Source organism: Ursus americanus, chromosome 20, assembly GCF_024610735.1.
Source record: "Ursus americanus isolate L20-20 chromosome 20, mUrsAme1.1.p, whole genome shotgun sequence".
Taxonomy (NCBI): Eukaryota; Metazoa; Chordata; class Mammalia; order Carnivora; family Ursidae; genus Ursus; species Ursus americanus.
In genome coordinates, this window is record NC_142146.1 from 57,638,482 (window position 1) to 57,710,570 (window position 72,089).

At 34.4% G+C, this 72,089-nt stretch overlaps 1 long non-coding RNA gene and 1 pseudogene across 1 annotated transcript; both read left to right on the top strand.

Moving 5' to 3' along the window:
* Window positions 1–27,074: 27,074 nt before the first annotated feature.
* On the top strand, window positions 27,075–50,518 carry LOC148108441 (uncharacterized). The gene is made up of 3 exons (XR_015727973.1): window positions 27,075–27,140; window positions 37,178–37,332; window positions 50,448–50,518. It is a non-coding gene; the product is annotated as an uncharacterized LOC148108441 (long non-coding RNA).
* On the top strand, window positions 32,210–32,902 carry LOC123801033 (phosphatidylethanolamine-binding protein 1 pseudogene; annotated as a pseudogene).
* Window positions 50,519–72,089: the final 21,571 nt, after the last annotated feature.

The window sequence follows — 72,089 nt, forward strand, 5'->3', positions numbered from 1 at the left end:
TTACTTTTGGTTACATTCAGATACTACTAGAGTATACATGGTGTTTGGATCCATCAGAGCTGACGGTGGTTGTATGTTATCCTGGTTCATGGTGAGGTTGAGTAATACGGAGTAAACTTGAGCCTAGAGCTAAACTTCCTCCATAAATGAGCAGACTTGACTGTATGCTCTAGGATTAAGTCCAGATCTTCAGACAGTATTTAGTCTTTAAAAGCTATCTCTCAATAAAAGTGGGCTTCTGGATTGGGCTCCTCAATCTAGTCTTAAAAATATTAAGCCCTACAGTCTCTTCCGTTATTCTACAAAGTAGGTACACCTAAACAATGTGACTAGATCAGCTTTCTAAGCTGTCTTTTGTGCAGTATTCTACTGAACCATTCACTAGTGAGAATTTTTTTAAATAAATGAAAGAGAAAAGAAAAAAGAGGGAGACAGAGACAAAGAGAAATAAGTTATTAGATTGAAACCTTAAATAGCTTGGGGAGCTCAGCACTTGCCACATGGAGCTCTGTCGTATTCACAGTTGCCTTAATGTACTCCGTTTACAGGAGTTGGCACAATAGATGTGCGATAAATATTTGTTGGATAAACCTATAATTGAACAATATAGAATATTGATCCTCTAAACTCTAATGGACTGTTCCTCATATTTTTTAAATGCACAATAAATAGTGCACTTATATGCTAATCAATTTTCTAATCATTTTATAAAAAATTAACTTATTTTATCCTCTCCAAAATTTTGCTACGTAGGTATCAGTATTATTTCTATTTTATGATAAGGAAACTGGGTTACGGGGAGATTGTTTAACTTGCCCAAGATCAAATCTAGACAGATTATGTGCTCTTAATTACATAATTAATTCTGCTTTACATAAATGATTTTGAACTATCACATTTTTGTCAGAAGTCCAGTTGAGATTGTGAGATTTTGTGCGTGTGTGTGTGTGTGGCGTGCACATGTGCTGTGGTGGGAAATGGAGTGGTGTTGATGTATGTGGCCCCCACCCATATTTCAGTACCAGTGTGTCTCACCTTTTTTCCCCTCTGGCACTAACTGAAGTATACACTTTATTTCATCAATTGGATAGTGCATAACAGAGATAATACTTTCTTAATAAGCATTTTACTGTCAGGGGTGAAGAGTAGATGAAGCTAGAATTTATCTCCCCATATCAGGTTCTTTCCAGGTGAAGCACACCTCCCTCTTATTCTTTCTCCATTCCAATGCAAATCTATTTCTATATCTAGAGCTTATTCCTGAATCAAATCATATACTTGGAGAGCATTCAGAATTATGTTTATAATAACTCTGTGCACTACCTCCTCATATTGAAATATTGACAGATATTTTAAGAAACAATGATCTAAAACTCAGTATTACATTTATTACAAGGAGGTTGTTGGGGGTGCATTCCTACATGATTTAGCATCACCTAAAGAGAGATGTTTCAGTAGTAAGTGCCAACAAATCTATTGCTTTCCTCAAATAATTGAAGTTTATATTGTGTAAATAATGTCAACTGTGAGGTAGTTCATGTTCTCTGTTTTGCTTTGACTATTATGATGTGATATTTAAAATCTGCACCCCTTTTTTAAATAACTTCATAAGCCTAATGACCTGCACAAGTCTGGTCTTGCTTTTACTTGATCTATATCTACATTTTCCCTCAGTCATTAATTTTCTGTGATTTAATTGCAGGTATTTGAAAGGTAACCTTAATTTTTTAATGATGCAGGATAAAATAAATACATACAAAGGGTAAGAAAAAGAATAAAGTAGCCAAAGCAGTCATTCAATGTCAGAAAATTGGAGATAGGATAATGCTTTAATAGGCATGTGAGGGGAAGTCTGAGAACAGACAATAAGTGAATGTCCAAGTTAGCAGTGAGACAGTCAGCTTCAGAATCTGTCAGCCTACTCCTGAAAGACTGGAGTATGGGGCAGATTACTAAGACGTGGATTCATGTATGTAATGGCACCCAGGTTTAAGAGCTAGCACATAAAGTAGCAGAGAGTCTAGATGGGAAACCCAAGGATCATTGTTAATAACTCTCTCACCTTTAACCTTACTTTTAAGTCATCAAGTCTAGTTGAATCTGTCCGGAAAACCTTTTCATGTGATTTGTTACGTCCATTTCCTATGGCATCAAACTCATCTGGAATTCTACAATGACCTTATATTTAGTCTTTATCTTTTGTCTTGCCTAATAGCATCTTCATATTTCAGTCAGAGTTCTCTTTAAAAAAAATTGGCAAATATATGTCTCTACCATGCTATATCCCTTTGTCATTCCCAACTTCCATCAAGTCTGGGGGGTGATTTGTCCCCTTGTTTTCTACTCCCTGCCTACTCTCACAGGTTCTTACTTATTTCATACCCTTTTCCCTTGTTCTATATGAGTCAGCTACACTCACCTGCCTCAGATTTCTAGAATAAGTTATTTCCTTCTTGCCCTAGGGCTATTGCATGTAGTGCTTTTCTTCCTTCTTTTCTTTCTTCCCCTTCCCCTCTCTGCACTCTTTCTTCCCCTTCCTTCCTTCCTTCTTTCTTCTCTCCCTCCCTTCTTCCCCCTCCTTTTCCCTCTCACTCTTTTTCTTCCTTCCTTCCTTCCTTCCTTCCTTCCTTCCTTCCTTCCTTCCTTCCTTTCTTTTCTTTCCTAGTTGCTGTCTTCTTTCTGCCCCTGGGTATAGTTAATTCTTTCTCATCTTTTGGATCTCATGTTACATGCCATTTCCTTAGCATTAAATTCTGCCTTCCCCTCTCAACTTGGGTCAGAGCCCTAACTCTGTGCTGTCAGCACATGCTATATCTCTACTTGTTTTAGTCATGTCTGTATCCAAAGCACCTAGCATTCTTGGCATACAGCCATTCCTCTTATAAATCATTGTTTAATGAAGAAACGAATGATTAGCAGCAAGAATAATGTCATAGTGATTTTCATTAGGTTAAACTAAACATCTTAAATTCTTCCTGGCTAAGGTTAGAAAGGGCTTTGGCAGCAGAGTCAGACTGAGAATTTTCATGATTCCAGAGCTATGGGGAGACAGGGTCAGATAGATTACTTTTATATCCACAATGAGACTCCAATTAGTTAGTAGCATTTCAGTTAGAAGAACTTGCACAGCTGATGTCTTTCATGGTTTAGAAGTGTAGGATCCTTCTGAAATCTCTAATGCTATTTTGCTTTGAAATATAACCAAGTTATTCCTGGGTGCCCTTTAAGTAAGAGAGAGAGACAAAATGAATCTTGGTCATTGAGAATCCCACACAACCTAATATCACCATTTTGTCCTCACTCCCATTACTTCATTTTGGAAATTAATCTATGAAATCCTATGGTTTTGTTGGGATAGAAACTAATGAGAAAGATTCATCTTTATTTTTTTAAAATATTTTATTTATTTGACAGAGAGAGAGAGAGCACAAGCAGGGGGAGCAGCGGGCAGAGGGAGAAGAAGCAGGCTCCCCGCTGAGCAGGGAGCCCAGTGTAGGGCTGGATCCCAGGACCCTGGGATCATGACCTGACCCCAAGGCAGACGCTACTGACTAAGCCACACAGGCACCCCAAGATTCATCTTTAAAGGTCATTATGGGTGGGTATGTTGTATTTATTTCTTTGATATATTTTGTAATAATTCATGAAATAAGATCAGGACTCCATTCCTTGATTGGTTCAATGAATGATGCAACCTGCTGATTTCATTTTGCCATGTGCCTTTTATTTGAACTTGAAAGTGCAACCTCAGAAACACCAAAAGATACACAATATAAAGTAAGAAATAAGGCTGCTTACAAAAAGGACCTGAGACTGTGAACTCACTGCAGCTTGGCAGAAGCTGTAAGCCAATAATACAGCTTATAGGAGAGATTTGTCAGGATAGAAATGAAAAATTTGTTTTAGTTAATATGCATGAACTTCATAAAATTTATTTTCAAATAAAAATTGAACTACTTAGTCTATGTGATTACTACTAAAACTCAATCCCAATAGCCAAAGCAATCTTAAAAAACAAACAAACAAACAAACAAAGCTGGAGACACCACATTCTGGACTTCAAGCCATAGTCATCAAGACAGAATGGTACTGGCACAAAAACAAACGCATAGATCAATGGAATAGAATAGAAAACCCAGAAATGGACCATAACTCTATGGTCAACTAATCTTTGACAAAACAGGAAAGAATATCCAATGGGAAAAAGACAGTCTCTTCAACAAATGGTGTTGGGAAAACTGGACAGTAACATGCAAAAGAATGAAACTGGACCACTTTCTTACAACAAACACAAAAATAAATTCAAAATGGATGAAAGACCTAAATGTGAGACAGGAAACCATCGAAATCCTAGAGGAAAACACAGGTAGTAACCCCTTTGACTTTGGATATAGCAACTTTTTACTAGATATATCTCTGGAAACAAGGAAAACAAAAGTAAAAATGAATTATTGGGACTTCATCAAGATAAAAAGCTTCTGCACAGCAAAAGAAACAACAAAACTGAAAGGCAGCCTATGTAATGGGAGAAGATATTTGCAAATGGCATATCTAATAAAGGATCCAAAACCCAAAAAGAACTTATAGAACTCAACACCAAAAAAAATGAATGTCCAATTAAAAAAATGGGCAGAAGACATGAATAGACATTTTTCCGAAGAAGACATCCAGATAGCTAACAGACATATGAAAAGATGTTCAACATCACTCATCACCAGGGAACTACAAATCAAAACCAGGATGAGATACCACCTGACACCTGTCAGAATGGCTAAAATTAACAGCGCAGGAAACAACAGATGTTGGTGAGGAAGCAGAGAAAGGGGAACCCTGTGACACTGTTGGTGAGAAGGTAAACTGGTACAGCCACTCTGGAAAACAGTATGGAGGTTCCTCAAAAATTTAAAAAATAGAACTACCATATGACCCAGCAATTGCATTACTAAGTATTTACCCAAAAGATAAAAAACTACTGATTCGAAGGAGCACATGTACCCCAATATTTATAGCAGCATTATCAACAATACCAAACTATGGAAAGAGTCCAGATATTCATCGACTGATGAATGGATAAAGAAGAAGTGGTATACACAGACACACACACACACACACACACACACACACACACACTGGAATATTACTCAGCCATAAGAAAGAATGAAATCTTTCCATTTGCAATGACATGGATGGAGCTAGAGGGTATTATGCTAAGTGAAAAAAGTCAGAGAAGGACAAATACCACATGATTTTACTCATATGTGGTCTTTAAGAAACAAAACAGATGAATGTAGTGAAGGGGGAAAAAAAGGGTAGCAAACTGTAAGAGACTCTGAGCTATAAAGAACAAACTAGGGCTGATAGATGGAAGGTGGGTAGGGGAATGGGCTAAATAGGTGATGAGTATTAAGGAGGGCACCTTTTGTGTGGGGCAGTCGGTGTTATGTATAAGTGATGAATCACTAAATTTTACTCCTAAAACCAATATTACACTATATGTTAATTAACTAGAATTTAAATAAAATTTTGAAAAAAAATTAAAAATTGAATTGATATAATAAAAAATACTCAGAAAAAAATAAAACTACCACTCAATTTATAAATATATAAAAATAATGTAATTTATAATTTATAAAATAATAGTTTATGTAACATATAAAATGTAAATATGTATGTATATGTATGCACACACACTAGATGTTTGCCATCATGGAAACAAAGTCAGCATAAATAGCATTGAATTTTGAATTGTTAATTATTATTATAATACAATTTAAAGTTTTTCCATTATTTACTATCTATGTCCAATATTAAATCTTGTGATTTATCCCAATATTTTTGAGACTGTGCTCTGAGCCACTTCTAAGAATAAGAGGAAGGGCCAGATGTCACCATTTAGCTTGTTAATAAGATTATTTTTGTTTTTACTGTTGATTGGATTATTTACATAATGGGATTACAAGAAAATATAAAGTAGTAGTTATAAATTAATTATTTATCGTTTGTTTTTGTTCTGGCTTTGCTACCTTAAACTGTCTAAGTAATAGCAAATTTTATATTGCCAATTATATATATATATATATATATATATATATATATTTCAATAATATAAATTTTAGGTATTACAAATACCTATATCTATATCTATATTTTTTAGATATTTAGAATACCTAGAATTTATATTATTGGAATCAGAAATGTAACCCAGTTACATGCTACTGTCTTTTGTGATGACTCTTTTGGCAGACATCTTTTTGCAATGAATAACCCTCTACCTAAGTAACTAGGTGATTCTGAATGTAACTTTTATTTCTCTTTATGATTCTGAATCCTATATCTCTCCTCTTTTCTAAAGAAAGTATCTTCGTATATATATTCCAAAATATATTCTATGCCACACCCTTTGAGGTTCACTGCTATAATTATTTCTTTTATTGGTAGCAGTGGTAATTTATTCTTATTCTTTTATTCCTAAATATGCTTGTGTCTCTTTCTAAATTAATACTTTGCTTAGGTTCTGTACTATCTTGTAACTATTGATCAACCTCTACCTTCCTCATTAAATGCTAAACATCCCCCCAGATATCACCCAGTTGGTCTCATGTCTTCTCCAACAAATTCAGAAGGTCTTTTCTATTCTCCTTCATTTGTATCTCCTCTGCCTGCCTTTATGTTGAATTTGGAATGTTAGTAACAGAAACTGGAAGTAGATATTTTTACAAATACAGTTTATTCTTTACAACAGTAGGACCTCCAAATCAACGAATTTCATAAAAATTATAAGCAAAAAGTGAGCAAAGCTATCACTGAATTCTTCTATATGCTCTCACTGATTTGAAAATAGCATAAATTATACATTGTGAGGATGAGGGAAGTTGGGGTTCAAAGACTATGAGCCTTCAATATATAGAAAAATTGATAAAGTGACATATTTCTTATGTTTGAAGCCTTGTTTTAACTGTTTAATAACATTAAGAGATATCTGAAATAAATATGGAGATTACATTGAATTTATATGAAAAATTTTCCCTCTTTTCCATTTAATATAATTATTGTACTCCCTCTTTTTGATGTTAAGTTGTTTTTACCACTCTGTCCTCAACATCCTGCAGTTCTGATTAAGAAGAGAGTTTTTGGTAGCCTATTAACTTGTTCTTTCATTCCTTGGAGAAGGATCATATGCCTATTTCATGGAATTCATATTCCAATTTAGTAATGACCCTGCCACATACAGAGAGTCCTAGAGGATAGATGTTCCAAGGTGGTGCTATAAGAAAAATAAAAAATAACAGCCAGAAAGCTAGGATGGAAGGCTCTTTACATTAAGTTCTAGATGTATGAAATGAGATATTCAATACCAATATTTTGAAAGATGTTGGAGATAGATGACAAAAACTCAGAAGTCAGAGATAAATATATTTTTAGCATTGTCAATCTATAGCCATTAATGAAGATTAAATCAACAAGAGAAGAAATATAGAGAAAAAACAGCACTTTTTCTTTGAGCTTCAGGGAATGCCCACATTTGGGAGGTTAGTGAGCAGAGAATGTAGAACTAAGAGTCAGAAAGATAATGACTGGTCAGGTAAAAGAATTCTAAGAACGTGCAGTTAGGCAAAATGATCTTTTCCAAAAATGAAGAGCTGGTCGGTAGTAACAAATACTGTAGTTGGATTTATAAGAATTAAAACCTATTAAACAGCTGTCTTCAGCTCATGTCATGATCTCAGGGTCCTGGGATAGAGTCCCACACTGGGCTCCCCACTCATTGGCAAGTCTGCTTCTCCCTCTCCCTCTCCTCCTGTGTTCTCTCTTGCTGTCTCTCTCAAATAAATAAATAAAATCTTAAAAAAAATAATTAAAACCTAAGAGAGCACACTTGATTGGTTAGTAGAAAGGTAACTTGAGATTTAAAGTACATGTACATGTAATTGTGGGTGAATAAACCCAAATGGAGATTAAAAGGAAGAGGTTATAATAAAATAAAAGTAGCTGGCACAGAACACTAAATTGAGAATTTTATGAAGAAAAGTTCCTATTTTTGCCTTCCAATGCTGAGTATCTCATTAGTCCCCTCACCTGAATTTGGTCCACCCAGTACTTTTCTTGTCTTCTTCTTTCATTTCAAGAGTGTATCTGATTAGGTAGTAGAAAGCTTATTTTGAGGAATAATGTAAAATTGTAAAATACAGCTGATCAATCCAGGAGAGTTTTAAGTGTTAGACTCATGAATTGAGACTATTTGGCAAATATGTAGTAGTAAACAATGTAGTAGTGCATTGTTTTAAAAAAACTAACCTGGAAACAATATATGAAAGACAAATAAGAGCTGAATCAAACTAATTAAGAGGTTTCTGTACCAGTGACATCAAGATATCACACCAGTCCTTCATTTTTAATGCTGGTGGCAGCAGTACTGAAAAGAAGTGAGGGACAGGATGATGATATATACACTGTGCAAGTAGATTTTAAAGAACTTGACAACTGAGTGAGGGCAAGTGAAACAATGATTTAAACATTAAGACTGGTTGACTATATTAAGTAAATAAAGAGAGGAGATCAAGGTGATGAATTAGATTTTTTGTCTTGATAGTGTTTGTGGTGGGATATTCAGGTAGACCTCAGTTTTGGAGAATAAACATTGGCAAGGAAGGGGCTAAGTGTATGTTAAGACAAGCATTTTTTTTTTTTTTTTTTTTAGGATTTATTTTTATTTGAGGGGGTGGAGGGGCAGAGGGAGAGAAGCCGACTCCTCACTGAGACCAGAGCCCCACGTGGTGCTCAGTGCAGGGGCTAGATTTCATGACCCTGAGATCATGACTTGAGTTGAAATCAAGAGTCAGACGCTTAACCAACTGGGCCACCCAGGCACCCCAAGGCAAACATTTTATTTTATTTTATTTTAGATTTTATTTATTTATTTGAGAGAGAGAGTGCACAAGCAGGGGGAGGACCAGAGGGAGAGAGAGAAGCAGACTCCCCACTGAGCGGGGAGCCTGGGATCGTGACCTGAGCCGAAGACAGATGCTTAGCTGACTGACCCACCCAGGTGCCCTAAGGCAAGCATTTTAAAATATAGATGTTGGGATTGAAATTCAGAAAAGAGATTTCTCTGAGATCTCTTTCTCTGAGACCAAATGATAGAATAAGAGATAAATATGAGGAAAGTAATTGCTGAGTTTGGGAGGATATTATCTGAGGAAACTCATGCTGGGAGTTGCTGTTAAAGTATGTGTGAATTGGGGATTTAAAAAGATATGGGGATGTGTAAATTTTGGTATTGCATGCGTGAATTAAATAATGTTTTGCAATAGTGAGTTCCCAGGAAAAGACGAATGCCATGCTTTTTTTAAGGAGAATTTGGCTTCATGTATTTAAATCTTTAACCAACAATAATTCATGATCTGGAAGCAGAGAAAAGGCAATAAACTCTAGGGATGGGTGTAGTAGTGCAGACAAGGGTCATGATGAGTATTGGTCAATTATAATTAGAAATTAAAGAACTGAATAAATTTGCAGGGTTGAGTGAGAGGAGTTCATACTGAGAATAAAAAGAAAATTCAGTGAACCAGAACAAAAGAAAAGGTAAGTGGTTTATAATAATGGGAAGAAAGCACTTAATTTGAGATTTTGAAGGTAGAGAGGTGCTGTGTGATATTCTTGCTAGTGAAAGTATGGTGTGGGGCTTGAAGAACACAACAGATGTTAAGGAAAGAAGTTATTAGGTAGAAGATAGATTGGCCATAGAAAAAATGGGATTGAAAAGATGATGGGGAACGTGGAAACAGGAGAAAAATGATCCAGGTGTTCATTTTTTTTTAGCTGTAGGAGTCACATTTCTGTGGGATTCCAGTGTTTGGTGGATGGGAAGGTTACAAAATATCTAGAAGGATCACAACAGCCTGACCGGAATTTGAGACCTCAGAGAGAGGCTAAGCTTTCAAAATTGCAAGCATACAAATTTATAAGGAGTATTACAGGCTTAAGTAGGATGAAACAGACAGGGTGAATGTGAAGAAGTTATTGCTTTGTATTTTGGGAATTTGACTTTTTCCATCTCCATCCCCTTTAGTAATATTTCTCCTAAATGATATTGGAAGATGAGTTTAAAAAATCATTTTATAGTCCATGTTTTCTTGTTGTAAGTATGTCTGTGTATACAATCAGGCCAACTTGCACATATCTATTGAAAAAGGATAAATTTTTAAATTTAGAAATATAAGACATTTATATGCATGTATATATTTATTCAATAATAATTTATCACCTAATTATCTCTTCTGCATTCATCTCCACCTACTTCTTTACATATACTCTGAATTTTTAGTTTTACTATTTTCTATTCCCAGACATTTCCTTTGTGTGTAACCCTCTGCATGAGCAACCTGTTTTGCTGTTTCTTTGCTTGATAGGTCTCCCCCAACCTGCCTCTCCCCCATCCAAAATGTTGATATCATAGATGCCATTTATGAAAGGTATTTTCTCCATTCTTTTCTGAATTCTTCATCCAAACACATGTGATTTTTCCGTCTCTTGATCCAACCCTCTAGCACTTTTCAATATTTTTTATACTTAACATATTCTTCATTTCTTATACTTACAGTTTCCTGATTTTCGTGTCTTTTCTTTGTTGCATGCTAAATTGCAAACTTACTCAACTTGTATTCTCTGAAGTGATTGGCATGGAATTTTATAAATAATAAGCTCCTATATTTGTTTGAAGATTTACTATTATACTGACTATAGCTTTTCACTTCAGCCTATATCTCCTTTTCATTTATTCAACTATATCATCTTTGAGATTATACCATATATTCTGAATCTATTAATATAATTCATTTTCTTTATATGTCTCCTTAGCTTGGGGAATGAGGTTTTTAAATGCACTAAAGATAGTCTTTGTTCTTGATGATAGTTACATTAACTCACTGATGAATTTACCTTTAAATTTGTCTACTACCTGTGGTGATATTTGATCAAAAGAATTGCAGTAACAATGGTAGTAATTGCAGTTTGCTTCCCAGAATCTGGAGTATCTCTCTTTTAAATGATCTCAAAGACCTATGTGTCTCTTCCAACAAATAGAAATATTTTGTAAATCACAAACATCTAAAATTAGTCCGTAGAATGTTTAAAAAGAGAATGTGTTCTTATTAAGTCACTTCATAAACAATTGCAATGTATTATATACTGAAATTTTAAAAAGATGGAAAGCATCAATTACAGTTAAAGGTAAACAGAGATCCTATAATAAAGTAGTTACTGGAAAATACTGCAACAAAGAAACTCTTTTCACCTAAAAATGTATTTCTGGAAGAAAAATTTAGTAATAATTTATATCATTGTAATATAATCTTGAAAAAATTCCTGTTATAAATGCCAAGAAAAATAAAAAGAGATATTAATATTTCAGTTTATTAAGGCAAAAGAAACACATGCATTTGGTATTATAGCACTATGTCATCTGTCAAGTTAAACAATAAGCAATTTACTCATTAATATTACACTAACTTTTATTTAGGTAATTTATTTTTCCCCACCTTCTCAGACCTAACTAGCCTGGAGGTCTCTTTCATGGAGTTGTTAACGAAATATATGGTTCCAAAACAGTAGATTGGTATTGTTACCAATCTTCATTTTTCAAATGAGAAAAACAAAGCGTCCCTGGGTAAGTTTCAGGAAGCAGACTCTGAGACAAAGTTTAGGGTGCAAGATATGTATTAGGAATGATTCCTGAAATTGACATCTGTGAAAGGGAGAAAAAAGAAGAAAAATCGGGAAGAGAAAGACGTTCAGCTTTGATGCAGGCTGGACAGTCTCAGCAGACCTCACAGGGAGCTCTGGAGCTAAAATTGACCTGTTCAGAGTTGTCCCAGGTTGGGCTGAAGGTAAAATGACTCCATTAGCCCTGCCTCCAACAGCTAATTCATGTGGTCTTTAGGAACAGTGTGACCTTGAGAAAGGGGGATCTGCAGCTCCAAACATTCTTTAAGTGCTGACAGCCGCAAACTTTCTGCCAACAGTACTTATAATATCTGGGCAGCAGATCCTTCCTTGACAGTGTATTTGGGCAGAGCATCTGTATGCCCATCACAAGGTTACTTGACCAAGATCACAAATTACTGGAAGAACCTAGATTAAAACTAATCATATTTATATCCAAAGCCTATATTCTTAACCACTATGCTACAAATACCTTGTCTCCCTCTCCTCGCAGGTCCTGAAACCTGCCCAGTAGACTGAAAGCCTTCACTGTCAGTCTAGCTGTTGCTTCTGTTGGCATTACCATAGTGCGCCTTTCACTGTCCTCCCCTGAGCATGTCTCAGGACTGTAGAAAGATAATCATTCTCAGATTCAAGAGGCCACCCAATGGACTTCTTTGAACTTTGAGTTCAAGAGAACTGTGTGTGTGTGCGTGTCTATATACATATTAAACATTTATTAGGTAACTATTATTTTTCAGCAACTTGAAAACCCTAGTTTGCAAATAGAATGAAAAAGAATAGAATGACATTGATTCACAGAGCATTTTCATTTCATTGCTTCTTTAAATTGATCACAATTCCCTAGTTTCTAGGAAACTGAGTGTAAGTCAGACCACAGATTCTATGCTGACTGACTTCTACTCTCAGAATCATTTGTTCTCCCTGGCACCCACCAACATTGTCAGACCATTCATCTGGGCTCTCTATCTCAAATGGGGTTTCTTTCCCAGTCTTTTTACTCCACGGTAATTAAGAGTTGTTTTCTTCCTGAAGTTTTTTCCTGAAGGTGTGCTTCATCAACCATAGGACCTACTGCCTTTCCCATGGGACTCACAGGAGTTTGTGTGAATAAAATCCTGGTTGGTCATGGTGCCCCATGAGTATTGGACTTGCCAAGAGTTTTGGTGTGTTCTATTCTTAGGAACCCACTCTGAGACCATAGATACGTGGGTATGGAGAAGTGAATGTGGTAGAACATTATAATGATTACAAGACAGACATCTCTATCCTGTTGGCAATTGGTTACTTAGAAATTTCCAATTGTCATTTTAGAAATTTCAGAATGGATGAAAATATATTGTACAGGTGATGCCAGGAGAAACTGGCCTTGCTGTCTTTCACTGATACTTTCCTTCACCTTGGTGCATCTATCATCCATGGAGTCTGGCTCTTCAGCTTACAGACTCAGAACCCAAATGTTTCAATAACCCTACAGGCAGTCTCTCTTTCATGAGTGTTACTCTGCTGGCTAACACACCATTTCCCAACTAGCTTCTATTTTCTCTTCACTATTATAAACCCTATATTAAGTGAAAAATATAAATGCTCATTTTTCCAATCTTTTTATTGGTAGGGTGGACATGTTAAAGAGCTCTGACCAATGTCTGCTAAGGAATGCTGGGAAAGCTTTCAATTCCCTTTTAAAATATCCATATATTAGGGACATCTTCCCCTCCTCCTAATTCTTGCCTTGAAAACTGACATGATACCTTGAGCTGAGGTTAACTATCTTGTAATCATGAGGAGAAGGCTAAATTAATCTCTGAGATTTTGGTCCTGGCATTTGCAAGCCTGAAACTAACAGCTGCTGGCTATCTTCACTTTTCTTGTTATGAGAGAAAAATTAATTCCTATGCTGTAAGCCACTGTTGGTCTTGTATTCTGTTACTTTTGGATGAAAATATGCTTGTTATAGGCAATTGTGTATACAATCAAAATGGTACTTTATAAATTTATAATGAGAAACCTGATTATCAAACCTATGAAAATACTAGGCTATATTCTTGTAGGTAGGAAAACCCAATGAATAACTGCCTGGAAAGGATGGATTCTGAACAAATGGATTGCACGAGAAGAAAAGAGTGTCTAATGACGACAGATTTAGATAACCTGATCCACCATTGACACAGTAGGAATAGCATTGCCTATGGAATGAAACACTCCAAGTCCATTGCATGGGACTGTATTTACTCTGAACTATGTTAGGATGAGCCCTGAAAATTTTCCCACTGTGACTCTTTCTCTAACCTGACTTCACTACTTACTGACTGCATGGCCTTGGACAGGTTCCTTTTCCTCTGCGCCTCCATTTTAATACGGTAACAGTCATATTTATTTCATAGAGTTTGTGTGAGGATTAAATGAAAGCTAAAGAATTTAGAATAGTTCCTAGAATGTAGTAAGTGCTCAATGATTTTAGATTTATTTCACGTCTAGCTAATTCTTCTTCTTGAAACTGCGTGCTTTCTCTATATATTTTAATGTATTCGGTCAAGATAAAATCAGGTCTTGTGACCTCAGATCCTTTCTGCTTTTTGAAGATGGTTTGTATACCTTTGTTCTGATTAATTATGCATTCAATATGATTAAAAATCTAATGTTTAGAGAGGAATGTTTTCTTTTTCCTCACCACTATCTTTCCATTTAAAATATGGATAAATATATTCACGTTTGAGAAAAAAATGGAAAGATTACTATTCATACACATGTGTACAGATATATTTCCTCATAAATTTTGGTATGATCCAGTGTAAACTGTGTATCATGAAGTCAAGGGGCAGAAGCTTATATTCAGGTAGTTCAGAAGTACTTCTGAGTAGAAAAGGAATTGTCGAAGCTCACTATTCAGTCTGTTGCAAAGTGCTCTCTGCCCAGCATTCTTTCCCTGCTGTCTAGTACTGCTTAGGTCTTCTAAGATTACCCTCTGTCAACTCATGAGGTTTTTGAGTGCTTTTAAAAATATCCCACAAAACTTTTAAATGAAATAATGAGGCCAGTTAAGAATTTTTAGAGGCCTTCAAATGAAAAATCCCATGAAAAGGTGTCACAAATTGAGCCAAAAGGGTTTTCAGCTGCATTGTAAAAAAACTAACAGATTACTAACCTCATGCTTCAAATTAATGAAAGCTCATTCAGAAAAATAGGTGACAATCTGCCAAGACTAAATACAGAACTAAATGCAGCCTCACTGAATGTCACAAAGGTTTCACATTTAAAAATATAAAATTTTAATTGAAGAAGACAGAATAATGCAGATAATGACGATGGCTAATGCCATCTGAGATTCCATTGGATATTAAAGGTGATGTTATTTTGTTTAATTGTAAAATTTACATGCACCTTTTAACATAAACTCTTCTATTTACTCTTCATATTAATGTCAAATGAAAATACACAGCTGATTTTTTTTTGCAATATACCAGATTTTTAAATCATTTTTAAAGCTAAAATTTAAAATCCTTTAGGGGCACCTAGGTGGCTCAGTTGGTTAAGCGTCTGCCTTAGATTCAGGTCATGATCCCAGGGTCCTGGGATCAAGCCACATGTTGGGCTCCCTGCTCGGTGGGGAGTCTGCTTCTCTCTCTCCCTCTGCCCTTACCCCTTCTTGTGCTTGCTCTCTCGTGCTCTGTCTCTCAAATAAATAAAATCTTTAAAAAAAATCTTTTAAATTCCTGAAAATCCATTTCAGTATTACACATGTGTTTCTAATAACTGCATTATTTTAAATTTAAGGTAAGGGTCATGTGGAGTCCATATCTGAGGACTGTTAACTTTGGTGAAGGATAGTGAGTGTGTATAAAGATGGTGATGATCATTATAGCAGTTTTTCCTGCAATAATACAATAGCTACCAATACTTTATCAATTTTATTGACCCAGAAAATAAACTAATTAACATGTTTTACAAAATATTCAAGTAATAATTGAAGTGATTTTTTAATCTAAATTTTCTAGATGAAATGTTGAAGCTTAATATTGTTAAATTACTGAGTGTAATTTAGGCAGTAAACTAATTTGAATTTAGATCCTGTGGTTTCCAAAATCTGTTCTTTGAACAAATAACAATATACTTTGTTATGTATATGTTATGAATGAGCAATTAAGTGCATGAGATAGGTTTTTGAAACTTTACTTTTTCATGTTAATTATAGAAATTGCAGTTAAAATTATAATTAGAAATAGTGGTTCCATTAGCTAATTTCATATTACTGAAACTTAAATATATGTTAGAAGTATCTTATATTTTCCAGAATAAAATGTATTTCATCTCACAGTTTCCTTCTCACCATTTTCTCTCTACTTCCATTCATGTTCCTCAAGACCATCTAAATATTAACTAGTGTGAAGTCCTTTCAAATACTCTGTCATTTATCCTCCTCAACCTTGAGAAGTAACTTTTATAATCTCCATGTTATAGGGATTACAAATACTTTTCAGAATTTAATTATATGTCTACATGAAAACTCCACCATAACTTCCTGTAGTGGAAATGATAGAGATGTTAGAGTTCAGGAGTCTGACCTTAGAGAGAATTTGGGAATATATGGACAGATTTTCAAGTTACCATCTCTGTCTCTCTAGCCTATGATTCATTTGCTAAACTAATTACCACAAATTATAGACTTTTCACTATGGTCATGTTCCATTTCCAAAACCAATATATGTATTGCTTAGGATAGGTAAGAGTATGCTGAAGAATCAAATAAAAGTCAAAATACCAATGGCTTAACACTTTAAATGTTTATTCTCACTGAGGCTTTATCTGTCATGTCAGGTATCTCTCCTGGGTGTCTCTCCTCTAAGCATTGACTCATGGATTTAAGCTGTTTCCATCTTTTAGCCATGCTCTTAGAAGAACATGGCTTCCAAGGCCACCATGGCAGAAGAGTGGGCCATAGGCTTGATGGGGTATTCTAAATGGTGAGAGCAGTGCATTTTTTATAGCTCTTCTGTCTGTATCACATCAGCAGTCACATAACCAACATAATCGCAGGGGTGACTAGGAAATCTAGAGGAGCACATAAGAATAGTTTCTTATTGACTACCTCACTGAACTTGAAAATCTGATGGAACCCATAAAAGAGCTGTACTGTTAAGATAACTGAAACAATTTTGGATCAGAAAATCTCTGAGACTCATTCCATGACACTTCACTGTATGTGTCAAAGTACACCATAATTATTAATAATAATCCGTGCCACTTAGAAGCTGCAATTACAAGCTTAACCCTTATTAAACTGTCTTTATAAAATTATGATTTTATGCTTAGAAGAGAGGGATCAAGGTGGTATATAGTAAAACAGATACTAGAAAGTCGGGGGAGCTGGGCTATAGGTCTAGATCTGTGATCTACTCTGACACATCATGTAACCTCTCCTGCATCAGTGCCCTTGTGTGTAAAACGACAAGGCCGGCTGGTGTGTCCTCTAGATGCTGTTCTAGAGCCTATGGCCTAGCTGTCCCAGGGGGCACTACAGCAATGGTTGCAGGCATAAACTCCAGTGTCAGAATTCTTTGGTTTTAATCCTGGCCTAGCATTTGTTAGCACTGTGAATTAAGCAGAGCTTCTATGCACTTCAGTTTTCACATCCAGAAAATGTTGCCTCACATATCTCTTTAGAGGATTAAGTGATTTAATACATGTAAATTAATATGCTTAGAACATTATATTTAATACATTTTAGGTATTATTTTCATCTGAGAGAACCTCTGAAAGAAAACTTGGTAACTTGTCAGAAGTTACACAGCTATTTGGGAGCAAAACTGGACTGTAATTCTTGATTTTAGTTCTTTCCATTTCTACTAGGCAACACTATAAAAGTTCTAAATATTTCTATAAAATCATTGCTTCATAAATTATTTTTTCTATATAAGATACTGAAAATGAAAATATAATCATTTCTATTATAGCAACATGTTTACAAGTTTTTCTGCAAAAATGTACTTGTAATGGGAAAAAATGTTGAAAGCTTTTGAAAAAAATATTGAATACTTAGCAACAGCAGCAACTTATTTCATACCTAAAATTATTTTAAAAATGAGATTTAAAATATGAAATACCCATTCCTGTACTTGATTGCCTACTGGGCAAGTACAGAGACCAAATAACAAGATATATTTCTAATTGTGAACATTCCTTTGATTATTAAAACAATCTCAGTGTTTTAGCAATATTTATTTCACTTGGTTAACTAATTTAAGATGTTACTAATAACTAGTCATATTTTAAAATAAGAATGAGTGCAACATTTATTTTACAGAGCTTAAAGAGGAAAACATTTATTTAGTGACAGCTCCTTATCACATGTTCCAATTTAGTTTTCACAGCCATACTCAGGGAAGGGTATTATTATCCTCTGGTTCAGATGAGGCAACGAGGCTCACACAGCTTGTGTGTGGCAGGTCCAGGATTTATTCAAGCCCAGATGTCAAATCTTGAGTTTATTCTGCTGAACATCAGCATCTCACTCACTGTCCAAAATAACGGGTTCAGTTGAAAAAAAGAGGCAGTCTATGATGAATCTGAAAGAGTGTCAGGTCTGGAGTTAGAGGACCTGGGTTTGAGGCTTAGATTTTTCTCTTACTGCCTTCCAGTCTGCCTAAAATATTCCCAGAAGAGAATGATTATTCTACAAACAAGAGTATACCAATAGCTATATTTGTAAATTGTAAATGTAAGTAATGCTATTACTATCATTATTATTATTTTTATTTTAAGTAGAAATAATTTAAATATGATTTTTCCCCACACAGATCGTTGACATAATAAACTTTCCTTAAGGTTATCAAAGTTATGATTTAATTATTAAATTCTATAGCTTCTTTTTTATCATTAGTTTACTTAATTTCTCTGTGGCATTTGACCTTTATTTCCTTATTTATTTATTATTTAATAATAATATATTAAAGGGGGATGGGAAGGGGCAGAGGGAGGGGGTGGAGGAATGGGGTAAGTGGGTGAATTGTACCAGGAGGACACATGATGTAGTGAACACTGGGTATTATATAAGACTGATGAATCACTGATCTCTATCTCTGAAACTAATAATGCACGATATATTAATGAATTGGCTTTAAAATTTTAAAAATGTTTCTCTTTTAGGTAGTCTCTGAGTATTATTTATTCCAACTCTGTGTGGATATGAAACCTCCCCTCCTTTCCATTATTACATTCATTGCCTTGGTTGGGATCCTCATTGATTCTTGTCGGATTTCCCACAATCGTCTTCTAAATGGCCCTGTACTACCCAAGTCTTCAAGCCACAAACAGCATCATTAATTTGGTTTGTCTTCTTAAAATATTAATCTTAAATGTAATTTGCCCCCCAAATAATCATAATATCTAAACAGCCCTCTCATAAACTAGAGTCATATTTAAAAAGTGGAACCCTATGTAGACAGACAGACTTGAGTTAGCATCTCATGCACTATTAACTAGTTGTGTGTGAACTTAAGATATTTATTTCTTTGAAGCACAGAATCTCCATCTTTAAATGGAATCATAAAAAATGTGAGAAATAGAGAAAATATATGCAAAACACGACCACAGTGTTGGGAACACAAGGGGTGTTCAATAAATGGTAATTAATATCTGTCTAACACATCCCTTCCCATCTAATCCAGTAATCTAAGCATCAATAAAACTGAGATTTTCAGCATTTTTCAAATATGTCTAGTCCTTTATCTTTTTGTTCATGTAGTTCCTCTACCTCGAATCTCCTTTTCTACCTTGGTTCCTAAATAAATTTCTCCTCATCTTTAGAGATTACAGATCATGTGTGTGTGTGACAGAGAGAGGGGATCATCCTGTGACATTTAGGCAGCATGTGTTTTGCTCTTACTATATAGATCTTTGTCACTTGAATAAGTCACTTGGGTAAGGAGGTACTCTGCCTCATCTCTCCAGCACCTGGATTACTTATATATTCAGTAAATATTTGCTAAATGAATGCAATATAATCTTTCTAAAAATGCCTACATAATAGAATTTTGTCCAAATTTAATTGTAACTCATTTTTTCTTATAGTCTTTTTTCAAAATCTAGTTTTTTACCTCTATTTTCTGCTGTTTCAAGAATATTTCCCCAAACGTTTTACCACATTAGAAAATTCCTCAAAAATATTACCACAAGTGTAAGAGAGAGTTTTTATTTATTTTTAAATAGCAAAATGGCAGGGAAAAGTAGAAAATAGTTACATCAAATGTTCAAAAGCAATTATTTATCTTATAGGGTAAAGTTTTATAGTAGAAATAATAAAGGTTTTGAAGATGATCTGCTTAGGGCTTTTCTTGTAATAGATTTGTGACTCTCAGTAAACTTATGAAACTTCTTTATTTCAGTGTTACTTGAATGGGATTAAATACCTATGTCTGAGATAAGCATGAAGATTAAATGCAAAGTAAATATGTAAAATTACTAAACAGTAGTTGGAATAGGGTAGGCATTCAATAATTGTCAATTCCCATCCATATCCTCACCACTTCTACTTAAATGGAAACATTTCCTTCAGATTTATAAAAGATTTATATAAAATTTCAAATAAATAGGCAAAGAATAAGAAGAGATAATTTCAAGAAAACACATTAATTAATAAATATAAATATATAAAATCAATTTTCTGTAAAAACTAAAAATATAAATTAAAATAACCTTGAGAGTGCATTTTATATTCATTAAAGTAGCAATTTTTAAACATATAACAACTAATTCTAGAATGGTTTTAGTAAACCTGATGTTCTAATTTATTACCATTAACACTACAAATGTGTATCACCCTTTCATAAAGTTCATTATACTTACATGTAATAAGACCTATAACAATGGCATTTAGCTGGATATATTTCTACTACTTTATTCTCATTAAATAATTTAAAAGAAATTGAAAGCTATAAACACTAAGCTATTCATTGTGGCATTACCAGAACTGGAAAAACCCGATGAAAGCAGCCAGAATGTTAGAATGATTAAACGCATAATAGTGCCATGACTTGATATATGGAAATATTACTTGAGCATTAAAAGCAAAACACAAATATATAGTCCAGCACTGTTTAAATAAAATATGTGAACTACACTTGTACTTTTAATTTTTCTAGTAGCCACGTTATAAAGGTAAAATGAAAGTTAAAATTAATATTAGTAATATATTTTATTTAACCAAAATATCCAGAATATTATTTCAACCTGTAATCAATATAAAAGCCTCATCAGCGATAATTTTTCCATTCTTTGATACTAAATCTTTGAAATCTTTTGCAAATTTTACATTTACAACATATTTCAATTTGGACTAACCACTTTTCTAATCTACCATTTTGGACAGAGCAGATTGTGGGCAGATATTCAAGACAAATAGAAATATTCTTGACAGCATATACACTATTATTTCAGCTCCTAAGATGAAGCTCATTTATGTTTTTGTATGCAAAAGTGTAAAAAGAGTTAGGTGAGATTAGGGCTTTTTTTACATGAATTTAAATATTCTCATACTTTTATTGTTTTTCTTTAATAAAAAAGTCTTAAGCCTTCAGACCAGCGCTTAATTTGCAAATTACAGATACTCTGACTATATACCTTCATAGAAAATGATGGTGAGCTTCAATTTGTAATATGTTCACATTTTAACCCTGTGTCTGTGGAATTAATAAGTCTTTCCAATTCAGAGCTGTTTGGTATGCAAAATAGTCTGAACATTTTCATAGAGAGTAACAAATAAATGACCTTTCTGGATTAAGTGAGTCTGGCAGCCTACTATTTTTCACAGTTCCAACAGTCTATATTTGGTTGATCCTGTGTTAGTAAAATAAGAAAATGTATTTAGAACCTTATTAATAAGAAAAAATATCTAGCATTGTGCCTTGCATGTATTGAACACAAAAAACATACATATTGAATTTAATTGATTTAATGTTTCTGTCAATTGAATTATAGATGGATTTGTTGAAACTTTTCCTTGGTAGGATTTCCTTTTTCTTCATCTATTCCACTATGATGCCTCAGAAGGAAAGAAAGCCAGAGACATGCACAACAAAAGTCTTAGAACTTTTGATACATTTGGAAGTGAACAGAGTTCTTTCATGTAGCCATTTTCTACCCAAACATTTCTAAATGAGTGAGATATGTCAAGATTTTTGCCTTTCATTTTTTTACAACCTTATTAAAGTATAATTGACATGTAGGAAGATGTTCATATTTAATGTATATAACTCAGTGTGTTTAGGCATAAATGTACTTCCATGAAGCTATCACCACATCAAGGCCATGGACATATCCGCCCTCCCAAACTTCCTCCTATCCCCTTTATTATTTTTATTATTTGTGCATGCATGTGTGTGTGTGTGTGTGTGTGTGTGTGTGTGTGGTAGGAATACAACCTAACTTCTACCCTCTCTTCAACAAAAAAATACAGTTTTGTCAGTTTTAGGCACTATACCATATAGTAGATCTCCAAAATTTATTTCTCTTGAATAACTGAAACACTGTGCCCTTTGACAGTCATCTCCTCATTTTCTCCTCCCATGGCCACCCCTAGTAACCACTTTCTACTCTCAGTTTCTGAGTTTGACTACCCTAGACATCACAAATAAGTGATATCATACAGTACTTGTATTTTGTGTGTGGCTTATTTCACTTACTATGATGTCCTACAGGTCCATCCGCATTGTTGCAAATGGCAGATGTCTTTTTATAGGACTGGATGATATTCCATATAAATATATAGCCATATAGATATATATCCATGTAAATATATAAATTTAAATCCATATAAATATAAATATCTATAAATACATATATATCAATTAAAATATGCATCAAAGATTACATTTTCTTTTTCCTCCATCCATGGACAGTTAAGTTGTTTCCATATCTGGGCTCTTGTGAATAATGCTGCATTGAACATGGAAGTGCTCTTCAAGATTATCTTGAATCTCTTCAGGATTCTGATTTCAGTTCTTTTGGATAAATACCCAAAAGTGGAATTGCTGGATCATATGGTAGTTATATTTTTAACTATTTTTAAATAGAACTACTTATATTTATATTTATGTTTATAAACTTCTGTACCATTTTTCCGTAATGGCTGCAATGATTTACATTCCCACCATCAGTATACCAGCGGCCTCACCAACACTTATCTTTTTTTTCTTCTTCTTTTTTTTCTTTTTAATAATGGCCATTCTAAAAGGTGTGAGGTGATATCTCATTGTGGTTTCAAATTGCATTTCTCTGATGATTAGTGACATTGAAATTCTTTTCCTACACTTGTTGGCCATTTGCATGTCTTTTTTGGTGGCATGTTTATTCAGATTCTTTACCCATTTTTCAGTCTGGTTATTTGGGGTTTTTTCCAGAGATGTATGTTTTTTTATGTATTTTCGATATTAACCTACTATAAGGTAATATGGTTTGCAAATGTGTTTTCCCATTATGTAGGTTGCCTTTTATTTTGTTGATAGTTTCCTTTGCTGTGCAGAAATTTTTTAGTTTGGTATACTCACACTTTATTTTTGCTTTTGTTGATGTGATTTAGTATTATATCCAAAAAAATATTTATTGCCAAGACCAAAGTCAAGGGGCTGTTTCTCTGTTTTCTTCTAAAAGTTTTACTGTGTCAGGCCTTACATTTAAGTCTTTACTCCATTGAAGTTATTTTTTGTATATGGTAGTTATGGGCCCACTTTCATTCTTTTGCATGTTGATGTCTAGTTTTCCCAACACCATTTATTGAAGAGATTATATTTTCCTATTTTGTATTCATGGAGCTCTTGTAAAAAATCAATTGGCTATCTATTTGTGGTTTTTTTCTGAGATCTCTTATTTTGTTCCATAGGTCTATATGTCTGTTTTTATGCCAGTGCAAATCTGTTTGGATTACTATAGTTTTGTAATATAATCTGAAATCAAGAAATGTGATGTGTCTAGCTGTGTTCTTTCTCAAGATTGCTTTGGATATGCAGGGTCTTTTGTGGTTCCATATGAATTTTGAGATTTTTTTCTATTTCTCTGATAAATGCCATTGGAATTTTGATAGGGATTGAATAATCTGTAGATCACTTTCAGTAGTATGGACATTGTAGCAATATTAATTTTTTCAGTCCATGAACATGAGATGTCTTTCCATTTATTTGTGTCTTCTTCAGATTCTTTCATCAATGGTTTATAGTTTTCAATGTACAGATATCTCACTTCCTGTTAAATTTATTATTAAATATTTCATTCTTTTTGATGCTATTATAAATGGGGTTGTTTTCTTAATTTATTTTTTGAATATTTGTTGTCAGTGCAAAGAAGTGTGACTGATTTTTGTATGCTGATTTTGTATCCTACAAATTTATGGAACTTGTTTATTAGTTCTAACAGTTTTCTAGAGGAGTCTTTAAGGTTTTCTATATATATAAAACCATGTCATCTGCAAACTGATATTTTTGCATCTTAATTTCCAAATTAGATAACTTTTATATCTTTTTCTTGTCTAATTGCTTTGCCTAGGACTTTGAGTACTATGCTGAATAGGAGTGGCAAGAGTGGCTATCCTTATTTTGTTCATGATCTTAGAAGAAAAGCATTTGCTTTTCCCTGTTGAGTATGATAGCTATGGACTTTTAGTATATGGCCTTCACTGTGTTGAGTTATATCCTTTCTATACCAAACTTGCTGAGAGTTTTTATCAAGAACATATGTTGAATTTTGTCATATGTTCTGCATCTATTGAGATGACCATATGATTTTTATCCTTCATTTTATTAATGCACTGTACCACATTTATTGATTTACAAATGATGAATCATCCTTGCATCTCAGGGATAAATCTGACTTTATCAAGGTATATTATCTTGTTAATGTGCTGATGATTTCAACTTGCTAGCATTCTGTTGAGGATTTTTGGATATTTATCAGTAATATTATCTTGTAATATTTTTTCTTTCTTTTCCTTTTTTTTTTTTTTTCTCTTTTCTTTTCTTTTCTTTCTTTTCCTTGACTGGTTTTGGTATCAGGATAATGCTGGTCTTATAAAATGAGTTTGGGAGTGTTCTCTCCTTGCCCTCCTGTTGCAAACTACCCCAGATAATGGAGGCATTCAGTTTTCCTCCATTTGCTGGGTGAGAAGACAGGATTGGTGTGTGCATGTGTGGTAAGAACACAGTATAGCTTCTACCCTCTTTTAAGTATTAACTACAATATTATTAGTTATAGGCACTATGCTATATAGTAGAATCGTGCCTCTGCTCAGTGTACCACAAGGCTGGGGAACCCAGGCACTTAGCATTCACTTTTCTCTGTGGGAGAAATCACTGGTCAGGGGGTTCTCTCTTGCCACTGAGCTGTGCCACATTGAGGGAGGGGTGACACAGATGAAATGAAACGTTTTTTCTTATCTTCTACCTCCATCTTGGATGTTTGCTCTAATGAAGTGCTTGAGTCTCTCAACTGGACTCCTGGACTCCCATAAACTTATTCTTGTCTGTGGGTAGCTATTCAAATCAGTGTTTCTGTTGGGAGTTGAAGGTTAAAAACCTCCTATTCCACTATCTTGCTGACACCACTCTGAGCCTTTCTATGTCTTTCATGTTATATTAATGATTATTTATCTTTAAAAATATTTATTTAAACTGCAGTATGATTCTTACTCTGTTGGAATTACATTTCCAAATAATTAAACATTTTTTTTTCCAAACCAGTTTCAAGATGCTTGAAGATAGGACCATTGTATATTATTTCTTACAATGCCGAATAACCTTAGATGGTGCTATGCTTAATAAAATCTTCAAAATGTGTTAAAACTGTTTCAATTTATAAACACTAAAGTAAATGTAGATAAAATTAAAAAACGTAAGCATGAGGATTAAATTTATGTTTTCTTTCTAGATAATAATGGTATAGTGAATAATTATGCATTTCATTAAAGAGGAAAAAAGTGATAGGAGTGAAATGGTGGAGATGATGCAATGGTGTGTTCTTTGAAAATGTTGATAAAATTAAACAAAAGCATTTTTTTTTTTTTAGTTTTTCTTTATAACTCTCTGTGCAGAAAAATCTTTTTATCACAGCACCTGATTATCAAATGAAGTATGCCTTCAGACCAGGTCTGATCAATTATGAATGATACTGGATCCCCTTTCCATCAGCCTGCTACAATGATTCAGATCTTTTCAGTCTCTGTTTTATTACTTTTTCCTCTAGTACCCTACTTTTCGCCACCACTATGTTGGGTCATTGTTCAAAAGAATGATCACAACTGAAGTTATCTAATCTAAAGCAGATTTAGGCTGTAAATAAGAGTCTGCTACAATTTGTAAACACTCCTTGGTTCCAGAAATCCATTCTTCATTTGCAAATCCCCACAGCTAAGGCTGTACAGTCTATCATCATCTATAGTGTGCAAAGCCAGAATGCGATTACACGTATTTTATAAAATGGAAACTGCTGACAACCAACCCACTAGCTTTCCTACAAAAAGCATATTAGTATGATACACATATAGCACCATAATGTATAGTTATGTATCTAGTAATTAATTTCTTAATGACTCACTAAATATTTATGATCTTTTTTTCTTATGACAAAATCTTCAGTTTCCCCAAGAGCTATCCTAATTTAGGCAGATATTTAAATAGAATCACTTCATTGTGCTTGTTTTTCAGTTGTCTTGGGAACAATGTAATAACACTAGTAGAATGTTTTCTTCAGATATGAAAAAGAAAACATTTTGAAGATGTGTAAGCTGTTTAAAGATCAAATTTGGAGGACAATATAATCGATTGCGAGTAACATATCAGTGCACTAGGTGATAGAAAGGTAGACAAATACATAGATATATAGATATGTAGATGGGTATTTTTATGCTGGTGAATTTCATTATTGTGAATTTACTGGGTTTCTATTGAATTGTTTTAATTGCTGAAACAAATTTTCATATTGAAATGTATTGATTAGTATATGCTTTGCAATAGTAGCAGAATTTTAAAAGAAGTCCCTAAATACCTGAGGCAATGAAGCATCTATTCTAAAAGATCTCTTAGCGTAAAGTTTTGCTAGTGCACGACCTGGATAACTTTGCTGAATTGCCTTGCTTGGATCAGTATTAATGATGTTTCAGTTTTGTTCTCAGAATATCAAGTGTTATGCCTTAATATAAATGGCAATTCTTTATAGAAAATGATAAGGGGGCAGAAAATATGCCAGCTGTACTTCTTCTGAGTCCTGTGGTTTCAGATCTTTGCCTTCAGAGTTATCCCCTTTGATTGAGAACATGATTGCAAAATCTGATTTTGGCCTGATCTTATAGCTTTGTTCTTTGGTTTCCTTCAGAACTGTGATCTGTAAATTCTCAGAGGATACTGAAGCTTCCTGAATATGCCCACTTCTCAAGACATAAGGTAATTCAAAAACTTATAATTTATAAACTAAAAAATGTCAAAATATATGGGTTTGGTCCTAAGTCATCCCTTCTTTCCTGTCAACTTTACTCCTCTAGGTGATCTATCCAGTCCCACAATTTCTAATGTCACCAATGCAAACACTCTCCAGTCTTTATCTCTTGTCCTGTCTTCAAATCTATATATAGGAGTGTTTATTTGATTCCTCCACTTGGGTCTCAAAGCATAATTTCCTCTCATCTTCCTGTCGTCCTCCCATCTTCCTCCTCCAGTCTTTCTCATATCAATAAATAGCATCACATCCACTCTGTTGATTAAACTAACCTAGAAATTATCATTAATTGTCTTTCTCTCAGCTCCCATACCATACTCATCAGCAAATCCTGTTGTTTCTTTCCAAAATACATCTCATTTGCATTGCTACTACCCTACTCCAAGAAATCTTTGCTCATCTGGGCTAATGCAATAGTCTATTTAATGGTTTGTCTGGTTCTACTTTTGCTCCCTAATTAGCCATTCTCCACACAGCAGACAGTGTGATCTTTTAAAATTCATGGCACCCTTCTGCTCAAAATCCTCCAATGGCTTCTCATTGCACTTAGAATAAAATCCAAACTCCATACAAGTCTCTACATGTTATGGTCACTGCCTCTCTCTCTCCAGTCTTACTGCTATCTCTCGCTTCTCCTCATTGGCTTTGCTCTAACCACACTAGGGTGCTCTAAGTTCCAGGAAAACACTCACTTATTTCCACTCTTGAAGCTTTGCATCTGCTTTTCCCTTTGCTTGGAGCTCTCTGCCCTCTGACTTTCATGCTGGGCTGGCTGTTTTCTTTCACGTCTCAACCCAAATATCATCTTCTCAGAGAGACCTTCTGGAAATCAATCTAAAGAACTACCTCAGTTCCTCGGTTTCATCCACTGTTTTATTTTGTGCATAGCAGTCATCATCACCTGAATTTATCTTACTTGTATATTAAATTTTTCTCCTCTATTTGGAACTGTGACCGTTCTATACTTTTATCACTCTATCTCCCACCCCAAAAAGAATAACTGGAATATACTAGGTGTGTATCCTGGGAGGGTAGGGATACATGGGAGAGAAAAAGACAAAGAAACAGAGATAGTTTATGTACAATATGATACTGACATGCTTGACATTTAACCCACATTCTCCCTAAACTGGTTTGGGTAAATACTGATCTATAGGATTCTTGGACACAAAAGATTCTTTGGACAAATTAGTTTGGAAGATCCCATTAGAGATTTATAAAATTTTTTAGTCTATAAAGCCTCAATGAGAAGGAAAGATATATTTGTTTTTGAGAATTTTGTAGGAATTAAAAATGGCTACACTGAGAGAAGACACAAAAATATGCTAAGGAGAAAATCTGGTAAATAGCAGTTAAGTAAGATTAGAAATCCATAAAATAACAATAGCAAAAATTAAAAAGGAAAAATGGATAGTTTAAAATAGTTTCAGATTTAGAAGAATAATATTGGGAAATTTTGAACAGAATGTAGTCAGATTTCTAAAAAGTATAATTATCAAACTTATTCTTTATAAAGTCTATAAAAGATGGGATAACATAAACATGAATATCCTGGTTATAGTTAAGGAAAGTTATGTAAAACCAGACATTTGAAGTTAAAATGAGAGGGATTAGGGAAATTAAATTGAGAGGAATAAGTCTGTGAAATTTATAATTAACCACAATGTGGAAGGGTAGTTTTTAACAGCTGCTCTTTAAAAAATCCTGTTTTTAGCTACATAAAATTTACCAACATGGCTGTAGTGCTTTGAACTTTAATCATATATTTATACTTTGCATTAAAGCTTATGAAGAGCAAATATGAAAGTTTGTCAAAAATAGGGGATGTATTATAACTCCCAAGTGAAAAAAAAATGCGTATTTGAATTCCCAAGCCTCTACATACCTATCCACAGAGTCACTGTTATATTTTTAAACCTCATTCCTGGAAACACTGCAGATATCAGATCAATTTAGAAGCCAAAGAATACCTCTGGGAATGACATGGCAGCAACTGAAATAGTGTTTGGCCAAATTAAGAGTGTATGCCAAGGATGCCAAAAATCACAGTAACCTGGCAGGTAGGTAGCTATTATTTAACTGTATGATCATTGCTGGTTTCTCTACTGAAAAACTATTGGCTGTTTATGCAGTGAAATGGAGCCCATGATTTAGGCAGAGTATCTCTCTGTTTTGATGTCAGTAGTAGCTGGCTGGGGATTATACCCAATCACAAAATGGAATTTCTCAAGGAAAGTACTTGGGAAGAAAAAAATCTTTTAACAAATTATATTATAAGTCACTTAGAAATAAAAATGAAACGATATCAATTTAGAGGTTTTGTTTTTTTTTTTTGCTACAGATTCTTAATATTCAGAATGCTATTCATATTCTGCATGGCTTATATATTTCTTTCTTTCTGGTACAAACAGATTGGCCTGGTCTTAGTTTGCTGCAAAACATTTCAATTTTAAATTTATATTCTATAAGACAACTAATAAGATAATTATTTTTATTTTTATTTTATTTATTTATTTATTTATTTATTTATTTTTAAAGATTTTATTTATTTATTCGACAGAGATAGAGACAGCCAGCGAGAGAGGGAACACAAGCAGGGGGAGTGGGAGAGGAAGAAGCAGGCTCACAGTGGAGGAGCCTGATGTGGGGCTCGATCCCGTAATGCCGGGATCACGCCCTGAGCCGAAGGCAGACACCCAACCGCTGTGCCACCCAGGCGCCCCTAGATAATTATTTTTAAATAACTTTCTCTATATGTTCATGGTTCCTGGATCTCTCCTCTCTCATCTGCAAACTGGTCTCATGGTCATGATCTCATGCTGTTTGGAAAAGAACTTAACTTTCGTAATTCTTAAAATCCCAAATTGGCCAAAATTGCCCATGTGCCTCGAAATGCAGCATGTGTTCTTAAATTTAGGAGAGTTGATGATATGAATAAATAGCTTCTTTCTCTGGATCCACATTATTGTCCTCCTAATGGATAATGCTCAATGATAACCTGATTTTAAAGTGGGAATATCTGCTATTTTCAAAATGCTGGAATTATTCTATTTCATAATTCAAGGAAGAAATTGATACTAAAGATTACTTCAAAATTATAAATGTATATCATCAAAAAATCATATTAGGAAATTAATTTCATTTCTGTAAGGTTCAAATGTAATCAAATAGTCTCATTAATCATACCCATATGTAGTGGAAAGAACATTAAATTTGACCTGTGTTTGTAACTTGCCTCTTCCAGGGAGAGTATATTCGGTCACTTCTCCTAAATGTACTTCTTTGGTTAATGACATGAGTGTAGTAACACCTGACTATGCAGTAGTGTTTTTTGTAAAGAAATGCAAAGAATTATTACTATTATCATCATTGTCATCTTCATCATCACCTATTTACATCATTATGATTATTATCAAATTTAATGGAGTCTGTGAAAGATTTCAGAACTTCCACATACACAAACAGAAATAAATATGAACCCACTATTTATGGGATAAAAGACAAAATTTAGAATTAATATACAATCAAATAAAAACATAATTTTGGCTATTTTTTATCTTTTCTATAGTTGTACCTGTCCAAATTTCTAAATTGCTGTATGGACAAATAAAAGAAGATACAGAAAGTATAAACTGGAAAATGCAAATGTTTAATTCAAGTGAAAGAAATTACTAGGTGCTTCTCAGCTGTTTCATGTCCACGTTGAAATCACAGAAAAGGCTTTGGGCAATCACGAATAAATTGATGCTACATTTATGTGCAAATTTAACCCCCACATTATGTTCTATGTGATGTGGTTACATCGGTTATAGAAACTGACAGAGAAATTACATTTGCTACAGTTCTCATAAAAGAGTGACACAAAATAAATTTTAATGTAACATAAAAATTAGTTTTGTTACACAAAATTTTATGCCCTTTATGTCATCTATGCTGGACAATGATAATCTAATGGAAAATTAGATTAATTAAATAATCCAGAAATTCTTTAATTAAATACACAAATTCAAGTATTCTTGACAGATTGAATAATCAGCATTGTTGAAGGCAAACTTCCATATCTAAGAAGCAAAACAAAGGAAAAAGAATGCACATCTGGGCAAATAAATCTGTCTGAATCCTTTATCATTCTTTATCAGTTTAGTTTTTGCATTGTATCTTTTCTGAGTTTTGCGTTGGTTTTATGTGTTTTGTATAACCACAAGAAACACATAACATGCTGAAATACAAATAACTGAGCTTGAATAGTCTATGAATAGTCTAATCATTCATTTACCCATCCATCCATTGAGGAAACAAAGATTATCTGAGTATCTATTTTTAATTGGCATTGTAAATACAAAACTAAATGTTGCCGCTTGGCTAGCTTAAAAATGATGATTAAAATCTGGTATGATAAGTGCTGCTAAACACACACACAGACGCTCAGCATATATAGCGTTGGACAAAGAAAAGTATAATTTCAAATTTGCAACATAGACAAGGAAGGCTTTACAGAGGAAAAATCACTTGAACTAGGTTTTGAAGCCTACCAAGGATTTTTAAGTGCTTAAGACTGAATTGTTTACTTCAGGAGAGAGAAAAAATCATGTGCAATGGCAGAGAGGAGTAGCATATAGCGTGAGTTGAATGAGGTGGGGCCAGATATATGATAAAGACAAAGAAACTAAATCATAGAACACTTTGTAATTTCATCAAAGGAATTTGGAGTTTAGACTATGGCTAATATTATACGTCTGCTGCTAATATAGCATTTGAATAACAAAATATGATTTTCGGTTTTGAAAATTCCTGTTAAGAGCAGTGAGTCTAATGAATAGAAAGCGTGTAGAGGCAAAGACATGAAGTAGGAGGTGACCACATAGTTTTGTAAGACATAATGAGGACCTAACTTAAGCCAATGAAGTGAAAATAAGAAAATGTGGTGAAACAGTTGGCAGACCGCTTGAAGTCAGTGCTGCAGGCCGGTGTCTTGCCTCCCAGGACTCTTCCCAGCTGTCTGTCCAACTCGCCCGTGATGCTGGTAGACCTCAGCAAATGGTCCCGGCCCTTGCGCCTGCAGAAAGTGGACGAGAAGCCGCAGCATCTGCGGCAGGTCCGATACAACAAGGCGGAGGTAGTCAAGCTGGGCAAATTGCTGACACCCACCTAGAAGTAGCCCACCAGTGTTGCATGGCATGTCCTTGATCTGGGTGAACTCTACACTTGGTCATGACAGATCTGGAAGTGCCCAGCAGGAAGGACCCCAAATGCAGGGAATGGTTCCCTTTTCTGGTGGTCAAAATGAAGGTCAATGACATCAGTAGTGGTATGGTCCTCTCCCACTAAGTCGACTTGCGCCTCCTGTGGGGATGGCCTTCACTGCTACATCTGGCTGGTTTAAGAGCAGAATGGGTCACTGAAGTGTGACAAGCCCATTCCCAGCAACCGACCTGGAGACCACTGTGGCAAATTCAAAGAGGCATCTTTCCACAAAAAGCATGAGCCTGGGCTGCCGATGGCCAGCATGTGTTACCAGGCTGAATGGGATGGCTATGTGCCCAAACTCTAGGAGCAGCTGTCTGAGAAGTCGGGGAATGCTAGGACACAGAAACCATCCCGGAGGTCTCTAGCTGTGGTTTCAAGTTCAGTGATGCATGTAGATTTCTCTGCTTCCCAGTTCCCATTCTCACGGGGGAGGCCTGAGCAAGCAGGTAGTGGTTTAGGGTGAGTTTTCCTTCTGCCTGTCCTTTATAATTCTAGAGGGTCACACCCAGGTTTATGTTTTGACCAAATTTGAATTCCATTTGGGGGGATGTTTTGGTACTAGGATGGGGTCATCAAATTGTGAAAAGAATAGCAACCCAGAATTTAAAGAAGAAAAAGTGCAGGTAAAAAACCAGGTCTACGGTAATAGAGCAGAGCGTCAACGAATCTTTAAGAGAGGGTTAAAAAGTGAGAGAGAGAGAGAGAGAGATTCATTGCCTCAGCTTTTGTGAGCCTGAGTCCAGAATTGTGCACGAAGGCACTTCTGGGCATGTTTTCACAGCCATGTCTCTCACCACGACAGCCAGAGGCTGCCATGTCCACTAGACCCCAGTGTATTACACCTCGGACTTGTTACTGGGATCAGTGTCCCACTCCAGCTCCTTTAAAGAGCAGTACTGTAAAAAGCAATAGGGAGAGTCACTTTGTGGTTAAGGCCTGGCTATCTCCCTGAGCTGCAGGACTGGGTGAGAGGCTCTCAGAAATCCCTGCTGCACCTGTTAAACTGGTTACTCTTCGTCTCTGTGAGAAACTGATCTGGAGTTGTGGAATGTTGTGTTACTTCTGCTGTTTGCTTATAGCTGAATAAAAATTTAAAAAAACATTGTGTGGGTGAAAAAAAAAGAAAGAAAGAAAACATGAAAAAATTGGTAGGGATATAATAATCTATTGCATGTGAGGTCAGGAAGGAAGAACTGCCAGATGGCTCTATGATTTCAGTTTTGAATAAGAAAACTGTGTAATTTTTTTATCCAAATCAGAAAACTTAGGAAAATGAAAGAGGGTTCTAAAATAATCAAACTTTTATAATGTTGACATTTAAATCTTAATAAATTTGTTGCTTTTATATTAGTGAATACCTATTTTGATTCAAAACTTTTTAAAAATAATTTGTAGAAGTAAAAATGTGTACCTGTGTATATCAAAGCAAAACAAAACATTGAAAAATTACGTAAGTAGAATTACTATCTTTGGTTTACATTTATATACTTTGATCAGTTTCTAAGCGGTATCTGTCTCTCAAACTGTCACTATAGAATGTATTTTTTAATGAATCCAGATAATTTTTTAAATAAAATTGCTTGCAGCATTTTTCAAAGTTGTATTTTATAGTTAATAAATTTGAAGTAGTTGACTGTTTCTATTAAAATTCTGTAGGCCGGAAATATTTTTAATTGAGAAAAATCTTCCGTATTTTTCCTAAGGTACATGTAAACTCAGAGTTAACTCTGCTAAATAAAAGATCTTCATTCCATGTCTTTTATTGAAATACATAAAAATTTTAGCTCAACTATTTTTACCAGCACTGTTTTTTCTCTTTATTCAAAGTAACTTTTTCAACAAGTATTTTTATATAACAAAATTGATCAAATAAGATGTCTCTATGATTCCTTTCAATATCTCATCAACCTTAGATGCTGCAGTAAACAAAGGCTGTCTCAATCTCATTCTGTCCTGTTACAGAGTATTAATTTATTCAGTTAAGAAAAGAACCTTTGAAAGTTTTTCTCGGGATGTAGCTCAAGTGTGGATTTTCAGAAATAAATTATTGTATCCTGTTTGAGCTCTCGTCATCTGATTTTCTAGATTTTTTTGTTTCTGTAGGAAAAAAATTTTATTCCTTTTATTTCCATGTTTTGTTTCAATTTTCTGAAAGTGTTAAATTTGACATTCTTTAAAAAGATTTCCAACAAAAGAGTGAAATTAACCAAAATTTAGAAAACTCTTCTACAACAGTTCAAAACTACTGTAGAACACCTAGATTGGTTTACAAGATTGCTTTAAAGGCTAAAACATTTATATAAATTTATTGATGGTGGGAAACAAAGAGAAAGTGTCAAAGCCTCTGTGTAAGTGGCTTTGTGTATGTGCAGAAGCTGTAGCTTATGGCTTGGCATATTAGACTGGCAATATACTAAAATTGCTTGGAGATAATTATTAAGTTTGTGTGTATAAAACAAATTCCAAATATATTCATTCTCTTTTTTGAATTAAAAAAAAGAATATTACCTTTACTATGACTTTATGATCTACAAATATTTGTTTTTATCTCTCTAAAAGCTTATCATTTTAGTCTTTAAGGTTGAAGTTTTAACTATTTTAGAATTATAATCACAGTAATCTCAGATGTTTCACCATAGAATAATTAATTTCCAAAAGCTTTGGAGTCCATTGATTAGATGAAAATATAACTATTATTAGAATTAAACTGACTTTCTATCTGAAATAACTTGGGACAATTTAAACCATGTATCATTTAACCCTTTGTAAAGTTCTTCTTTGGAAAATAGAGCCAAGCCACTAACAGTTCTCGCTATACTTTTTGTATATGCATAAGAAAACTGGAGATTGAAAAAGTGAAATTAATTTAGAATAGTCATTTAATCTAAATGAAAAGCTGTATTTCACCGAGTGATATATATAAACCCACTTTCTCTATTAATTAAATCAAGATCTACTGGCATATTTTCTTTTTAAATTTTCAAACTAAATGCTATTGTTTCCCTCTAAAGATTGGTTTTCCTCTGGCATGTGATATCATTATGGCTCCACATACAGTAGATGATTAAAGTCACGAATATTCAGTGCACCTCACAGCAACCTTTAGTAATAGATATGCTAAACACCTATTTCTTTGATTTTAAATTTTTTTGGTTCTTTGCTACTTAAAGAGTTTATTGTAAAATGAAAGTTCCAGCAATCAGTGAAAAATTAGTTATAAATAGTCAGCATAAAATATGTTACCCCAGACATGGGTGATTCATTAACAGATCTAGGGAAGGAAGAGATAGTTTCAAGTTATGATTATGAGTTCAACTTGGGCATGGTCAGTTGTTGGTGACTGTGGTACATACAGTTGGCAGTGCCCAGGAAGTATTTGTGAATATTGCTTTGGAGTACAAGAACATGGTGAAAGATAGAAATACAAATTTGGAAGTTCTCAGCATATGGGTAGTAGTTGAAACCATGATGAGATGAAAGATTAGATAAGACATTGTCAGCACTGATGCTTGTTGAGTAGTTTCTGGGAGGTCTTTGTCTGGACATTGACAACAGAGAGTGTTTGTGATTACTTTATTCTAAATGACTTGTGTGTTGGCTTTTTGTAGCTTCTGTAACAAATTACAACCAACTTGGTGGTTTAAAACAACAGAGGTGGGGCGCCTGGGTGGCACAGCGGTTGAACGTCTGCCTTCGGCTCAGGGCGTGGTCCCGGCGTTGTGGGATCGAGCCCCATATCAGGCTCCTCCGCTATGAGCCTGCTTCTTCCTCTCCCACTCCCCCTGCTTGTGTTCCCTCTCTCGCTGGCTGTCTCTATCTCTGTCAAATAAATAAATAAAATCTTTAAAAAAAAAAAAAAAAGAACAGAGGTATATATTCTCTCACAGTTCTGGATGCCAGAAGTCCACAAGAAGTATCACTGGGCCAGAAGCAAGGTGTGTGCATGGACACATTCCCTCTGGAGGAAGAGAATTTTGTTTTGTGCCTTTTTCAGAGCTGCCAACAATCCTTGACATATGGCCACATTATTCCAATCACTGCTTCTTCATCATACTGTCTACCTTTCTTCCTCTATGGTGAAATCTCCCTCTGCTTCCCTCATAAACTTACATGTGATTACATTTAAAGCCCATTCTGATAATCCAGGATAATCTTTCCATCTCAAGATATTTCATTTAATCACATCTATGAAGTCTTTTTTGCCATGTGAGGTAGCCACTGTTCATAGGCCAGGGATTAGGATGTGGATATCTTTGGGAGTAGGAGGCTAATATTACTCTGCCACAACTTATATCTGTCTGATCACCATCAGTGCTGAGTTTTTCATCCTCTCTTTATCATCACTCCTGAATTTGGAAGACTTGGTACAAAAAAAGTAGTGTAATGTCTCATCATTTTTTATTGATTAAAATGACATTTTGGATATATTGTATTAAATAAAATATGTTATTAAAAGAATTTTATTTAAAACATTTTTTCAGTGTATCTACTAGAAAATTTAAAATTGCAAATGAAGTTAACATTGCATTTCTATTGGCACTGGTATAGAATGTGTATGAGTTTCAATGTCTTCATCTTATGGAGAAATTGCTGTTTCCTTACAAATAAATAGTTAAAATTCTTGAAAGCTGCACACTAAGTTAATTAAACACTCAGTTTTATTCTATGGATGTACTTTGCTCTATTGTAATCCATATTCATTCAAACTTATTTATTGCTGCTTTTCTCCATTTCACAGCAACAAACCAAAAGGACTTAATGCGAAATTATTGACTACACTGTGCCTCTCAGCCTCAGTTAACCCCTAATTCTGTGCACCTGGGAGCCAAAGCAAACCATAAAGAGCCACAGGCACTAACCTGATGAAGCATCTCTGGAAGGAAGTCTTACATGGTGAGTGCCAGACTGACTGGCAGTCTCTTAGAACTGAGAGGAAATAAGGTAATTTTTAGGAGTTTGACATTTTCTTTCAAAAGAGATTGTATTCTAAAGGGTGAAGGGTGGTGAGGAAATAAGGGGAAATGTTTTTAATGGAGAGGGATCCAAGGGGAACTTGTAGGAATGGAAGAGTCTTCCAGGAAAGGAGGTTTGTGATTTGAGAGGACACTGTATGTGAGCCTGGAAAAAGAGGTGAAAAAGAGTGATCGGAGGAGAAAATCTAGGAGATTCTAAGCAGTGAAGGTCTAATGAGATGGAGAAGAAAGGACACTACTATTTACCAAGCTTATACTGTTTATCAGGTACTTTCATATGTTATCCAAATTACACTTAAAATGTTCATTTTTGCAGGCCAAAAATTTGAGGTGCAGAGACATGAAATGATTTTCCTAAGGTCACACAACTAATAAGTATCAAGGGCAAATTTAGGATCCATTAATTAGTGGGTTGATATTCTTTAGAGTGTTAAAGCTAGACTAAAAGGTAAATCTGTGAGGGTAGAAAACATGGCAAGTGACTTGAGAAAATTTGGGAAATATCAATGATAGGAATCTGTGTCTGATTGAAGTGGGGAAAAAGAGGCAGGCCAGGGAAGTATTTGTACATGGAACTATTTGTGGCAGCTGTGGAAACATATCACATCCAAAGGGCTCAGAAGAAATGGGATATTGGTTGGCCTTTTAACCAGTTAAGTTTTTGAACTTGAACAGTTCCCCAGCATTGCGCTATATTTGTAATAAGCATAGACCTTTGGATTTTTATATAAGTAACTATAAGAAATATAAGCATATTTAACTTCAGCCTCCCACAGACCTGAAAGAAACATAGTCAAAAAACCAGTTCAAGTTTTAGTTAGTTCATCTGTAAAAATGAAGGCATTAAAATAAGTACTCCAGCTCATAATGGCATGATTTAAAGGTACCATGACATCACCTCAGCCTGCAGAATTCCCAGTTGTGTACTTCCCAACTTATACTAGTCTCCTTAGAAATCATTTTATTTTCATTTCACCCAGAACCATTATGGGCTCAACACCTTTTCTTCAAATATTAGCATTCCCCTCATTTCAGTGGACTCTTCCATCAGGGGCTCTGAGATACGTTATTTTATTGATGACCTTCCCTGACATACTACTGACCTCTAATCATTTAAGCATCCAGTCTACAAGTAGATATGACAGAGCAGCTGGTGGAGATGAGGGGGAGAAGATCCTGCACACTAGCACACTTGGCTCACCATAACTTTACAAAAACCAAGCAGAATTTTTCTTCTTGCTCCTCTTTGGCAGCCTCCTTTGATTAATTGCTGAGTGTTTTCCCTATTCTGATTTCTCAGTATCTTTCTTTATTTCTAGCTGTCAATCTTGCATATCGTTTAGCCAAAACAAGGCACTTGTCTTAGGCTCCCTCATTTCACCTCCTCATTTCGATGGATCACTGCCTTGACATATAGAGCTCTTCATTCTTCCATGAGATCTGAGGAAAAGAAAACACCTTTAGGCTCTATTTCAAATTCCTTTTTATTTTCTTAAAAAGCTGTTTGTCATCATTTACTTTGGTCCTATTATCTTTAATTTTTCTTTTTCTATTGATTCTTTTTTATGTCCTGATCAATGACTAACACTTTTTTTTTTAAGTTTTGGTAAATCAATAGGAGAAATAACATATCATTGTTCTTTAAATTGATTTTTCTTGAATTATGTGATTAAAATTTTAAATGTGTAGCAGCCATTTCATTCCCTACCGAATGAATTGTCTTTTGAATATCCATGCAACTTTTTTCTATTGATAAATTAGTTTAAACTTTGCAATGTTTTTTAAACTTTTTACGGAGTTAATAAGTATTTGTCATATTCATGACAATTTTTTTTTAGTTTGTTGCATCTGACTAATGTGTAAGAAATGGTAGGAATCAAAAAGGTTTAATTTAATCTATCACAGTGGTCATCATGCTCTTTTTGATATCTTCAAATGCTTCTATACTTAGAATATCTTTTGCATTATATATTTCAGATTAATACTTACTTCTATATTTGTGTAATATATCTGTCTTTTTTGGGCTTTTAAAAAGATTATATTTATTAGAGAGAGAGAGCGACACAGAGAAAGAGCACAACCAGGGGAAAAGGCAGGGAGAGGGAGAAGCAGGCTCCCCGCTGATCAAAGAGTCCGATGTGGGGCTAGATCCCATGGTCCTGGGATCATGACCTGAGCTGAAGACAGCCACTCAACCAAATGAGCCACCCAAGCATCCCTTTGTTTTTATTTTATTACTTTAAAGTTTTGAATTCATGTGGAATTATTTTACTCTTTCTCATAATATCACCAATGTATTGTAGGTCATCAAAATAGCAAATCATCTTTGACTCATCCAACTTAATTCCTATTCAGTGTCATTAACTTAGAAGGTATAATTTTCCAAAATTAAATAACATTTTATAGACTTGCTGATTCATTCTATTAGGCAATAAGCATACTAAGGATAAGAATCCTGTCATATTTGTATCCTTAGCACATAATATAATAATTTACTTACAAAATTGGGTTACCACACTATGTCAATGTCATGATAATTATTTTACTAATACAGTGCTTTGCAGGGTCTTCTTAAAATTATGCTTTTAACCAAGCCAACTTATATATTATTCAGTTGTCCTCATTTCTTACTTCTACGTTCTTTCTTCTTTCAGTGAGTCTTTAGATGATGTTGGCATAGTCTCTTCCCTGCTTCTCATTCTAGAATTCAGCTGCTTGATTTCAAATAGTATGTACTAACCCACTGTCTGTTCTTCTTTCTGACCACTTTATATGACCACCCATTTTCAGTCCTTAGGACTCTGTATGCATGAGCTTTTCAATGGGACTGGCCTTATCCATTCACAGATGTGACAGTCTTCACTCCCCAAAAAGTCTCTACACTTTGGACTTTCTAATATCACCTGCAGTAAGAAGAACACATTGACATAATTGCTTATTGGCCATATATTTTATGAGAATACTTTAATACTGACAGTTGACAGCTCTAGCGAAGACTAGAAGGGTTCAGAGATTTCTAATAGGAAATTATTAAGCAAATTGCCTTTGCCAAGAAATGGAACTCCATAGTTGATACATAGACTGTATGGAGAAAAAGAAAAAGAAAGAAGGAAAGAAGGAAAGAAGGAAAGAAAGAAAGAAAGAAAGAAAGAAAGAAAGAAAGAAAGAAAGAAAAAGAAAGAAAGAGAAAGGAAGAAAGAAGAAATGGAAAGAATAGCAATGGAAGAAAAGCAGACACAAGTCCTTAATGTTGGAAAACAGCTTCATATGCAGTCAGATCATTGAACTTCTGTGAGGATGTAGACTGAGTTCCAATTTAAAACTTCCTGAGCCACAGGGCACCTGGGTGGCTCATTCAGTTGAGCGTCTGCCTTTGGCTCAGATCATAATCCCAGGGTACTGGGATTGAGCCCATGTCAGGCTCTCTGCTCAGCTAGAAGCCTGCTTCTCCCTGTCCCTCTGCCTGCTTATGCTCTCTCTCTCTGTCAAATAAATAAATAAAATCTTTAAAAAATAGAATAAAAAAATAAAACTTCCCGAAGCAGATTTAGAGAGTGGAGAGGAGGGACAGTCAGAGGCAACTAAATAAGAAAATAGTGTGAAGATCTTAATAGAATAAAATTAAGTGCCTAGTATTGCCTTCTATAATTTTTTTTTTTTTAGGAAATAGACTTGAAGAAGGAAAAAACAGGTATGCATGTTGTTTTAAGACTAGTGAGAAGAAAAATAATAAGTCAGAGGCTAAAACTATATAGGTGGTAAGCCATAAAGCAAGATTTGTGGAAAGAACTGCAAGGACGAGACCTCACAGTTTTGCTTAAGGCCACCTGTATTCATTTTCATCCATGCACCAAGCAAGTAAGAGTAATGTAGACGTATTTCCTGTCTGTTCTAACTCCATAGTTGCACATTCTTGTAGGAGCTATATCATAATTCTTATAGGAAATATATTTTTTATGTTCAATAAGAAAGTTATAGATTTACAACGTCTCTCTTGTTCATTAAAAATAATAGTAGCCAACACTTACTGAGCACTCATTGTATGTCAGACACTATGCTAAGTTCCTAAATCATGTTTTGTTCTATTTTCACAGAAACCATATGAGATAATACAAGGTAATACACATTTTACAGATTAGGACACTGAGGCTTAACTGGGGAGGGCCATAAAATATAAGTGGCAGAGTTGGGAACTGAACCTATGAATCTAATCACAGAGCTACTATAGAATAAAACCCTGACTAATATTAAGTCCTACAGAATCCAATCTTCAATACTAGTCATATAAAATTACTAGTTATGTTAAGAATATCTGTGTATGTGATCATTCAGCCTTACATACTTAATTTTTTGTCCATGGATGTAATAATTTTATTTACAAACGGTATCTTTGCATTAGTAATGATACACTAATAACAATTTGCATTTTTATTGATTACTCAGGGCTCTGACAACAGTCATTTAAAATAATGGAAGAGACGTAGTTCATTGGATTAAATCTAAATATGAAAGGTCATATCTTCTATCTAGATCTCATGAATAAATCCATAATCCCATGACCTTTCCACAGCCTTCTTTATGGTAAATGCAGGAGCTAATAAGCAATGTGAAATGGGTATCTGTGTGAAGTACATTAAGACTGAGACAGCTGTCTCCTTAGGTTGGCCTAAGTGGCAATATTTGATCATTTCAAAATTTGGAGTGGTTGATTATTGAAATATAATTCTACATTAAAAAAATTCTCTGGAGATTTTGGAAGAAAAAGTATTGGAGAATAAGGAATATATTAAAGGTAAGGCAGGTTTATGGGGATGATAAGTTTTTTTTTTTTTTAAGATTTTATTTATTTATGTGACAGAGAGACAGCCAGCGAGAGAGGGAACACAAGCAGGGGGAGTGGGAGAGGAAGAAGCAGGCTCCTAGCGGAGGAGCCCGATGTGGGACTCGATCCCGGAACGCCGAGATCACGCCCCGAGCCGAAGGCAGACGCTCACTGCGCTACCCAGGCGCCCCCAGGGGATGATAAGTTTTTAACAGAGGAGAGGAGCAGGAGATTTTATCAGGAAAATAAATTTGCATATTGCTCCAGAGGAAATGCCTGAAAAGAAAGTAGAAGATAGTTTTGTTGGTTTATTTGTGTTATACTAATTTTGATATGCCAGCTGGGAGGAACATGTGTTCCTGTTAACCTCTGGTCCCTTGCTGCTCTTGGTAAACCCTCCAGATGGCCTTGTGGCTAAAGATTGCTTCTGATCATGTGAGACTGGGGGAAAGGGCCTTTGTAGTCCCTATGAGGATACTGTTCAATCTGAAAAAGAACCTTAAGAAAACCTTACTTGATTTTTTTTCCATTTCTTTTTATTTTGGTAAAATACATACAACATAAAAGTTATCATCTTTATCATTTTTAACTGTACAGTTCAGTGATATTAAATACCTTCATAATGTTGTGTAACCATCACCACCATCCACCCCATTTACATAACTATTTTTAATTTTGAAAAACTGAAACTCTGTATACTCACTAAACAATAACTCCTCATCCCTCCTCCTAGCCCCTGGCAGCCGTCATGTTACTTTCCACTTGTATGCTCCTGTGTGCTTCAGGTGCTTTATGCGAGTAGAATCACGCGGTGTTTATCTCTATGTGACTGGCTTGCTTCACGGTCATAATGTCCTCAAGTTTCATCTGTGCTGTAGCTTATTTCAGAAGATCCTTTCTTTCTAAAGCTAAATAATATTGCCTCATATGTGTCTGTACCACATTTTGCCTATCTATTCATCTGTCAATGGATGCTTGGGTTGCTTCCACGTTTTTGCTATTATGAATAATGCTGCTATAAACATGACCACCAACATCTCTTTAAGACCCTGCTTTCAATTCTTCTGCGTAGGTAACCAAAAGTAGAATTGCTGGATCGTTTTCCACTTTTAATTTTTTGAGGAACCACCATACTGTTTTCCACAGTGGCTTTACTATTTTACATTCCTATCAACAGTGCACAGGGGTTCCAACTTCACGTCATTGCCAATACATCTTTTCTTTCTTTTCTTCTTTTTTCTGATAGTAGCCATCCTAATGGGTCTGAGGTGGTATCTCTTATGGTTTTGATTTGCATTTCTCTAATTATTAGCGATGTTGAACATCTTTTCGTGTTCTTATTGGTTATTTGTTGTATATCTTCTTTGTAGAAATATCCAAGTCCTTTGTCTGTTTTTTCAATCGGATTGTTGGTTTTCTGTTGTTGACTTTTAGAGGTTTTCTACATATTCTGTATCTTAATCCCGTATCCGATATATAGTTTGCAAATATTTTCACTAATTCTGTGGTTTTCATTTTTATTCTGCTGGTAGTGTCTTCTGTTGTATAATTTTTAAAAATTTTCATAAAGTACAATTTGTCTATATTTTTCATTTGTTGCCTGTGCCTTTGGTGTTAAGAAACTGTTGCCATATCCGAGGTCATGCAGCTTTTCTCCTGTGTTTTGTTTCTAGGAGTATCATAGTTTTTCATTTTATATTCAGGTATTTGATCCATTTTGAGTTGATTTTTGCATACGTTATTAGATAAGGGTCCTCCTTCATTCTCTTGTATGTGGATATTTAATTTCCCCCAACACTATTTGTTGAAAAGACTTTTTTTTCTTCATTGATGGTTTTGGCACCTTGTCAAAAATCATTTGACCATATGTGTGAAGGTTTATTTCTGGGATTCTCTATTTTATCCCATTGCCATTATGCTAGTACCAAACTGTTTTGATTACTCTAACTTTGTTTTAAGTTTTCATATCAGGAAGTGAATTCTCCAAGTTTGGTTTTTATTTTCAAAATTGTTTTGGCTACACAGAGCCCCTTGAAATTCCACATGAATTTTAGAATGGGTTTTCCTATTTCTTCACAAAATGTCATTGGGATTTTGATAGGAATTACATGAATCTGAAGATGATGTTAAAAATCAACAGTAGAAGTGAAGCTAGAAAATTCACAAATTTGTGGAAGTTAAAAAATCTCCCACTCTTAAACTATTAATTGTTCAACAAAGAAATAAAATGAAAAATTAGAAAATACTTAGGGATGACTGAAAACAAACAAAACATACCAAAACTTATTAAACACAGTGAAATAAATGCTACGAGGAAAATTTACAGCTATAAAGACAATTTTTGTCCCTTATTTCCTGCATTACTGTCTTATTTTGTGTTTGGTTTTTTAATTTGGTTTAGTGGTCTTTTTTAGCAAAATATTTTTTTTTCATTTTGTTTTGAGTATATTCTATAGCTAATCTCTTTATGGCTACCATGGGGGATACCCTTTACATCTTAAAGTTATAAATAAATTCAAATTAGTGTGTTATACCAGCTTAACTTCAATAACATACAAAAATGCAGATCTTTTACAGCTTTCGCCCCAAACCTTTTAGTTGCTGATGTCACAGAATTACATTATGCACCTTAAATAAACTAATAATTTTTAAATACATTAGTTTAAGTTAATGTTGAAAATAAAAGGTGGTGCTATAAACAGAAGTTATAGCAATATTAGCTTTTTTTAAAAAAATAATATTTTATTTATTTATTTGTCAGAGAGAGAGAGAGCATAAGCAGGGGAAGTGGAAGGCAGAAGGAGAAGCAGGCTCCCCACTGAGCAAGGAGCCCAATGAGAGACTAGATCCCAGGGCCCTGAGATCATGACCTGAGCCAAAGGCAAATGCTTAACTGACTGAGCCACCCAGGTGTCCCAACAATACTAGCTTTTAAAGTAATGTTTGTTAGGGTTTTTTTTTTTTTTTTTTTTTTTTTAGTCTCTCTCAACATGTACCAAAAAAATGAAGCTACAATCCAGTGTTACAATTTTATTAGCTTTTATAATTCTCACATATTTATGTATATTAATATCTTTGTTTCTTCATACTGCTTCAGATTACTGTCTAGTGTCCTTTCATTTTACCCTTCAGGGCAAGTCTAATGATAAAGAACTCCCTCAGCTTTTGTGTATCTAGGGGTGTCTTAATTTCTTCTTCACTCTTGTAGGACAGTTTGCCAGGTATAGGATATTTTCGGTTTACAGTTTTTCCTATTTTCCTATCAGCACTTGAATATATAAACCTACTGGCTTCTTGCCTCTTAAGTTTCTGATGAGAAATCTCCATATTGGGGATGACCTGTATATGATGAGTCATTCTTGTTGTTTTCAAGATTTTCTCTTTGTCTTTGGAAAGTTGGTCACAATGCATCTTGATACGGATTTTTTGAGTTTCTCTTAGAGCTTCTTGAGCCTCTTAGATGTTTTGACTCATGTGTTCTATCAAGTCTGAGAAGTTTTCAGCCATTATTTCTTCAAATATTTTGTGTGCCCCTTTCTCTTTTCTTTTTCTGGGACTCCACAATACATATGTTGGCCCACCTGATGGTGTCCCATGGGTCCCTTAGGCTCTGTGCACTTTTTATCAGTTTTTTTTCTTCTGTTCCTCAGACTCAATAATTCCTGTTGTCTTATCTTTAAGTTCACTAATTCTTTCTTCTGCTTGTTCAAATCTGTCTATGAATCCATCTAATGAATTTTTAATTTCAGTCATTTTACTATTCAGCTCTACAATTTCTTTTTGGTTCCTTTTAGCTTTTCTATGTATTGATAGTTTCACTTTGTTCATACATCATTTTCTTGACTTCCTGTACATCTTACCTTGTTCTCTCAATATTTTTAAGATAATTGTTTTAAAGTCTTTATCTAGTAGATCTGCCATCAAGTCTTTTTCAGGGGCAGTCTCTCTTAGTTTATGTTTTTCCTTTGAATGAACTAAATTTTCTGTCTCTGTGCATGCCATATTATTTTTTGTTGTTGAAAACTAGACATTTGAATCTAATGATGCAGTAACTGTAGAAATCTGATTCTCCTCTTTCCCCAGAATTGGCTAGTTTTTGTTTTTGTTTTATTGCCATAAGCTATATCTGTACTGAGAATCACCCTGAGGTGGAAACATAAGGTCTTCTAAAGTCTTTTCTGACTCTGTGCCTTTCCCAGCTCATGCATGATCACTTTCTAATATACCCCATTTTTTCAGTTGCTTTTGAATATCCTAATCCTTATGTCTGGCCTCCAAAAGAAGAAAAATCAAGGGGAAAAATAATCCATTAGCCCTTTAAGTTCCTTGGAAGTCACTTTAGCCTGAGGTGAAGGGTCTTGCAGTGATGTGGGGAAGTGTAACGACAATGACCACATGCCTCTTTGTCTGTATCTGTGAGACTAAAAGCAAACATCAGCTATGAGAGCACAGATGCCCAGTATTTGGAGGATAGGTTTGTTTTTCCCCACCCTGGCTTCTGCAAGCTCTGTATAGGCTGCTCTAGCAATACCTGTACAGCTTCCTGCCATGGGGCTTGGGGTGGGGCATCCATAGCTGCTACTGTGCTAAAAGCTGAAATTTACTGAAATTAACCAATTTGCCATCTAAGCCTTTCCTTGGATGTTGCAAGCCCTCAACAGACTCTTGGGTTCCAAAATAATTATGTTAGACAGATTCTGCCAGTGTCATTTTTGTCTAGATGTGAAGAAAGATTCCTGTTGCTTGCTACTGTCTCTGCTCAGAAGCCTCCTCACTTGATATTTTAAAGTAGCTACAGGCTTAGTTCAGCTACCATAAGAAAGAAAATATTTTATTTAATTATTTAATATTAATTCAAATATGATAATTATATGTATATTACATGCTGAGGAATCTGTATCATATCAATAAATTTTTAAATCTAATTTACTTAAAAGCCACACTTCTTTTCCCAATACTAATGGGAATTGTGCATTTTTCTAGTCAATAAAAAAGAAAACATATGTAATGGAGAAAATGTTGAGTATGAATTTCTAGCCTGAAATTTGATCTTTTTCCTGTACAGTATCATCAGCTAATCACTAAAGTTGGATTAAACAGAGGAAGAAGCATTTAGACATTTGGCAATTGTCTCTGTTAATCCAGTTATTTAGTTAGATCAAGCACGATCGCTTCCCCTAACTTTGCTCCTTCAGTCATTTTTCTACTGCTATAGAACAGTGTCATTTATCCTAATGTGATTACAAGTTTTTATCCTAAGTCAGAAACAATGACAGTCAGCCTGTTATTATACTGACAAGTTGACAAGTTTGCAAAATGCAGAAGACATTTTAAAGGAACATTTATTTTTCTTTTTTAAAAAGATTTACTTATTTATTTTAGAGAGAAAGAGAGAGAGAGCACAGAGGGGAGGGGCAGAGGCAGAGAGAGAGGGAGAGAATCTTAAGCAGACTCCATGCTGAGTGCAGGGCCCAATGTGGGTGGAATCTCAGAGCCCTGAGATCACAACCTGAGCCAAAATGAAGAGTTGGACGCTCAACCAACTGTGCCACCCAGGTGCCCTGGAACATTTATTTTTCATTCATTCATCATCCATTGAATTCCTAAAACACTTATGAAGTGACTGTTATATATAAGTTACTGCTTGAAGTATCATAGTTGTAGAAGAGATCAAGAAATGGTATCTGCCTTCAAGGAACTTCAAGGCCAATAGTAGTAGTAAAAAGTAAATTTGGCTACCCCCCCCCCAAAAAAAAAGAAAAAAAGGGTTTATCAAAAAATCATCTGGTTTTCTGTTAGACATCACTATTAGGCACAAAAAGCCTTTATCTATAGAGTCAGGAAAGACTTCACAGAATAAGTGACACTAAATGTCTTAAAAGATGAAATAGCCTAGCAGGGAAAAGTGACTGGTGGATTAACAAGCAACTGAGGAGCTAACATTCTAAATAGAGGGACTAGAACAGGCAAAAGCAAAAAATCAAATCACATGGCATAGAGAACTGGAAGCCACTTGGCATGGCCAGAATATAGGTTATGTGGGGAATCATGGCAAATACAATGACTGGAGAGAGATAGGGCCCACATCATGGCAAAGCTTGTATAACAAGCTAAGATATTTAGATTTATTGTAAAGATAAATGAAAGATTTTGTGCACTGAAACAGAATAAACATATTTACAGAAAATAGAAAACACCAAATCCTTATAGCACTCCAGGGACTGTGAAATGCATATATCTGAGGGTTGGAGATATGTGTCAGAGAGTCAGATTATAAGACTATTTACAACCTGAGAACTTGGGATGGCCCATTTCTTCAGGGTTGTAATTCAGCACCTGTCTTGTAGGAAACAGATGTCTGACTCCGCTTTGGTTATGGTTTTTTGGATGGTTCTTTCTATTAGAGATGCTTGTTTCTAGTAGAAGAAAAAGCTCCTATTTTGGCTTTTAAGAGTAGCCATACATTTAGTAGTTGTTAGGACTCAGTTTTGCTTCTTTGTAGAATGAGAACATCTCTGTGTACTGAATTGGCTATTTTGAACTGGAAGTTGCTTCTTTATCTTTTTTAAACATATATTTGTGGTTTGTTTATAAAAACAAGAAACAAGGTGGGATATAACTGTCATAATATTAAAAATCTCAATTTTGAAAATAATAAAAATTTTAATTGAAAAAAAATGTAGCTTTAAGCCTTACCTTTCCCTCAATAATTCCTTTCTCCATAGGCACTGACTTTAATTCTTTTCCTATTCCCTGATACTCAAATACATATGGCAATGTATGATGAGTTTTATTGGCATTTCCTATTTTTATTTTTGAATAAATAATATTATTTATTAATTCACTATCTTTATGGGTGCTATCATGATGTCTTTTCTACCACATGTATAATATTTTTACGTATATAATTGATTTTTTTTAATGTCTAATAAGATAATCTACTTATTAGTGTCCCTATTTTTCATAAACTCATTCCTACTTGCCTTTGTTTTCCAACTGAGGTCTGAGCTAGTGGCACATCTGTAATCTGGGTTCATTGTTTTGCTTTTTTCCCTTAATGGGATCCATTATTTCCTGAATCCTGTATCTTGATTTGATTCATTAATTGATTAGCTGATTGATAGCTCTCTTGTTTCACCAGAGCATATCTTTAAGTACACACTTTAGAAAAGGTACATTAGAGGATATTTTCATGGGTCCTTATGTGGCTCATTATGTTTTATGTTTTTATTATACATCATATTTAAGTTTCATTTGGAATTGAAATTTGTTTTTTCCCTCATAGCTTTGGTAACTTTTAGAGTCATGTGGCTAGTGAAAAATCTGATGCTATTCTGAATCTCACTTCTTTGTTTTTGACATCTTTTTCTCTGAAAGACTTTAGGCTCCTCTCATTATTTCTGGTATTTTGAATCATAATGATATGCCTTGATGTATTGTGTAACCTTTCAAGCCAGGTACTTATGAAGTTCTTAGACAGTTGATTCTGTTATTTCTTTGACAATGTTCTTCACTTCCCATTTTCTATTCTTTTCCAGAACTTCATTTAGTCAGGCATTGGGCCTCCTGGATCAGTCTTCTAGGTCTCTTTTCTCTCATTTATTTTTTTACTATGAAATATGTAATGCATACATTAATTGAAAGATATAGCTACACAGTTTAAATCATAATAACAAATGAGTATTTTTGTACTAATCTCCCAGGTTAAGAAGAAATAGAATATTGCAGGTGATTTGGAAGTTTGTGATGTGTTACTTAACAATTATATGCACTCTAGGTCAAAGAAGTTTGCATCTATTTATAGTTAAAGATTTCATTTTTTTCTTTCTTTTTTTGTTTTTTGGGTTTGTTTGTTTGTTTAATGGATATTCTCTCGGAAAGATATTGTTTTCTACTTTACCATGCTAACATTTTTTAATGTTTAACTGCTTTTCTAATATTAAAACAAGCATTCATAGGACAAATCTAACATGGTCTTTTTTATATATTGTCCTTTGTTTTAGTAAATATTTTGCATAGGATTCTTGCTCCAGTATTCATGAGAGAGATAAATTTCCTTTCTCCTACTATGTTTAAGTTTGAAAACAAGTTAAGGAGTAATCCCTCTTAGCCAATTCTCTGAGAGTGTTAATGTAATACTCTGAGGTAGTTTTATATTTTGTCAATTTAGTTAAGCTGGAACTGTGTTTCTCAGAACTCTCTTCCCTTTCTAGTTCCATGAAAGACCAAGCCTGAGAGACATTTGTGTGGATTTAACAGAAGATGAAGTAGCAGTTACCATTCTCTGAAGGTTGGTATAGAGTACTACGTACCATTGCAGCTTGCATGTAATTTTGCTGGTTCACTTGTTCATCTCGTTCGGCTCTCAGCTCTTCCAGCTTTTGTACTTGGTTCTCCCTCAGCTTCTCTGACTCCTGAACCAGATGCATGTGAACTAAGGGCACTGGCTCCTTCTGTAGGAAATTGAGGGTGGTGAGAGGTAGGCATGGATTCCAGCTTGTCGTTGTGTATTCCAGCTTGTCCTCATGGGTTCCAGTTGATCCATGTTCTTCTCTCCTGCGTGTCCAGCTGTTATCTTCCAAATTGCCACCCATGTAGATTTACAATGACGTTAGGTCCACCAGAAGATGCAGAGGTAAACAACTTTCTGTAAACTTTTTTTATATATATACTTAATTGACTTTCTTTTTTAGAGAAATTTTAGGTTCACAGCAAAATTTCCGTAGACATTTCCATAGACATTTTGATGTTCTCCCATTTTCATAGACATTTTGATGTTCTCCTACAATTGTGTTAGAGCTGATTCCAGAGTTTGTTCCATGAGCTTGCACCCTACACAGTCACTTAGGGCCCCACACTTAGAAGAGTGTTCATGGCCAATTGTTGCCATTTTCAAATTCTTAATAATTTTATCTTTGAATGTATGTTGTGTACGTAAAAGCTGATGGGACAATAGAGCATGAGCTGGGTCCTTAGGTCCTTGAATAACATGTGAACCTGCCTTTCTGAGAGGAGTTCTTGGCTGTTCATTCCCTGGCCCCTGCGTAGTGATTGCTGCTGTCCTCTGGACCTGGCAGGCTACTGGGCACAAGTGCAGGAAGAATTGAAGTTGGGTACATGTGCCCCAGGCATCAAGTCACAGGACTGGCTCCAGGTGCCTCTAGGGGGTCTGCACTCACCCACAGGTGTTTCTCTTGCCCAAAGGAGTATAAAATTAAGTGGGAAATAAAAACATCACAACAGATATAAGAAGAGATTAAGGAAGAAAAAAAAATTCCCTGCTTTTTGAATAGGAGGTTCTGTATTTTCATTTTGTACTGGATCCTCCAAATTATGTAGCTGGCCCTAATTCCTATAGTAAATCCCTTATTCTCTCTCACCCTTAGTTGTTCTGATTAAACCCTAACTTCTCTGATTAAATCTTACTAACTGGCACAAAGTAGCTTGAACTATCTCTTGAATGCTGATAGAACTTATTTGTAATACATTTGGGTTTGTGTCTTCATGGTAGTAAGGCACTTAGCTAATTACGTTTTTAATAGTTATGATTATTTGGATTTTTATTTATTCTCATCAGTATTGATATAGTAGATTTTTCTAAGGACTTATTAGTTTGACTTAACTTTTCAAATGTATTGGTATAAATAAACGTGTTCTTGAAATTTTCTTAGCTGATTAATCTCTGTAGCACCTGTGGTTTTTGTCCCCTGTGTCTTCTCTGTTTTGCTTAACTTAATCTTGCTAGTGATTTGTCTGCTTACCAGTCTTTTCAAAGAACCTGCCTATTAAATGTTTACTTTCTATTTTGTTAATTTCTGTTCTTATATTGTCTTTTTGTTTCTACATTCTTTGAATTTATTCTGCTGTTTTTCTAATTTCTTAGGTTGGAAAATTTTATAACTTTGAGACTTTTTTATAACTACTGTAAGAATATAAGAATTAGACAACTTTAACTACAACATTTTAAAATCAAATATATTTTAATATATTTACATAAAATAAGATTTATCCACCTGAATTATAAAGTTTAGCATGTTTTCACAAATGTGTACACCCATATAATCTTTACTCCCATCAAGATAGAGAGTATTTCCATCACCCCAGACAGTTCCTACCTGCTCCTTGTACTCGGCACTTTCCCCAGTGCTAGGTAACCACTAATTTACTTTCCATTATTATAGTTAATTTTCACAATTCTAAGTCAAAAATTTTACAAGTGTAAACATACAGAATGTATCTTGAGGGGGACAGTTGTAAAAACTTGCTGAACCATTCTAACACATGCACAAACTTGGGAATACGAAGGAGTTAACATTCCACAGGATAAAAAAGGAGTCTTGACCAATAGGGATAGCAGCTGGTAAGTAAATACATCCCTTTGCCATTTCTGGGATAGATAAATCTTAAACACATTCTACATGGTTCCTCAGAGAGTCCTCAATGGAATTGAGCCTAGGTATCTACCTGAAGGATCATCCTGGGATTGAGTTTCCCCCTTTGTCTATTTCATTCTTCCTAGTTCCCTACTCTTAATTCCTTGGAAATCCTTTTCCAAAATGAACTATTCCATGCAAACCCTTGTCTCAGGCTTTCCTTTTGGGGACAAACCATGCTAAGAAAATGTGTATCAATGGAATACCACACAAGTAAATGAAAAAACTCCAATTTCCCAAAACACCTAGAGTCTTATCACCACATGGATGTTCTATGAATGCACCAGAAATATTTGCAGAGAAAATATTGTGCATAATTTACTAAGTATGTCCTTTAGATCAGCTTTGTTAATTTTGCCATTCAAACTCAAATTGTCCATATCAATGTGTCACTGCAATAGTGTTAGTACCATTATTTTAGAAATATGTAGGAGAAATATGTATTTTAGTGGGTACAGTTATGGCAGGGTGTCATTTTGTCAATGTAGGAGTCATTTTGTCAATGTAGGAGTCTAGGGATTCTAAATGTTCTTGCAATGCCTAAGAGAGTGCGCAACAATAAACAAGTGTGCCATATGTTAGAGTAAGCAATTAGTTAGGCTTTAACAGGATGCCTGAAACCAGCACATAGGAAATCATGGTCAGTGATGGGTAAAGTCAGAGGCCCATCCTGACGGCACTTCAAAACAAAGCCACAAGAAGCCAGATCAAACTAACCAGATAGGCCCAAGACAAAGAAGGTCAGAGATTTTGACCAAGGGAGAAAAGACACAAAACCCTCCTCCCAAAGAAATTGCCTTTCCAAGTAATAAATATTCTATCCCCTAGTTAACAACTGTCAATAAAAAATAGAGACCCATACCCCATGGAACACAGCTCTCTCAGAACTCACCCATTCTCATATCTTAAAAGCATACTCTCACTTTAATAAACTTTTCACTTGTACTGCTGAACCACTGTGTCTGGTCCATCCTTGAATTCTTTTTCGTGAGGAGACCAGGAGCCTCTGGTGACATCCAGGAGTGGGCTGGGCCAGGGATCTCCCCAGTTTACCTAGCAACACATATGCAGCATGACTGAACCTGGATCATAATTTTCTCATACTAAGTATTTTGTCAGTGTTTTGTACTATACCAAGTTTTCCAAGCTTACAAAGGAAGATAAAGTCAACAGACAGAGTAGGTAGTCAGAAACAACCTGGTGATCTCACTCAGGGCTGAACCAACCCATTCACAAATTGCTCTTATTTGTACACCTGGTTATGTGTGCTGATAATTAACACCTTGGTTAATTCCATTTGAACTTTTTTTGTTAATATTCAGTCAGAACCAACCTAAAAGTTTGGCACAAGGATTTTTATTATGATTACTTTTATTATGTTGTAATTGTTAGCATGAATAATTATCCCATTAAATAACCTGTTAGTAAAATGTTTAAAAAATGTTTTTGCATTTATTTTAAATCTAAGCTCCTTAATAAAATTTCTAATCAAAGTACAGTTTTCTTTTATATTCTAGTTATAAATTATATATTCACTGATAATTATCCACCATTTTGAAAAACTATATACTCAGAGTGAGGATTGAACTTACCAAATACTTATTCAGCATTAAGATTATGGCATTATTATTTTTAAAACCTTTGGATAATTTAAAAATTATCCATGTGTTCTGAGACTAGATCTTCTTTTTTTAAAAAATATTTTATTTATTTATTTGACAGAGAGAGAGATAGCCAGCGAGAGAGGGAACACAGGCAGGGGGAGTGGGAGAGGAAGAAGCAGGCTCCTAGTGGAGGAGCCCAATGCAGGGCTCGATCCCAGGATTCTGGGATCACTCCCTGAGCTGAAGGCAGACGCTTAACGACTGAGCCACGCAGGTGACCCCCGAGACTAGGTCTTATATGATCAGGTTGATGAATCTTTTAATGTATTATATAATTCATTTGATAGCTTTCTATTGCTATTTTTTAAATCTATTTTAATCAGGATTCATAAATGAGTTTTCTTTTTTTATTATATCTGCTAATGGATTGAATTGGTTTCTATACTTTATATCATAGAAACTTTAAGTAGCATCTGAATTTTCAAAATTACAGCAGAATTGTATACTTTATAATTTAAAAAGTATTCCTTTCTATCTCTCATGATTTTATCCTATGTCCATTTCTTAATTTTATTTAATTTTCTCATTTTCTTCTAATTATAATTGCCAAAATGTTATGTTATTGTGTCTTACTTTATTTTAAAGACCCTGTTCTTGAATATATTTGCTAGTTCTGTTTTTAATACATTTTCATCATTCTTAATTAGTATATATTTCTATGAATATACCATAAGTTGTTATTTGCTTATTTTGAATTATTTATACTATTTCTTTTTTATTAAGATTTTATCTATTTGTTTGAGAGAGAGAGAGAGAAAGAAGGGGAAAACCAGTGAGGGCGAGGGGCAAAGGGAGAGGGAGAAGCAAGCTCCCTGAGAAGAAGGCAGTCTGGATCCTAGGACCCCCCTGGGATCACGACCTGGCCAAACACAGACGCTTAACCAACTGAGCCAACCAGGTGCCCCTTATTTATACTATTTCTAAATTTCCTCTTTTTTTGCTCTTATATGACTTTGTGATAAATACTATTATAAATATTTACTTGTGAATTTCTCTGATTACTTACTGAGGATAAATTCCTTTAAGAAAAATTGCTAGGCTAAATTCTCTCTCTCTCTGTCTCTTTCTCTCTAGTTCATCTCTCTCCAGCTTTGTCATACACTGCTAAATTAATTGCCTCTTAGAAAGTTGGTACAATATTCATTATTTTATACTTATAAATTTGCCTTTGAAACCTATAGACATAGATTTCAGTAATATTTGATCTTTTTCCAACTATCACCCTATTAAAAATATAAATGGGATCAGGTAACTATTCCTTTTTTGCAGTTTAGAAAATTATTAAAAAAAAAACTCAAAGATATTTAGTTTTAGAATTCTCTTAATGAGGGGGAAAAAAAGATATGAAAATAGTAAATTTCCGTAAAGATTTTGGTGCTATCCACAGAAGAATTAATTTAAGTGATTTAACACTTAGTTGTAAATTTTGAACTCTTAACTTTTCTCTAACATAGAGCTTTTACTTTATTATATAAATAGGGGAAGGGAAACTTATCTAGAGTTGTTAATGCTGTTGCTGAGATAAGTAAAGGAGTGTCAACGGGGAAAAGCGGCATGAGGCTATTCTCGGTGCATTTAATAACCTCTCCCCTTCTGATATTCAGCGTCTTTTCTTGTCAAATTCTCTGTACTCTCCAAGGACATTCTACAGTAGAAAAGCACATTTCAACCTAATTTAGAATAACAAAACAACCCTCTTGGCCTGCCCTGACGTAGGCCTTCAGTTTTGTGTCTTGAAATGATTGCTTAGAATGAGAGAATATAATTCTATATTATAAAACCCTCAATTGTTTGTATTACTTGTAGTCTGAAGAGATGGGAAGATATGAGCCATTGGCTTTGGGGTTAGAAATGCCTGTGTTCAAATTTGTATCTGCCACTTCATTAGTTTAGTGACATTAGGAAAGCTAGTCAATATTCCTAAGCCTCAGGAAGGTTTAATGGTCGATAAAAGTTTATATAAATTTATTTTTAAACTATCATTTATTATTTATGTAAATGTTTTCACTGTTCAGTTGATGTGTGTGTGGTGTGTATGTGTTTGCACACACAATTTAATAGGTTCAAAAAGCATAAACATATGCAGTAGCTATTTTTCTGAAGGAGAGGACTTATCGGAAGGAAACTTAGAATCAAATTTCAGATCTACTATCCATTAGCTACATGACCTTGGATAAGTTACTTCATCGTTCTTTTGTTTTTTTTATGTCTCACCCTTTTCCCCTATACTGGCCAGTTGAAGTTCCTTGGGCAAAGTGAATTTTATTCCTGGAGCAGATTCTTTATCTCTTCCAGACCCGTTATTATACCCTAGCTAACCATCTCATTATGCACACTGCTAAGGGCAGAGAAAGGATGTCAAACAGCAGAAACCTCCTTTTGTCTTTCAGTGTCATTACTACACATGCAGTATATCTTTAACATTTATACTAAACCACCACTTAAATTTATTTCTTTGGTCTATACTGGTATAATGACTGAAATTTTTAAAACTTGTGTACCAGTATGCTTAGAACATATGTCAAACTGTTCCAGCAAAGCACTGGCTGATCCAATCCCTAAGAGACATCTGTATTGAATCAAGAATTCCCTGAGGCTAAGAATATTTTGTTTTGTTTTAGTAGTTTTTTGTCTTTTTTTCCCCTCAAAATCTTTACTTGGGAAAAATTTGCATTGAATTCAGTCTTCCCCACACGGTAGCGGAAATAAAATAAAATGTATAACCAGCATATCAATTCACAGTTACAGTAATGTTTATGAATATGGCATGTACATGCCTAACTGATGTTTGCCTATGTGATTATTTAGAATTATATTTTGTATTGCTTCTCTATAATATCTATTAACAGAAAGCAAAGAGCTAAAATTTTCTCTGAATAAATTTTTCACTAAAAAAAGTATAAGAAATGGATAATATCATTTTTATTTCTATTACCATCAATTACATCTGATTCTGACATTAAATAGAATCATAAATGCCTGCCAGAAGGTGGATCACCTGACTATCCATCACCTTCTAAAGATGAATCCTTCATACCCCTCTTCCACCAGCCGCCACCCACTAAGCAATCTTATTCCACAGTAAATTTCATTTTATGTACAAACTGTATTTACATCCAAACTGTTGTTTATTATTTATGTAAATATGTTTTCACTGTTCAATTGATACATTTTTCTAACTGTGAAAAAGTATTTGGGTATGTTGGGTTAGAAGGAAATGCATAATATTTTCCCCATTAAAATTAGTAGAGTACGTGCATATGTATGTGTATGTGCGTGTATAGGCAAATTTTTCAGGAACAACTAAAACTTGTTAATTTAAAAAAGGATATAAATTAATGCCTGAGAGATTCAGAAGCCAGCATAACTTTTATTGTCTATAAATGTAGGTTTATTGAATATCATAAAAGAACTTTTACATTAAATGTCCTTAGTTATTTATTCTATACATAGCATGCTATATGCATAATGTTAGAGTATACACTTAAAAGGCATTTGTATAATTGTTATAAATTATAAATATTATTTGTCATGTAAATGGTATATGAATTTTAATATACTATTTTAAAAAACATAATTTAACAGTGCCAAAATTTGATAATAATATGTCTAAGTTAAATTTAAATATGTGAAACAGAAAACTATGGGCACAGAGTCTAGCTTCTTCTTAAAAATTTGGGACTTTTTAAAAAATTGTCTAAACAGTTTAATTTTTTTATGTTCATGAAGAAGTGAAAACTCAAAATCATCTATGATATTATCTACTTGTAATTGAATTTTTCCTGTATCCCACTGTTTACAACAGTGGTTTCTTCTACAAAATCTCCCTAGAAATATATTCTTTTAGGGGCTTTAGTGAAGGCATGAAGGCTTCAACAGCACTTGTGGTCATGGTAAACATGTATAAGCCATAATTTGGATAATGACATTTTATATCTGTTCATCTGTCTGTCCATCTATCCATCTATCCATCCATCCATCCATCCATCCAACTATCCTTACCTACCTAACTACCTATCCTAAATACCTATCTGTATTAGGTTTATTCATTTCTTTAAGGAAAATATATTTACTTGACACTTATTTAAATGTAAAAAAGTTCATTTGACCTTGCTTGAGGAGGGCTCCATTGATCCTCCTGGATGTCCTGTGTGGTTCCATGCATTATTATTGCTAGTTTTTTAAATTGTAACAACTTAATCTGTTAAACAAAAATAAACATAGCTTTTGGGTTTTTATTTTGTTTTTTGGGGGTTTTTTTTGTTTGTGTGTTTGTTTTTTTGCCAGGTGCTAACTGCATCAACATTTCAGATAGAGGCCACAATTGTTTAAAATATAAACCCTCAGAATAACTAAGTTACCAGAATCAGAGAAGAATAAAAAGAAATATTTAATAATTTTGTTAACTTATAAAGGGACCATAGTGGAGTTCTTTTTTTATTTTATTTTTTTTATGTTTCAAGTTTTTATTTAAATTCTAGTTAGCTAACATATAGTGTAATATTTGTTTCAGGAGTAGAATTTAATAACTCATCGCTGACTTACAACACCCAGTGGTCATCACAATAAGTGCCCTCCTTAATACCCATCACCCATTTAGCCCATCCTCCTGCCCACCTTCCCTCCAGCAACCCTCAGTTTGTTCTGTATAGTTAAGAATTTCTCTTGTGGTTTGCGTCCCTCTTTTTTGTTTTCTTTCCCCTATGTTCATCTGTTTTGTTTCTTAAATTCCACATATGAGTGAAATCATATGGTGTTTGTCTCTCTGACTGACTTATTTCACTTAACAACATGTACTCTACCGCCATTCACCTTGTTGAAAAGGACAAGATTTCATTCTTTTTTTATGGCTGAGTAATATTCCATTATATGTATATACCACCTTTATCCATTCATCAGTTAATGGACATTTGGGCTCCTTCCATAGTTTGGCTATTGTTGATAATACTGCTATAAACATCAGGGTGCATATGCCCCTTCAAATCAGTATTTTTGTATCCTTTGGGTAAATACCCAGTAGTGCAATTGCTGCGTTATAGGATAGTTCTATTTTTAAATTTTGAGGAACCTCCATACTGTTTTCCAGAGTGGCTGCACCAGTTTGCATTCCCACTAACAGTGTCAGAAGATTTCCTTTTCTCTGCATCCTTGCCAACATCTGTTGTTTCCTTTGTTAATTTTAGCCATTTTGACAGGTTCAGGTGGTATCTTATGTGGTTTTGATTTGTAGTTCCCTGATGATGAGTGATGTTGAGCATCTTTTCATATGTCTGTTGGCCACCTGTATGTCTTCTTTGGAAAAATGTCTAATCATGTCTTCTGCCCATCTCTTAACTGGATTATTTATTTATTGGATGTTGTTTGATAAATTATTTATAGATTTTGAATACTAACCCTTTATCAGATATGCCATTTGCAAATATCTTCTCCCATTCTGTCAGTTGCCTTTTAGTTTTGTTGATTGTTTCCTTCTCTGTGCAGAAGCTTTTTACCTTGATGAAGTCCCAGTAGTTCATTTTTACTTTTGTTTTCCTTGCTTGCGGAGATATATCTAGTAAGAAGTTGTTGTGACCGAGGTCAAAGAGGTTGCTGCCTGTGTTCTGTAGAATTTTGATGGTTTCCTGTCTCACATTTAGGTCTTTAATCCATTTTGAATTTATTTCTGTTTGTGGTATAAGAAAGTAATGCAGTTTCATTCTTCTGCATGTTGCTGTCCGGTGTTCCCAATACTATTTGTTGAAGAGACTGTCTTTTTCCCATTGGATATTCTTTCCTGCTTTGTCAAAAATTAGTTGACCATAGAGTTGTGGGTCCATTTCTAAGTTTTCTATTCTGTTCCTTTGAGTTATAGGTCTGTTTTTGTGCCAGTACCATATTGTCTTGATGACTACAGCTTTGTAATATAGTCTGAAGTCCGGAATTGTAATGCCTCCAACTTTGCTTTTCTTTTTCAACATTGCTTTGGCTATATGGGGTAAAGGGTCCATAGATTTTTATTTTATTTTATTTTTAAAGATTTTATTTATTTGAGAGAGAGAGTGCACAAGTAGGGGGAGGGGCAGAAGGAGAGTGAGAAGCAGACTCCCCACTGAGCAGGACACCCAACCCAGGGCTTGATCCCAAGCAGAACCCCAGGATCACAATCTGAGCCAAAGACAGATGCTTAACTGACTGAACGACCCAGGGACCCCAGGAGCATAGATTTTAAATGTGGAAATATTTCAGTGGAAATATGCACTAAAACTAATTGCAGAGTTAAGACTAAGATATCGATTTAATGGCTTTGGCATTAGGAGAACCTGATTCCTGTTCTAATAGCAATAATAACAGTGATAAATCACAATAATATTAATGCTAATATTAATATTATTGTTACCATAGTTAAAATTTTCTAAACACTTAAAACTGTCCAGGCAATATGCTAAGCACTTTGCATTAAGAATTTTATTTGATTTCTACATCCCCAATGTAAAAAACACTACTGTTACCCTCTTTTACTAGTGAGGAAATAAGCTTAAGGAATTAAAAGAAATATACCAACAGTTTCTCAACTCATAGACTCAGGATCTGGGACTAAAAATCAAGTTGTTTGACTCTAGAATATACCTTCTTAACCACACTGCCCTATTCTGAAAATAGTCAACTTCTTAGGACCTTTATTTACCTGTAGAATGAGAATAATCAATTAACAATCTCCAATTCCTTTGTAAAATCTGTAATTAAGTATTATAATAAGTGAACATTTAAGGAGAAAAACTTCAGTTCTTCTTATTCTCTGTGACAGTACAGTGTATGTAGCCTAAATATTTGTACCCACAATACCCTATGCCTTTCTTCAATTAATGTTTATGGAATTAGGAAATCACTTTATACATGTATAAAGAACACTACATGTACAAAATAGTCTTCTCTTTTAATTCCATTTCTCTCATTTACTGCTTTGTAATAATATTTTTTTTATTTCAGTCCAGCTATTCATTTTGAGATTTTTCTTATTTTTCTTTTTCTTTTTTGGTAAAAGGTTTTATAGCCTATTATTTATTATGTTAACTGCCACGAAATTATATTTGTATTTTTAAATGGGCATTCCATTATTGATCCTTATTCGTTAATTCCTGTTTGCTTTTAACATGTATAACAAATTATCTTCCTTGTCTCAAATTGCTTAATTATGGATAATAGAAGCTCCTTTTCCTGTGGTTCAGACGATCCATGATTAGGTTTTTGATGTCAAAATCACTCAAGTAATAACTGAAATTTCTAAAGATGTTTTAACAAAATTTGATTCAATTTAGCTGAAATAATGAACAGAAGCAGCAAAAATCTGCATAATTCTTTATATAGTCAGGTTAGTCTTAGCACAGTTAACTCTGAGATTCTCCAAACAACATAGATCTTACTAATGGCATTGAAAGTGATTATTTTAATTTTCCAATTGAAGAATTATTAACATACAAGTTGTATTAGTTGCAGGTGACCACACAGAATTTTAATATTTATATATATTATGAATGGTCACTATAATAAGTCTAGTTACCATCTGTCACCATACAGAATTGTTTGATATTATTGACTGTATTACCTATGCTGTGCATTACGTCTCTGTGTCTTATTTATTTTATAAATAGAAAGTTGTACCTCTTAATCCCCTCATCTATTTCATATATTCCCCCTACTCTCTTCCACTCTGGCAACCATAAATTTGTTCTTGTATCTATGAAACTGTTTCTGTTTTGTTTGTTCATTTGCTTTTTAGATTCCACATATAAGTGATATCATGTGGTATTTGTCTTTGTCGAACTTATTTTACTTGGCATAACACCCTCTAGGTCTATCCACGTTGTTGCAAATGGCAAGATTTCGTTATTTTTTATGGCTGAGTAATATTTCATTGTGTATGTGTATATATAGTATAGATATAGATATGAAATATGTTATTTTAATTTTGAAGAAAATCAAGGGAATCACTATATAAGAGTTTTAAAGTAGATGTTTTTGGTTTTTTATTTTTTTTCTATCTGCTTGGTTGATATAATAGCCCCTATCACTGTGTGACTTACAAAATCAATTACTAGGTAAGGGATTAAAATCTAAGAGGTAAGTTTTAGAAGACACTTTGAAATAATCCACACTCGGAGTAACATTTCAGTGTGTGATTAATGAAAACTATACATAACTATACTACACGTATGGAATGTGTCTTATGCCTTGTGCAGTACGTGGTAATCTCTTTGTTGTTTCTGTGGAAGCAAGCAGTAAACTTTATTTCTTAAGAATATAAAAAATGAATTGGAGTTTTTATTTCCCAACAGCTAAATAGTTAAACTAGGCCAAACTGAAATGTGGAAGAGCTTTAGAAAGAGAACATATTTAAAGTCTGGATTTATTTTCCCTTATCACAGTTAAATAATGCTAGTTTTATGGGAAATAAAAACAATTCTAGTACACCCCTGTGTCTTTAGGGTTCCTTTTTCATTATTATTTTAAACAACTATGGTAGAAAACACCTTTCAGAAATAAAATGTATCCTCAGTTTATTATTCCCTATGTCTATTGAACATAGACACATTATTTAAAATATTACACATAAATATTCAATAGCTAGAGTGTTAATGCACTTTATTTTTGTCATAATATATTTTTATTAAAAAAATCACCAAAGGTAAATATAAATCCATAGGTGAATTGATGTCATCCTGGCATACCATTACCATTTTCTAAACTCACTTAACATAACTTGTCATTCCATTTATATATGCTTAAGGCATCATTAATTATAGTTTGTAAATAATATTTTATTAGTAGCATATGTTAAAATATGATTGCAAACTGCACATGACCAAGTCAATTACAATGGATGTAATGACTTCACTTGGGATGAATTTTCACTAGAATGGGTTAATTCATTGTGAACATAATTATTTCATTTACAAAATAAAGGCTATTGGCCAAAATAATTAAAATTATCAGATAATAAAAAATACCAAAGAACAACTTAAAATGTTTCTTTAGTTTATAGTACATCATATATTTTATATTAGTTCCATCCCCCATCATCAGAAGGCTTTTGAAGTGACATAATTTTAAAACATACACAAGACAGGGGCGCCTGGGTGGCACAGCAGTTAAGCACCTGCCTTTGGCTCAGGGCATGATCCTGGCATTATGGGATCGAGCCCCACATCAGGCTCCTCCACTATGAGCCTGCTTCTTCCTCTCCCACTCCCCCTGCTTGTGTTCCCTCTCTCACTGGCTGTCTCTATCTCTGTCAAATAAATAAATAAAATCTTAAAAAAAAAAAAAAACATACACAGGATAATTTTAAGGGTCAATTTTTTAAAGTGGAGAAATAATATATAAAAGATAGTTTAAGTATATCATTTAAACTCTCAATATACTAGAGGCAATTTGAGAACAAATGAAATAATGTATTCAAATCTCTCCCTCTATGTTATGTTATAATAAATATAGATAATTTCATAGAGAAGTCACAAGCTTCTTTTTTAAGAAATATAATTTTCTGATATAAATTCTACACTGCTCACTTTTCATACTTATTTTCTGTCACTGGGAGTTTTATGATTAGAAGAATGGAATTGAATAGGCTTAGGAACTACACTTAAAAAAATTACCGGAGGAGCAGCTGGGTGGCTAAGTTGGTTAAGTGTTTGACTCTTCATTTCAGCTTTGGTCATGATCTCAGGGTTGTGAGATCAAGCCCCGAGTCAGGCTGGTCATGGAGCCTACTTAAGATTCTCTCTTTCTCTCCCTCTCCCTCTACCCTTCCCTGCCTCACTCTCTCTCTCTTTCTCTCTCTCTTCGTCTCTCTAAAAAAAAAAAGAAAAAAAAGTACTCAAGTTTAGAGTACCTGAGGTATACATGTTGAATTCATAACTATACATCAGCAGAAAGGGGGAAATGTTCAGGTATGTATTCAGCAGGAAGGGATTGTGTCCCACAGTACCTATCCATGCGAGAGACTGACAAGAGTGGCGCACAGATGGTAAGAGGATAGTTGGAAGAAATACAAGCATTTGGACATCAATGATATCAATACTGGACAACTTATAGTCACAAATTAAAAAGAAGGGGGAAAGAAAAGTCCTTTAGGCTTCTTCAGCTACTGAAGCAGTTGCTGGAATCCTGACTTGTGGAGAAACTGGTTTTTACTGGAAAGAAAAAGAGGTGTCTTTCAAAAGTAAGAGAAGACAAGCCACAGACTGGGAGAAAGCATTTGCAAAACACATATCTGATATAGGACTGTTGTCTAAATTATACAAAGAAGTCTTAAAACTCAACAATAAGAAAAGGAACAACTCAATTAAAAAAACAGGCAAAAGATCTAAATAGACACCTCACCAAAGAAGATAAACTTATGGCACATAAGCATATTTGATTAAAATAATGAAGTGAAAACAATGAAATATCACCACACACTTGCTGGAATGGCTAAAACCAGGATCACTGACAACACTAAATGCTGGCGAAGATGTGGAGCAACAGGAGTTCTTATTCATGGCTGGTGGGTTACAAAACGGTACACCCACTTTGGAAGACAGTTTGGCAGTTTCTTAAACTAAACGTAGCTTACTGTATGATTTGGCAGTCGTGCTCTTTGATATTTATCCAAATGAACTGAAAAGTTACATCTACACAAAAACCTGTGCACAGATGTTTATAGTGGTTTTATTCATAATTTCCAAAACTTGGAAGCAAACAAGATGTCCTTTAGTCGGTGAATGGATAAAATATTTTATTGTCTACTTGTACCACAGTTTATGATACAGTGTATCAAGCCATGAAGAGACATTGAGGAAACGTAAATGTATATTATTAAGTAAAAGAAGTCAATCTTAAAAGATGCAAACATGGTTCTAACTATCTGATGTTCTGGAAAAGGCAAAACTAATGAAGACATTAAAAAGATCAGTGGTTGCCAGGTTTGGGGAGAGGAAAAAATGAATAAGCAGGGCACTGAGGGTTTTTAATGCAGTGGAACTCATCTTTATGATAACATAATGGTGGGTACGTGTCATTATACATTTGTCAAAACCCATTGAATGTATAATACCGAAAGTGTACTGTAATGTACACTATAGGATTTGGGTGATATGTCAGCGTAGGTTTATTGATTGTAACAAATACGTAACTCTGGTAGGGAATGTTGATAGTGGGAGAGGCTGTGCATGTATGAGGGAACTCGGTACTTTCCACTCAGTTTGCTGGGGAAAGGGGAGGAGAAGAGGAGAAAGGAGGAGAGCGGAGAGGGGCAAGATGGAGTGGTGAGAAGAGGAGGGGTGGGGTCAGAGAGCGAGTTCTCTGGCAGCTTTTGGAAAGTAAAGCCAACCAATGAAGGCAAGAGAAAAAGAAATCAGAATAGACCAAGAGAACCAGAAGTGATAAAAAAAAAAAATTGCCACTTTTTTTTTTTTAAGTCAGGTCGGATATAGACATATTCCTATTAGACTAGGAAATAGGAATTAACATCCAAGTGCTTGTTTCCTGAGAATTAGATTAGCCAGAAGAGTACCTGATGGATACATGCAATCAAGGGAAGCCATACATCACCTCCTGAGTTATCAGAAAGGAATCCTACCCTATACCCAGAAAAAGAGATGAAAAAGAGTCAGTGTTGGGTTATGGATGTAAATAAGCCCCGGCTATCACTGATTGGCATTTTGTCCCCCTTTATGGGATACTGCAGTGATTTGACTCAGTGAAAGATGACAGGAGAAAGGTTTTCACATTGTGTACTCAATGCTTCCTTCCCATGGTCATTAAGGAGATTTTTAATTTCATCTACTCCAGCTTTTCTTTCATTTCTTTTCTCTACCACCAGAAACTCTTGTCAGCTTGCCCTACCACACAAAAGACTGAGGGAACTGGAGAGTTTCATCTTTATCTGATTAACTTTAAGCCATGTCTATATCAGAGTAATAGCTGGACTTGCGTTGGAGGTTCAAGTGGGAGAAAATCACTGCGATCATCATCATAACCGGATAGAGAAAGGGGAAAAAGGCTAGAGAAGCTAGCTAGAGTCTGAACAAGGCAGATTGGGAAAATATTCCTTTGAGGTTAGAGGGAAGAGAGAAATTTGAGGAGGCTCTCTTCTGTTTATAAGGGCAAGAAAAAAAGACAAGGGAATTTTTATGACACATTGCCCTACATTAAAAAAAATAACTATTGATGTTTTCTTTAGAAATTGCATTGAAGAGGGGGGCCTGGGTGGCTCAGTTCGTTAAGTGTCCAACTCTTGATTTCCACTCAGGTTGTGATCTCAGTGTTCTGGGATTGAGACCTGCATCAGGCTCCATGCTCAGTGGGGAGTCTACTTGAGTATTCTCTCTCTCCTCTCTCTGCCCCTCCCCCTGCTAATGCACTCACAAGTGCTTTCTCTCTCTCTCTCTAAAATAAAATAAATAAATTTTTTAAAAAATTGCCTTAAAGAGGAGCACCTGGGTGGCTCAGTCAGTTAGACTTCTGACTCTTGATCTCAGCTCAGGTCTTGATCTCAGGGTCATGAATTCAAGCTCCATGTTGGGCTCCACACTGGGCATGAATCCTACTTAAAATGAAAAAAAAAAAAAAAGGAATTTCATTAAAGATTTAAATTACTTTCAGTCATATTTTGATTACCAAATTGTGTTTTGTTGCATATTTTTATTGTAATAGTAGTAATCATCATTATAATGTATTATATTATTATTATTATTATTTTGAAAATACCATGTGCCAGGAGTTACCTACAAACTAATAGGATTAAATACAAACTGAAAATGAAAAGTGTTAAAATCTCACATAGTTAATTTTTCCAATACTATGTGATACCTGAGATTGCTCTTTAATCCACCTTTGGGTCTTAACTCACATTTTGAAGTTGCTGGCCAAGAGGGACTTACAGTATTAGTAAACCTAAATATGGCATAGGTACAAATTCATGGAAGCTAAATTCACTTATTGAGAACGCATCTTAGAATGTGAGTCATTTCATTTTTCTTTTTAGTGATATAATTCAAATTTCTAAAGGCAGTATACAGTGGCAGTCAACAATCCTTGGGAAAGACTAAGGCTCAAATATTAAAGCAACAAAGCAGACAGCCATGAGGGTTGATATATTTCAACTTTACAGAGTTTTCTTTTTAATCTCTCGGTAATTGATGGTGCTATTAGACATATCTTACTATCTACCAGCTCCATCAAAAAGTAGACAAGACAGACAATATGAATGGAAATCACTATTTCTTGTGGATTATATTTGACATGATATACTATGGTTTTTTGAATATCCAGTTTTATATATCTCTGCTGAGAAATAGAAATCTTTACTTTGTCTTTTTTATCTGATTTATAACACTATTGAATTCAGAAATTGCACTCAATCCAATATGATTCTTCATCTGTCTTTCAATTTAAAAATAACAACCCAAACAAAATCAATGACTGCTTAAAAAAAAAAAAAGTGAGATATAACCCTCCCTATCATATAAGAAAAAAATGGAAAGCCTTTTATTTATACAAGTATCAGCTGGTCGGGGAAAATCATGCTCCGGAGTACTGGTTTGAAAGACACCAATGTCTAGTTTAGTGTTAATATTTTGTTTTTAGTTGCAACACCTTAATATTATAAAAAATTTCATGTGACACACAATCATAAACCTTCTTCTGTTGCCATTTATTGAAGTGAAAGTATGCCAGTTGTGTGTTGGGCTGCTTGCATCTTCAAGGCATTTATGGTGCAAAGCCTGTTCCGAGGACCAACTATAGAAATCATTTGTTAAAGAAAAATCCTCAATCCCATTGCTAGTCCTACTGAAATAGAATCTTCAGGAGTTAGGACTCAGGACGTACATTTTTAAAAAGTACCTTTTGAATGAGAAATACTGGTGTTTGTTTCAGAATACATCCATATTCCATAGAAATTTTTACCTTAAGGTTCTAAGTAACTAGAATTAAGAATTAAGAATATTGCAATTAATAATAGCAGATAACTTACAATTAATATTAAGTAGAATTAAATTATGTTAAATTCATTTTGAAATAACATTGTCTTAATATTTTAGGCAATGTAACAAAATATTGATCAACTCAGAAATATACATTAAATATTTTGTTTATGGTACTTGGAAAGCTAGTTAAAAATTAAGAAATATTAAATATACCTGTGAGATTAAATTTGATATTTAATAAAGTTTAACATTATAGTGAAATTATATATTCCAAAATAAGTTGGTGCTTAGTGTTCTCTCCATAAGATTTATGTCAATGAATTTATTTTTCAAAAATAGAGCTTATAAGAGATTATGGGTAGAAGGGATTCACTAATGCAAAGCCTCCACCTGAATGATAAAAGAGGTAGCAGAGCTAGGACCAGCACTTGGCTCCTCGGGGTATTTTTTGTTACCTGATCTGTCATTCTGACTTGTTATATGTGTACCTTTCAAATCAGGAAGACGATGGTGGTTAAGAACATAGACTTTGAAGTCAGAGGGATCTAGACCTGAACACTGCTTTTTGTAACTTTACAGAAGTTACCTAATTCCCTGTATCTCCGTTCAGGGGAAAATATTTACATGTATTTATATTTGTAAATATTTACATTTTGAATTTAATATTTTTAATAAAATGCATTCCAATAGTCTTCGAAAAATCGAGGCAGTGTAAAAAGCTATAGGTTAAAAAGTACCCCTATGAGTCTCCTTTCCCTCATCTGTAGATAACCACACTTGTTTGTGTATATATATATGCCTGCTTCTATGTTTTCTTTATGCAACTGTCATCAACTGTAAATTAATATATATATATTTTCCCTTCATATATTAATGGTGACCACACAGCTTTATACATTTTTGTTTTAACTTAATGTTGTATCTTGGAGGTCACTCCATGTCAAAATACAGAGAATGTCTTCATTTGTTTTTTACAGCACAATCATAATAACGGTCAACATTTTTCTGGTAATTAGCATGAACAAGATGTTATTTTAAATGTCTTACATATAATAAGACATATGTAATAGCATATGCTTCAGAACCACACTAGGAAATGTGCATTTATTTAATACCCATTTGTAGATGTAGAAGCCATATTTATGGATCTTGCTGCAAATCTTACAAACATCAAGGGGTAAAGCAGGGATTCGAACCTATAAGTCTTGCAATTTGGGCTCTGAAACTTTACACCATAATACATCTCAGCTTCATAATATCCCATTCTATAGATGAATCATAATTTATTTATCTAGTACTATCCTAATGCAAAATTGTGTTGTTTCCGGACTTTCCTTTTATACAACTTATGCTGCAGTAAATAATCTCGAGCAGAAAAACATATGCAACTGTACCTACAGGAAAAATTCATAGAAGTCAGATTACTGGGTGAAATGTAAATGCCTTTGTAATTTTGATAGATGCTGCCAAGTTACTCTCTTTAGTGATTTTTAATATGTACTTCCACCAGCAGTGTATTAGAGTATTTATTTCCCCATAGTCCTGCTAACAGAGTATGTTGCCAAACATTTAGATTTTATCCCCAAATAGGACAAAAATGCTATGTCAGTATAGTGTTAATGTTAATTTTTCTTATTAGAAATTAGATTGAGCATCTTTCTATTTTTTCAAGACTAATATGTATTTCCCTTTCTGTTCATAACCTTTACTCATTTTTAGAAATTGCACTGTTAGTTTTTTTCTTATAAATATCCAGTAATTCTTTTCATAAATTCAGGAGATTGTTTCTTTGAATGCAATGTGATTTGAACATTTTTTTCAGCTTTTCATTTTTTAAAATAGACTTTATTTTTTGAAACGGTTTTAGATTACAGAAAAATTGAGACGATAGTACAGAGAGTTCTTGGATGTCTTGCACTCAATTTCCCTTATTAATATCTCATATTTTTAATATGGCACATTTATTACAATTAATGAAATAATATTAATATGTTATTATTATTAACTAAAGGCCATATTTTCTTCAGATTTCTTTAGTTATTACCTAATGAGTTTTTTGTTTATTTTGTCTTTCTCTTTCAGGATCCTATCCAAGATACCATACTACATTTAGTCATCAGGTCTCCTTAGGCTCTGTCTTCATTCAGGCTGCTATAAATTAATACCACAGACTGGTGGCTTAACCAATGTACATTTATTTCTCATAGTTCTGGAGGCTAGAAGTCCAAGATGAGGGTGCCAGTATAGTGGGGTTCTTGGTGAGAGCTCTGTTCCTGGTCATATCCCTACATGGGCTTTCCTTGGTCTGTGTACTCAGAGAGAGAGAGAGAGCTCCTCTCTCTCTTTTGTAAGGGCATTTATCCTATCATGGGGCTCCACCCTCATGACTCCATCTAAAACTAATTACCTCCCAAAGGTCCTGTCTCCAAATACCATCACATTGGGGATTAGGGCTTCAGCATGTGAATTTTGGGGACTACAGTCCGTAGCAGGTTTTCTCGACTATGAAAGTTTGTCAGATTTTCCTTGATTTTTTTGGCCTTGTCAGTTTTCAAGAGTACTATTCAGATACTTTGTAGGATGCCATTTTTTTGGAACTTATCTGATGTTTTTTAAATGATTAGATGAGATTATCAGTTTTTGGAGGAAAACCATGGATGTAAAGTACCATTTCCATCGTAACATATCAAGAGTATAAACTGTCATATGATTTATTATTGTTGATGTTGACTTTGGTCACCTGGCCAAGGTAGTGCTTGTAGGTTTCTCCATTATAAAGTAACTCTGTAACCCCAACCCCTTTCCATACCATTTCATTTGAAGAAAGCTATTATGTCTAGCCCATACTTAAGCATGGGGAGTTATAACCCCCTGCTCAGGGAGAGGAATATCTTTGTAAATAGACTTGTTCTTCATGGGATGTGTATTTATTACCTTCCCTTTATTTATTATTCATTTATTTATATCAGTATGGAATCATAGGGTTTTTGTTGTTGTTTTGTTTGTTTTTTGGGCTTTTTTTTTTTTTTCTTGTACTTGGGTTAATCCAATACTATTGTATACATGTTGTTGCCCAGGAGAGCTTTGTCTATTAAGAGTTCTTTTGGTTGGTTCCTGTGTCTTTTTGACACAACTACATCAATGTCTGGTTTGTTTATTTCCTCACTTTCTAGCAATACAAGATGCTGTAGGCCTATCTTGTGTAGTTACTGCCCCAATTCTAGAATCAACCATTTCTTCAAAGAGTCTTGGTTCTTTCTCTTGTAGAGTAATGTTAGAAACCAAGGTCTGGTCACTATGTGTGCTTTTGTTAGGGTGATACTATTGTCTTCAGGCCTTCTCAGGGAACAGAACAAGAAAATATGTGTGTACTGTCTTGCACACATATGTGTGTGTGTGATCTATATGTAACCATTTGTATCCATATTAATTAAAACATGAGTTCATACAGGTGTCTCCAACTCTAATCCATTACCACATGGATCATTCTAGCTGCCTCCCCTTGATTAACTATAAATTCCCACTCCAACAGTGAAAAGGTTGGCTTCCACAGTCTGCTATCCATTTACTCTATTATTCAATTCTAATATATTTATAGAAGTATCAAAAGTGGTCCATAAGCACTAAAGTAAATTGCTTATTCATAGTCCTTTTGCCTTTAGCTGTGTAGCCTCATTTCTGGAGTTACTTAGGTCAACACTTTCTTCCTCATCTCCTTTAGTGAGGTTGTTTCATACATTTGTAATACAATGGATTCTCTTGTCCTAGTCTGTCTTCTTTCCTGGGATTCCTCAACCTCCTGAATGATTTTG